A 72,089-nucleotide genomic window follows, 5' to 3' on the forward strand; every position below is an offset into this window, starting at 1 on the left:
CAAATCCAGGAAGGCGAGGAGTATCCGGTCATCTACATCAGCAGGAAGCTGTCCCTGGCAGAGAGGAACTATGCCGTCGTGGGGAAGGAGGCCCTGGCCATCAAGTGGGCAGTCCTGGAGCTGCGGTACTACCTCCTGATACGCAAGTTCACCCTGGTAACCGACCATGCGCCCCTACAGTGGATGGCCCGCGCCAAGGACACCAAGGACAGGGTGACTCGTTGGTTCTTAGCGCTCCAGGACTTCCACTTTGAGGTGCGCCATCGGGCCGGGGCCGCCAACGCGAATGCGGATGTCCTCTCACGAATCTGGACAGATTATGCAGGTCTGTCGGGGGTCATTTCCCTCCCTCCCCTAACTTCATCCCTACTTTCCCCATTTGTTCGCAGGACCAGAACGACGCTTGGGGGGGGGGATGTGACGAGCATCCTAGGAGGAATCAGCGTCGCCCTGGCAACCAACGGCATACACCTGCACGTCTTCACCGCCGGCTGATCGGTCACAGCTGCATCTCATCAGAACACGGCTCTTAAGCAGCACATGCTGAGCAGACAAGTCAAACACTGGTCTCGAGCCGAACACACGCTGGACTAACCCTTTCTCTCATTTCTCTCCAGAAAGCAGCGAGTGACCGACAGCCCACCCACTTTGGAGCACGTTTGGACACCCACTTTCACTTGGATTGAGCACTGAAGAGCACCGTGAGCACTAGCCTCCATGCACCGGCTTGCCATCCTGCACCCTCCGGGGCATTTTGTTGTTCACGGAGCCAAAACTTGTCGAGTGATTCTTCACCACGTCACACCTGCCTTCCTTGTTCAGGTGTATCAGTCTCAAGCGTCCTCAGTACTATCAGAGTCTCTTTCCCTATTACCCTCCACATCGACCGCCAATTCTTCATTAACAACATTACGAATTGGGCAAGTCTGTCTAAAATGCCCTAAATCACCGCAAATAAAACATTTCATAGATTCTAAACTGATAAAGATGGTGTAATCTTTATTCTCAATTGTTAATTTCACCGACAAATTTAGAGGCTCACTCTGAGCGTTCAGAATCATGAAAACTTGACACCGAAAAGACACTACATGCTTTAATTCAGGATTTTTACATCCAAGCGAAATCAACTTAATCGGACTTACTAATTTACCGAATCTCCTTAGTATTTCCTCCAACTTTTATTTTTTTTACAAATGGAGGCACGTTCAACAAAATTATCTTCTTTGATGGGCTTGACAGAGGCAAAACGGGCACAAACGTATCCCTAATTATTAATCCACTCTCAACCAACCCATCTGCCATTTGACTTTTGCTTAAAAAAAATAACTAAGGCCTTATTCATACGAGAAGCGGACCTGATGTTAACGCTGCAGACGCATCTGGCATGCATTTACAGCCATGCCTGATGGTCAAACACGAGAAATCACCTGCGTTTGTCTCCATTTTTGCACTCACTGACCGAAGTCAGCTTAAACAACTCAACCGCCAAAACCAAAACTAATTTAAGAAAAACAAGTAAAGAAGAAAAAATATCCACTCAAACTCAGAGCCACTCACACCCATGCCAAACTCCATCCACTCGCTCCCAGCATGCAACACGCACAGAGAGAGAGAGAGAGAGAGAGAGAGAGAGAGAAACTTCTCTACACTAGAAAAAAAAAGTATTTTCCCTATTTTTACCCAAAGTAAGGCAATTATGTATTGCTGCAGCCCGGAGACCTGCAAGTGGGAGGGACTTGCGCCGCAAGTAGGTTGGGAGAGGGTAGGTTTAGGGTTGGGTTTGGTGTAGATGATATTACAAATCCCACCCGTTTGCAGCTGACCCGCAACTGTTTTATTCATACTGGTAGCTGGAGGGTGCCCTCGTGCAGTAAAACCATAAGTGAAAAATATAAAAATATAAAATGTAATACTCACAAAAATCATATTGAAGGAAATCCCTAATATGGATAAAGGCATATGCTAGCTGCAGTAGCTGAATAAAACACAGATAGGATGTTTTGACTGATGAAGAAAGAAGACGATAAAGATACGATTGTGACTAAATGGTGTATGCCTGTTCCATAAGCCATCTCAGGGTTTTTTTTTTATATGCGTAATGTATATTGTAATGCTAATCGACATAGCCTTTATCACTGTATAGAATAATTGAAAATGATTTTGCCTCATTCTGTGATATGAAACCACGTCAGATTTCATAATTTTTTTTTTAAAAGCACTGTACAGCCCTGGTGCGTGATCTGTAGGTGTGTTCAACTTAAAGGGGTGCTGCAGATCGATCGGTGTTTGACAACAAAGTACTGCAACAGGATAGGAAAGCATGCAGAGCTGTCCATTAGTATATAGCTCTCATGGAGACGCTGTACTTCGTTGTCAAACACTGATCTGTCCGCACAGCGCCGCTTCAAGTCAAACACACCTTGGAATTTAATTGACAACCTTAACCCTTTGAACAGGCTGGCACTGATTATAGCTCAGTGTTCAAAACCATTCTAGACGATGAACTGAACTCAGCCGCTGTCCTTCATCTGCTCCTGGATAAAGTCTTTCTCACTAAGAGCCACAAATGGCACTTCTGCAGCATCACGCTCAGCACTGGCCCGTGTATTGAGTCCTCTTCTCTACTCCTGAACTCATGTGACTGGACTCACACTCATTCATCATCAGATCTGCAGATGTTACTACAGTGATTCAACCCTCTACGGACACCTTGGCAATTGAATCGCCATTGGCTAGTAAATTTAGTAAATTTTTTAGTTTACTCGCCAGACTGATGTATATAAAAAGTGAAAGTGACGTGACATACAGCCAAGTATGGTGACCCATACTCAGAATTTGTGCTCTGCATTTAACCCATCCATAGTGCACACACACAGAGCAGTGAACACACATACACCATGAACACACACCCGGAGAAGTGGGCAGCCATTTATGCTGCGGTGCCCGGGGAATATATATATATATAAATGTTTGTAAAATGGCAGGTTTTTTTTAAATATCTGAAAGTACACTCTTAACATTGTAACACTAGCTTGCTCTATTCTTTTTCTATTCTATCTGTTTTCTTTTTATTTATTATATTATTTAGAAGCCCTTGCTATGTGTACTGTGTTTAAGCTAACTGAGACTTGTTACAGCACTTATATATCATTGCTCTTTTGTTGTTTTTGATTGCTTCCATTGTCCTCATTTGTAAGTCGCTTTGGATAAAAGCGTCTGCTAAATGACTAAATGTAAACATTAGTCAGTCAAGCATTATAATAATCAAGTATTATTTAATAATATAACTTTAGTCATTAGAAAAAAACTTGATAACCATGTTTGGATGCATATTAGTCATTTTAACTGAGTATTTTAACTGAACTGGTGGTGGTGCTTTTTTTGGTAGTTATTTTTGGTTGTTAAGTGTTTATGTAATTGGGAAGAAGAACTTAACAAAAATACTGATAAAATAATGATACGAGTTCTACTAATAAAGGAATACTAAGGATTAATGAGCTGCTGGATTCATTGATACTAATCAGGTTTTGTGCGTTCGATCGAACTGATTTGCTGAAATCAAAACAGGGACGATAATAGATGAGCGCCAGCCAATGAGATTGCCGTTTGCTCATTAGCTCCGCCCACTACCGGAAAACCTGGCTTTCTTAAAAGCTGAAGAATTCCAAAGGAACGCTGATGTTGACAGGAAAATACAACAGAGAATATCGTTTACTTGTAGCGCGTCAATTCTCTCTCTCTCTCTCTCTCTCTCTCTGCGTGGGTGTGAGACAAAGCGATGGTGTCGTGCGCCTTCACACTAGAGTTTACTCTAGGTGTGTTGCACATCCCTTCAGATGAACTGAAAAATAGCAGAGATCGTTTGATGGAGAGTGAAACTCTGAAGCGCTCAATCAGAGTGTTCGGCAAGTGAAAATATATATGTGCTCAAGTTATACTTAGCCTCCAATTCACACACTGGCGAGTAAAATCTGAGAATTTATTAGCCATTGGCTAATATTAGACATGATTTAGTCGCCCAGAGTGAAGATTTAGTCGCATATGCGAGTGATTTATTCGCAATGTAGAGGGTTGTGATTAAACTTATCTCAGGAGAGCATAACTCAGCTACAGTGATGAAGTCCAGAAACAAGAGCTGTGCTGCTCTGATAACAACACATCCAAAACAAAAGAGCTCACTCTGAACTTCAGCAGATCTGCTCTATATCAACAGGACTGAGTGGAAAGGGTCCACACCTTCAAACTCCTGGAGTCTCGTATCTGATGAGCTCTATTGGTCTGTAACACCTCAGCAACAATCAAAACGACCTCAGAGTGATCAGGAAAAACAGCTTGGAGTGTGAGCCGATGGTGTGCTTTTACTGCTCCACCAATGAAAACATACTAGTGTACTGCATCTCACAAGTCCTTAAGAACAAGAAGCACTCGCTTACAGGGCAGTTTCATTCAAGTTGCCGTCAGGACTTTACCTCACAAATGCATCAAGGCAAAGGTCGATGTTAAAATACTATTTCTATTGTAGTTATTCAACGACAGTCTCTTTTTCTGTCTATAATGCTGTTTTTACACAATATGCAGAATGTCGATGTGCAATACGATCACATGATCACTTGTTTTTTTTATCAGGACCTTAACAAATGCACTAAATGTGGTGTGTCAATGTGCAACACTATAGCTGGTCAATAATCACTACTGCGAACGTAACCCATTTTAGTTTGTAATTTTTGTATATACTTACTGCTTTGTATCAATGTAGAGGTCAATGTGCAGTACTGTCAGTGCTCACTTTACTCAGATTGCTGTACTGTACAGTCTAAAGTCTTATCTATTATCTGTGGTTATACTGTATGTTTGTTTTCTAACACCAGTAAGAAGCAGTGCTCCTAGTTTGATTGGATGCAGAAAAATACAATGAAAATAAAGGCATTCAATTCAATTCAAAAGTTTATTGAGAAATTTAAAACAGAAAGCCCAATAAGCAAACATTTTCCATATGCAGATACAATTAGCAGACAATAAAAGTTGTTGATAGAATATAAAAAGTAAAGAATTGTATTACAAGTATGGGTATCATTAAGGTTTAAACGGTATTACTATTCTTATGATACTGTACATCAGTCTGGTTCTTTAACGGTATTCTTTTTTTTTTTTTCTTTATTGAAAAAAGGGCCAATTTAATCCATTTAGATCCCTTTTTACAAGAGAAGTAAAACAGATCAATTACAAAGCAACATGACACTATATCTTTCATCTGTGTTCCTAAGTACATCGTAAGTGGAAGAATAGTCCTTTTAAAAACAACAGTGAATAAAAAGGTTAAAAAAAAATCTCAGCTCTCTTAAAGTGTTACAGCCTCTTCTTCAGCTTCCTGAACAAGAACTGTTTGTAAAAAGCTTCTAATTTCCTTCATGAAATAGTAAGCAATCTACAATTGATAAATATGCATTATAAGATGCATTTTAGGGCTGTCTTGATATTAGATTTTTCATATCACGGTTATTGCGGCCATAAGAATTCACAATATTGATATATTGTGATATCAACAGAAACCTTGGGGGCATTCTTTCAATCTCCACAAGGACTTGTACCATGGCAGAACAACTGTTTGTCGTGGACAACAAAGTGATGTAATGCACTTGTTCTTTGCTTTGTTTTATTTTAATTAAGAGGGTGCAGATGCAGCTGTAAATCCTGGCTGCTCTGCATGGACATGTTCACCGGCATTTTGCTCATCATTATGCTGCTGGTTTATATTAAAACAATACACACCACTCTCAATAACAGTTGCACATTTATTTATATTTCCATTTAACATATAACATATACAAATATAAGATGCTTTTATCAAAAGTGGATAATTCACAATTAATTGTAGTCTATTGAAAATTAACCATGATTTTACCACAGCATTTGCAGTAAAACCATAGTAAAAACAAAATCAACCATAGTTTTACTACAATCACCATGGTTTAACTATGACTGTTGCAGTAAAATCATGGTTACTCCAAAAATAACCATTAGAGCATTTAAAACCATAAACTACAAACCATACCTGCTACAAAATTGTAAAACCATACTACAAAATTGATTACAAAAACTATGGTTACTGTCGTCATGGTTACCACAGTTTTACTGAAGTATTACTACATTTACTTATTGATAAACGCTAATGTTTTAATAAGTAATTTAATATCACAGTCTTTCATAATTTAGCCCCAGGGCTCATTACTGGGTTCAGGCATTCATTCCTACTTACAAGAGAAGCAAATAAGGATAAATTACAAAGCTACATGACAGTGTATCTTGCATCTTGCATCCAGTGTGGATTCTCATGTCTTTTCAGATTTGATGACACACTGAATTTCTTGTCACATTGGGACACTTGTAATGTTTCTCTCCAGTGTGGACCCTCTGGTGCAGTTGTAAGCAGGTCGCTGAAGTAAAAGTCTATTCATACTCAAAGCACATGTACTCTCTCACAGCAGTATATATTTTCTGACCTACTTTCAAATTTTGTAGACAAAAAAACTGTTGCCACACAAATTACATGAATGTGACTTCTCTTGTGTTTGAACTTTCAGGTGTTTCTTCAGAACTGAAGCCCACAAAAACATTTTGCCACATTGATCACGTGTACAGTTTCTCTCCAGTGTTGTCTCCAGGATGTTCATGTGTTTCTTAAAGGGATAGTTCACCCAAAAATGAAAATTTGATGTTTATCTGCTTACCCCCAGGGCATCCAAGATGTAGGTGACTTTGTTTTTTCAGAAGAACACAAATCATGATTTTTAAATTCAACCGTTGCAGTCTCTCAGTCATTGACACTCTATCTACAATCTCAATTAGGAGTGTCAATGGTCCACTTGAGAGATAGGTGGCGGTAATGCACTTATAAGTCTGTGATCTGCCATAAAGCAAGAAGAGGAAGAAGTTACCTCAGGTGCCTGCTGCTGTGAAGCGTATTCACAAGAGTTCTAACAGTTTGGACATTGCGTGAATCAGAGGGTAAAAAACAATATAAATACTGTTCAGTTTCTTTGATCTTTTTGTGTCTTTACACATCAATGTATCGTCACAAGCCGCAGGGTTTAATTTGGATTTGTCTGTGCATGTTTTTTTTTAATCTCATAGATTTTGCTACCATTGCCATGCATTATAGACCGAGAGACTGCAACGGCTGAAGTAAAAAATTATAATTTGTGTTCTACTGAAGAAATAAAGTCACCTACATCTTGGATGCCCTGGGGGTAAGCAGATAAACATTAAGGTTTCATTTTTGGGTGAACTATCCCTTAAAGGTGTGCTGATTGTGTGAAACTCTTCCCGCACTGATCACAAGTGAACAGTTTCTGTCCAGTATGAACTCTCATATGATGCTCAAGACTTGTTTTGCTTGTCAAACTCTTTCCACAGTGAGTGCAGGTGAAAGATTTCTTGGATCTTCTTTTCTTTAAATCATTCTGTTTGGTTTGAGAGCAACTCTAAAGTTTTTCTCCAGTTTTGACATGATTTTTCTCCTCAACTTCACTTGATTCTTCATTCTCCTCGTTTTCTTCAATGAACTCTGAAATAAAAGTAAAAAAAGGTTCATTTTCAGTATCTTGTAAAAAGTTGAGAAATGTGAAAAAAGTGAACCCTGATGTAACAGTGCAGGGCTCCAGTCTAAAGCTGGGTACACACCACAAGATAATCGGGCTGATTTGGGGCCGATTATTCCCCTTCTGACAATCCTAGGTAATGTCCCGATTATATAATTTTCATATAGAAAAATTTCTATATTATACTCTTACTAAATGTACCATTATTAGTATACAATTTAAGAATTTCAATATATAAAGCAAAACATAGAAATGAATGACTTAAGCAAATAAGTGCTCCTCCGCTGCCATCTACTGGTTATGGTGGTAATTTTATGTATTTTTAATTTATTTTGCACAAGTGCTTGTTTACCACAAAACTAAAATTTAATTTTTAATGGGACAAAACACAATGTATATTAAAATATAATGTGAAATACTTAAAAAGTTGTTAAAAAGTGACAAAAAAAAATTCTCTCCAAAGGTTGTACAAACCGTGAAATTAATGATGTAATCACACTGGACAATTTCTTCCACAACACCATGGTTATAGTTAGCGTTACTGCTTGTGGGTTTCTGCGTCAGCGCTGTTTTGAATGCTTCTCAATAGATCTCGCAGCATTCTTATTCATTCTGTGGTGAGTTCAAACTCTTCTCACTGGATCTCACAGCGCTGTGTAATAACAGTATCGTGAGATCAACATTGGTTCCTGAGTAAACCTGTTCTGAGCTTGGACCAGTACTAGTCCGAGCTGCTAAACGGTCCGTGCTGCGTAGCACAAATGAGTAGCGCGGTTCTGTTACACTTTTGTTTTATTTGCTGTTTAATGTTTCTCATATGCAACAGAAATGGCCGCTCTTATGAGTTGGGTAAAGTGGTGGTCACACTGGCAGAAAATGTTTTTTTTTTTTTTTTGCAAAATGCAAAGTTGCAGTCTTGAGCCCAGCAGTGGAAAGTAGACAACTGTGTTAAAAAATATTCAAATTATTATTTTAAAAATATTATAGACAAACCCCATGTTTCTATAGGGAGAACTATTAAATATGTTTGTATGTTTGATCAACTACACACTTGACCATTCGCAGGGAGCATGATTGGCAGGTGATCTGACCAATCAGAATGTGGATATATTATGTGCCCCCACTGCTATCCGCCATCTTGTCCAACAGCTACAGCTGGTCTCCATGTTAAAACGGTAAAAAAATATAGACTGAATTGAAACTTTTTCAATATAACTAAATATAAAAACGTGTGTGGAGGGTTAAGCTGTGCTGTTGTTGGCTGCCACAGGAATAGCAATACGCTAAAGGAATTCATTTAAAGTACTTTTGCGTACCAGAAAATCTGTTCATGTCCAGCTCTGTATGCATGGCTTGCAGAGCTTAAGTTAAAATAATAATGTGAAATAATAAAATATGTTAAAATAATGTGTGCTCTTATCATCCTGTGGACAAAATCCTGTGAACTTTGCCTTAATTGGGAACTGAACTGAGGCGCTACAGTGATCTATCACTACACAGTAAAGAGCCACAAAATGGTATGTCAAAATTTAAAAACTGAGTCCTGAGACCTTGTTTCATACCAGAAGTAACCTGCTCTGTCTTGTCTGTCGGCACGTTGTCAGTTTCCTCTTCACTCTGTGATGTGTTTTTCCACTGCGTGAGAACTTGATGTGTAGTGTGAGGGCAGCTTTGTTTGTCGGAGTTAGCAACAGTAACTAAGGAGGGCAGGTCTTTGCGAACATTTACAGAGCTGCTGGATGTTAAACACATGGTGCTTCTCCACCTTCCGCTCAATAGGGTTCAGGTCTGGAGACATACTTGGCCACAACATCACCTTCAGCTTCCTCAGCAAGGCAGTTGTCATCTTGGCGGTGTTTAGGTTCGTTATCATGTTGGAAAACTGCCATTCTGACCGGTTCCTGAAGGGAAGGCTTCATGTTCTGCTTCAGAATGTCACAGTACATGTTGGAATCCATGATTCCCTCAATGAAGCGCATCTCCCCAGCCCCAGACCATGATGCTACCACCACCATGCTTGACTGTAGGCAAGACACAATTTTCTTGGTACTCCTCATCATATCTTATGGCGCTTTTTCATTCTGCGTCCCCCCATCAAGCTCTCGCTGGATCCGCTCCTTTGCTATCAACGAGAGGAACATCTGTACTTCGGCAACAGACAACAAAACTTTTTGGTTGTTAGAAAAAGGTATGCTCGTTCAAAACAGTTGCGTTCGCTCATTGGCTGGCTGTGCTGACTTAAATCTAGCGGTTCTTTTGTGTTCGTGTCACAAGTTCAGTGACGCAGGTAGCAATGATTCTCTCCGGCCAATCTGTGATCAGCAGAGTTTACACGTCACGTTTTGGTAACGGTACAGTTAACTTGGAACCTCAACCGAGGTAGTACTAAAAAAGTACCAAGTACCAGGTATTGTACCCAGTGGAAACCCCCCCAAAAGTGAATCGTACTGAGCCGTGCCATACCATGCAGTGAAAAAGGGCCATTAGTCTCATCAGACCACAGGACATGGTTCCAGTAATTCTAGTTCTTGGACAGGTTGTCTTCTGCAAACTGTTTGCGGGCTTTCTTGTGAGCCAGCTTTAGAAGAGGCTTTCTTCTGGGATGACGGCCATGCAAACTGACTTGTTGCAGTGTGTGGCCTATGGTCTGAGCACTGACCAGCTGACCGTACACTTCTGCAACCTCTAAAGCAATGGCGGCAGCACTCATGTGTCTGTTTATTTAAGCCAGCTTCTGCACCTGATGCACAGCATGAGGACTCGACTTCTTTGATCGACCCTTGCGAGGCCTGTTCCAAGTGGAACCCATCTTGGAAAACCTCTGTATGCCCACTGTACTGTAACTCAGTTTCAGGGTGTTACCGATCTTCTTATAGTCTAGGCCAGTGGTTCCCAAACCTGTCGTGGAGGCACCCCTGCCCTGCACATTGTGTATGTCTCCCTAATCAGACAGATTAGATAAGGGAGACATACAAAAGGTGCAGGGCAGGGATGCCTCCAGCACAGGTTTGGGAAGCACTGGTCTAGGCCATCTTTGTGGAGAGCAACAATTCTAGTTCTTAAATCTTCAGAGAGTTCTTTGCCATGAGGTGCTATGTTGAGTATCCAGTGGTCCGTATGAGAGAACTGTACTGTACTCAAAGCACCAAATCTTAACTGCTCTAATACAAGATACACAAATTTGTACGGTCCTGTCAAGCAGACAAAAACATGAACATGATGAATAGGACATGCAGCTTTGTTGTCACTTAGGCTGTACTCACAAAACAATAATTACAAAATTTAAATGATTTGTTCAAAACAGCTGATGGAATGGACCATTGAATCACTGGCTCACTCGATTCATTCAAAAACTGATTAATTCAAGGAACGAAACACTGTGTTCCTATGCATTGTAAAAAAATAAAAATAATAATAATATTATTATTATTTTTTCATTGCTAAGGGCATTCTAACTGCAATTTAATGGGCTTTTGGACTATGAACAAGACGTGTTTTTGTTTGTTGCAAAGTCGGTGACCTACTTGATAATGTCAGCTCTCATATCATCTATCAGTCCCTCACAGTCACACATACAGTACAATAACATGGATTTGATCAGAATCTCAGCTGAATCTTGAATACTTACTGTGATAGTTTTTTGTATGTCTGTGTAGAGAAGATAAATGTTTGAAACGCTTCCCACATTCAGTGCAGTGATACGGTTTCTCTCCAGTGTGGATCCTCTCATGTGTTTTCAGACTTGATGACACACTGAATCTCTTATCACAGTGTGAACACTTGTAAGGTTTTTCTCCAGTGTGAATCCTCTCGTGCAGTTTTAAACAGTTTGCTGTAGTAAAAGTCTTCTCACACTCAAAGCACATGTGCTCTCTCACACCAGTATGTATTTTCTGATGTTCTTTCAAAGTTGAAAAGCGTGAAAAACTCTTTCCACACAAATAACATGAATGTGGCTTCTCCTTCGTATGAACTCTCAGGTGCTTCTTCAGGTCTGAAGCCCTCAAAAATGTTTTGCCGCACTGATCACATGAGTACAGTTTCTCTCCAGTGTGGATGTTCATGTGTCTCTTAAGGCGTGATGATTGTGTGAAATTCTTCCTGCATTGATCACATGTAAATGGTTTCTCTCCGGTATGAACTCTCATGTGAACATCAAGACCTATTTTGTATGTGAAACTCTTCCCACATTGTTTACATGTGTACAGTTTCTCTCCTGTATGAAATTTCATATGTGTCATAAGGATTCCTTTCCGTGCAAAACTCATCCCGCACTGATCACAAGTGTACGGTTTCTCTCCAGTGTGGATCCTCTCATGTGTTTTCAGATGTGTTGAATGACTGAATCTCTTGTCACAGTGTGAACACTTGTAAGGTTTCTCTCCAGTGTGGATATTCATGTGTTTCTTAAGGCTTAATGATCGTGTGAAACTCTTACCGCACTGATCACATGTGAATGGTTTCTCTCCAGTGTGGATCCTCTCATGTGTTTTTAGGTCTCCTGACCGACTGAATTTCTTGTCACAATGTGAGCACTTATAAGGTTTCTCTCCAGTGTGGATGTTCATGTGATACTTAAGGCTTGCTGATTGTGTGAAACTCTTCCTGCACTGATCACATGTGAACGGTTTCTCTCCAGTGTGAACCCTCATGTGACGCTCAAGACTTGTTTTGAGTGTGAAGCTCTTTCCACACTGAGTGCAGGTGAAAGATTTCTTGGCTCTTTTCTTTAAATCATTCTGTTTGGTTTGAGAGCAACTCAAAGTTTTTTCTCCAGTTTTGACATGATGTTTCTCCTCATCTTCACTCAATTCTTCGTTCTCCTTACTTTCTTCAATAAACTCTAAATTAAAAGCAGAAAAAGTTAGTTTGTTTGTAAGTTGCTTGAAAAACCAACAAAAAAAAAAAAAAAAGAAGTGTTGTGATACTTAAAAGTAAACCCTGGTCTAACAGACAATTTCTATTCAAAATTTAGTTCCTTTTGATTGCAATTTTTAGGGGTGCACGATAATTATCGGCCGATATTTATCGTGCACCCCTAGCAAGTTAATAAATTTTACCTCCCTAAACTTTTATGAATGAGGTACATTGATCTTCAAAATATAATTTTTAAACCATTATAGACACAAATCACGTTTCTATAAGGAGAACTATTACAGTTTTTCTCAATTGCTTTGGCTCATTTGTCGAGTGATTTTTTTTTTTTTCGATCTCTGAACAATTAGCTTCTTGTTCACATCAGATTGGAATTTCTTATTGATTTGAGAAAATTGCAAATGCTTTGGCACGTGTGCAAACAGTAAGTACAATTGTCTGCAGTTTGCACAACAACTAATTGCATATGACTTGTTGGTCAAAACTGACGAGTCGATTCTGACTTCAATTGTCAAACTCTTCACAACATAAATTTTCTTGTAAGCCATCACATTCAAAACGATCCATTCAATTATGAAAAATTGGTATACACAAACAATGTCAATGTCAGATATTTATGGAATATACATATTTCAATAAATATCTGACATTGATAATGTTTGTAATGTCTGCTAAATTGGCAAATGACCTCTAATTGCAATAAAAAAATTTACACACTGGTAAAAAAAAAAAAAAAAAAGAATAGCCTGAATGCACTGTAAGTCACTTTGGATAAAATCGCCTGCTTAATGCATAAATGTAAATGTAAATTTGAATAAACCATTCAACCATTTAACCTATCAAGTTTAGGAGCATATATATGTAGATTGCCCACAGCACAATCACTAATATTTTTTGAGAACGGAGGACTTCCACAACCCTGAACTGCAGCAACATGCTCGTGGAAGAGCAATTGGTAGATGTGTAAGAATACGTGGTGGTGGTGTTAGAGGAAGACTTAATAGAGGAAGAGGTGGAAATAGAAGAGTCAGAGTCTCTGATGAAATCAGAGCCACACTTGTGGATCATGTCATAAATCGTGGTTTTACAATGGAGAGGCTGGTCGAAGGGTACAGCCTAATTTAAACAGGTCCGCAGTGTCATCAATTGTGCAAACCTTTCGTAGAGAAAACAGATAAATATGCATTTATTTTTTTGTTTTACAGTATGTAAAGCATTTTTATAAACAACAATATTGTAAAGGTAAATGCAAGTCTATTTGAACATTATGTAGAACCGCACAACATCCTTGTGCTGGTGGCAGCAATGAACGGGCCCTCACACTCGGGCTCACCGCCAGCGGGTGGCTTTAGTAAAGCAGCGAACGGTGAGATATATGCGTTTAATGTGGTAAATATAAGAGAAATATGTCAGTCATTTATTCAAAATAACCGACTTCCTGTTGGGATTTTTGTACATGTACGTGAAACGTAGCTTGAGGCGCACTCCGTTTAAATTGTATAGGTGGCGCTATCGAGGCATATATCGAGGCTTATCAAACATGTGAAGTTTGGGCAAGATCGGATATTTTATGCCTGAGTTACACTTTTATTCCCATGATGAGGCATTGAACTTTGTCACTGCATTATGGACACGCCCTTTAACGAAAACTCAAGATCTTCACAATTTAACATCGCCCAGGCCTTTAGATTAGACTGACAGAAAAAAAAAACAATTGATGTCATAAAATTTCTCGGAGTAGTTTGTTACAGCGTAAAATATGTCACTTCCTGTTGCCAGTAGGTGGCGCTATGACTATAACTGAATATGGGCATATCAATCTGTTCAGGTCAGGAGTCTTATCAAACATGTGAAGTTTGTGGCAGATTGAACATTGTATGTCTGAGTTATAGCAACTTCATTTTTCATGGCGAAACATCGAAATTCGTCAGGCCGCCACGGACACGACCTTCAACGAAAACTCAAGATCTTCGCAATTTAACATTGCAAAGGCCTTTAGATTAGGCATACCAAATTTGGTGTTGATCTGAATAAATCTCTAGGAGGAGTTTGTTAAAATACAAGGCATGCAAATGACAAAAATTATGCAAAATTTGCTCATAAAATTAAAAATAACCGACTTACTGTTGAGTTTCGGATATTGCTCCAAGAGTCTTTTTTGTAGGTAATGATGCTTTACATATGTGTGCCAATTTTCATGCATGTACGTGAAACACAGCTTGAGGGCTGTTGATTTTTTTAGGATAGGTGGCGCTGTCGAGCCATTTTGCCACACCCTCTTCTGAAACCTATATCATCTGTAAATTTTCACCAGGTCTGACGCGTGTGCAAAGTTTCAGGACTTTTCGAGCATCGGTACAAGAGGGTCCTCACACCATCGGTACTCGGGCCCTAATAATCCTTAGAAAAACAAGAGGGCCCTGCGCCCATTGGCTCGGGCCCTAATAAGAATAATCCTTAGGAAAACAATAGGGCTCTTCGCCCCTTCGGGCTTGAGCCCTAATAATAATAATAATAATAATAAACACAGCAATTCCAATAGGGTCCTCACACCATCGGTGCTCGGGCCCTAATAATGTCTTTGCAAATATACATTCCACCATAGGCAGAGTTTTGAAAATACATAAAATGACAATGAAACAACTCTACAAGGTGCCATTTGAGAGGAATGGTGAAAGATTGAAGGAGCTGCGGTACCAGTATGTCCAGGTAAACTATTGGTGTGCACTTATTGAGTTTTACAGTACTTCTAAGATGCCTGTATTACTTGAAGTTTTAGAAACTCATTAAAAGAGAAAACATTTACTGAACTCTAGAATAAAAATTAACTTTATTTAGTTTCTGTGTTTCTTCATAGAGAATCATGAAATTAACTTTATTTTTTCGGGGACCAACCGATGGAGACAGAGCTGGTGGATCCGAAGGCACAGACGGAGGGCTGATGGAGCCAAGTGTTGTCGCAGGTTCCGGAGACCTGGGAACAGCTGCAGCGACGAGCATTGTTGCTGGAGCCAGAGTACCCGAGGACTGGAGTAATGCCGGTGTGACCGAGGACCGCTGTGTGCCCAACAGGAAAAACCCACTGCAGCCAAAGAGGTGGAGGGTTGGAGCGCAGCAGACGGCCTTCAAGTCTGTGGCAGAAGTAGAGTGACGACTGACCGAGGGGGAGCCGGTGGGACGAGGTCACTTCTTTGAGTATGACTGGCATTTTCTGCAACTAATGGCTTGCAGTTCAGACACTGTAGTATATGAAGACTGCTTTATCACAGGATCTGTGAAAGGGAAAAAAATTGATATAAAATTAGCCAAAAACAGTTTTGCATCCATGATTGAATATATTACAATTTGCACTGATATTCATTAGAATTTTGTTGACATCTCAGTTTACCCTTTGACAATATCTTCATCAAGCTTGACATATGAGTGTCCATTCTTATCCTCTTGTCTGTCGTTGTCCTAGTTGTCCAAAAAAATATATATATATTAAATAACAGATTTTTATATGAATGACTGAAAGGAAGCACAAAGTAGCCAGCTGGAAAGGACACATTGCAAACGTTTTTCTTCCAAGATTGACCGAATCACCCTCCATCAGGCCTGATTCAAAACTCTCTATAAAAAAAGTTGATACAACATTAAAATATACTTACTATTCCTTTGTTTGTCTCTGCATTCAGAATTCAGTTCGTTTTCTATAGCAGCTGATCAGAAAAACAACAAATGTTAATATTTCTCACACACACACACACACACACACACACACACACACACACACACACACAAAAGCAAATAAGGATTGATTATTTGTTTTCTTTTTAAGAAATGACAGAACGCTGAGAACAATGTACCTGGTCAGTATTATAGTCAAAAAACTTGTGTACTGTATGCTCTCTTATAAGCAACCCTTCTTACGGTTTGTTCTTTTTTCTTATCTGTAGTGAGAAATATATATTAGAAAATAAAGGCAATAAGGTTGTCAAGCTTGAACAAATATAAACACCAATCAACGAACACTACCACAGTTGGCTAATCAGCTCAAGACAAAGTAATTGTATGTTCATAAACATGTTTTTTCAAAGATCATTAACCTTATTACAATGAAGCCAAATTGTTCAGGAAAAAATAAATAAATACACAACTTCATTTTGCAAATAAAAAAATGCTAATGTTATATATGTTATGACTTTTTTTTTTTTTTCTGCCAATGTCAAAAACATGACTGGCGCAGACGAATAATGTTAATTAAATACAAATCTTACCTGAAGTCACAGTGAGGTTCCAAAAGCCAGATGCCATAACGTTACACGCTTGCAGAAGCTGGTAAAAATAAGAGCATACCACTATATTTTCTAATTAATTTCATAGTTCCCCCAAAACAATTTGAATTCTGTCATCACTCACCCTTGAGATGCTCCAAACCATGTAAGACTTTCATTCAACTTCGAAATAAAAGCAGAGATATTTTAATGAAATCTGAGAGATTTATGTCCCTCCGATGAAATACGATTCACCAAAGATGTTCACATTTTAAAAAGTTAATTGCAAAAAAAAAAAAAAAAAAAAAAAAAAAACTGTCAAGGCAATCCATATGAATTGCGTGGTTTCCTCGAAGTGCTCTAAACACACACGATCGCTCTATATAATATAACTGTTTAAATTAAGACTTATATTCACATTCAAGGGACATTTGCACATTCAAGATCCGGTGCGAGCTCATTATCATACGAACCAATCAGAGCTGTTCAGTGGCTCTGGAACAAATCAGGTTTAGTCAGTGTGTTTTTAAACAAGTAAACGCAACTTACGCAAGGTTTTTTTTTTTTTTTTTCAAAGTATTTCAGATATGATGTTGAAGTCCTTGTGGGAATTTCAGTAGTAGCTTGTTACAATTAATGTATCATGTAATGGACAACAGCCTAATCAACCAAAGTATAACATTTTAAGTAAAACCGAACAACATATTAAACAACATATTTTAAGTATTGCAATGCTTAATAATAGTTGACAAACGTTTGTACATTGTAAATGCAAAAATGTAAATGTAAAAAATATTGCCCATAGGCCTACACATGGTTATAAAGTACAGTAAAATCCCACTAATGTGTAATAATTTTGTTATGTTCTTACACAAAGTAGGCATAAAATATACTTTAAGTAAGAGTAACATAAGTGTGTTTTCTGAAAATACACTAAAATGTCACTAAAACTATGCTTAAGTTTAGTATATTCCTTAAAAGTGAAACTAAGAATATATTTATTAACACAGTATTTCTACTATACTTTTTAGGAATATATTAAATGTATGCTTGTGTTTAGCATATTCCTTAAAAGTGTAGCTAAGCATAAAATTATTACCAAAGTATTTCTATTGTATTTTTAGAAATATATTAAAATGCAATTCAGTATATTTTTAACGCACTTCAAATAAACATGTTGGGAATACAAATGTATTATAAACATACTACTTGAAATTCAAGTATACTTTTAATACATTTAATACTACGTCTTTTCCACCTGGGTGTATTTGCATTTCAAACTCTTTCCACATTGATTACATGTGTACGGTTTCTCTCCTGTGTGAATCCTCTCATTTGTTTTCAGAGATGTTGACTGACTGAATCTCTTGTCACAGTGTGAACACTTGTAAGGTTTCTTTCCAGTGTGGACGTTCATGTGTACCTTAAGGTTGGATAAGTATGCAAAACTCTTTCCACATTGATTACATGTGAATGGTTTCTCTCCTGTATGAACTCTTATATGTGTCATAAGGCTTTCTTTTCGCGTGAAACTCTTCCCGCACTGATCACATGTGTGTGGTTTCTCTCCAGTGTGGATGTTCATGTGTTTATTAAGGCTTGATGATTGTAAGAAACTCTTTCCGCACTGATAACAAGTGAACGGTTTCTCTCCAGTATGAACACTCATGTGAACATCAAGACTATATTTGCATTTCAAACTCTTTCCACATTGATTACATGTGTACGGTTTCTCTCCAGTGTGGATCCTCTCGTGTGTTTTCAGATGTGTTGTCCTACTGAATCTCTTGTCACAGTGTGAACACTCATAAGGTTTCTCTTCAGTGTGGATGTTCATGTGTACCTTAAGGTTTGCTAAGTGTGCAAAACTCTTTCCACATCCATTACATGTGAATGGTTTCTCTCCAGTATGAATTCTCATATGTGTCATAAGGCTTTCTTTTCGAGTGAAACTCTTCCCGCACTGATTACACGTGTGTGGTTTCTCTCCAGTGTGGATGTTCATGTGTACCTTAAGGCTTAACGATTGTGTGAAGCTCTTCCCACATTGATCACATGTGTACGGTTTCTCTCCAGTATGAACTCTCATGTGAACATCAAGACTATATTTGCGTGTGAAACACTTTCCACACTGAGTGCAGGTGAAAGATTTCTTGGCTCCTGTTTTCTTTAAGTCTTTATGTTTGCTTTGAGAGACACTCAAAGGTTTTTCTGCAGTTTTTACATGATTTTTCTCCTCAACGTCACTCAATTCTTCGTTCTCCTCACTTTCTTCAATAAACTCTAAAATAAAAGCAAAAACAGTTTATTTCGTCAGTAACTTGAAAAACAAAACAAAACCCAAAAAAAAAAAATCCTATTTGCTACTGTTGATAAAGCGCTAATTGTCAGAGATTTTAACATTCACGTTGATAATACAAATGATGCATCAGGACTTGCGTTTACTGACCTAATACACTCTTTTGGAGTCAAGCAAAAGTCAGCAGGCCCACTCATCGTTTTAATCATACGCTAGATTTAATTATATTGCATGGAATCGATCTTACTGATATAGATATCGTACCTCAAAGTGATGATGTTAATGACCATTTCCTTGTATCGTGCATTTTCATATTACTGATATTAACTAAATACCTTGGTAATATTATTAGAAAATACAGGATTAGTTTCCACTGTTATGTTGATGATACTCAACTATATATCTCAACGAGACCAGATGAAACTTCTAAATTATCTAAGCTAACAGAGTGTGGTTAAAAATGTAAAAGATTGGATGACCAATAACTTTCTCCAATTAAATTCGGATAAGACAGAGATATTACTTATTGGACCAGAAACATTACACAGAATCTCGTAGATTACAATTTGCAACTAGACGGATGTACTGTTACTTCCTCTACTGTCAAAAATCTGGGTGTTATATTAGACAGTAACTTGTCTTTTGAAAATCATATTTCCCATGTGACACAACAGCATTCTTCCATCTTAGAAACATTGATAAGCTACAAAATGTTACCTGTTCCTGATGCAGAAAAGCTAGTTCATGCATTCATGACCTCTAGACTGGACTATTGTAATGCACTTCTAGCTGGTTGTTCTGCATCTTCAATAAACAAGCTACAGGTAGTCCAAAATGCAGCGGCTAGAGTCCTTACCAGGTCAAGAAAATATGATCATATTACCCCAATTTTAAAGTTTCTGCACTGGCTATCTATTAAGTTCAGTTTCAGTTACAAAATATTATTAAAGCAGCAAGCAGCGATGAAAGGGCCCTCACACCCGGGCTCAGAGACAATGTGAGGAGGACGCAACAACAGGAGGATGGAGGACGCTGTGATCGGAGCTGTGTTTTTCTTGTGTTTCGCAGGTTTCACAATAATGGACATGGAATGTCGATGTATACGCAAAGTATGTTACATGGCATTTTAAATCATGTCGGGTGAGGGCGTTTTCAAACGCGTCTGGCCAATCAATGTCTACGTACGTCACGGGTAGTAACAGTTGTGCTGATTAGACCCTGCTCCAGAGTAGGAGCTAATTCGGTTCTCGAAAAAGGCAGTCCGGTACTAAAATCGCACCCAGTTCCAGCGGTGCGAAAACGCCCAAAAGTGGGTAGTTCCACAATTAGTTCTGGTACTATGAAAAGTTTCCTGCGGTGCGAAAGGCCCTACAGAGGCAGGGTGGCGTTTCTGTTAGTTGGTTTTGACATCCTTTACAGGAAACGCCAAATTGTCAGAACACCGGCAGAAGGCTGCTCACAGCGCTTGGTCACATCTTGCACCAGAACCAAAATGAAACGTATAAATTGCTCCCGGATCCAGTTCTTTTCAAAGAACAATCTCTTTGAGTGATAAAACATCAAATTCTCCAAAACTGTTCTTCAAGCTTACAAACAAATTTAAAATGAATGAAAACTGCCTCATAATTGTTGTTTCTTATGCTCAAATAGCGATAAAAAGGTTATTTTTCAGGTCAGATGAGCCAATGTGCATATGCAGTCATGAGCACGAGTTTGCAAACGCTGCCTGGCTGTTTCTATAGGAACCGGAGCTTCTAACAGCAGCTGCAGTAATGCGATGACTTTACTAATCAAGACTGGCTTTTACATTTAGTAGACGGGGCTTATTCACCATATTGGCTGTCCCATTTAGGGCGGAAATGATTAGTCGACATTATCGACAACGTCGACAATAAAAAATGGTCAACAATTATTTTTGTTGTCGAGTAGTCGTTTGATCTCACATGACTTAATGTAAGAGCCTGCAATAACGCAATTTGACCAGTGTGGCACTGTAGCGCAGGACTGTAATTCAGCTCAATGCAATTCAAGAGAAGACAACGCTTCAGCTCAGAGCAAATGCATCTGAACTTGAGGCTGCTGAGCAGTGTTTAGATGAATATGTAAATATATAACGTGTGCTTTCCTCTCATTAAGAAGAACAAAATAAACACATTAAAAACTGACAGCAGTGAGAAAGCAGCAGTTTAAAATGCATCTGATTACAGCGATGTGTATGTTTGCACTCCAGGTACTCCAGTAAAGTCCAGTCATGCCACATTTATTTATATGGTACTTTATGCAATAGATAGCCTTAAATCAAGCAGCTTTACAGTATTTAACATGAAAAACCAGGGTCAGTGTCGCTTTCAGTTAGAATTACAACTTGATTTTCTGTTATAAAGCAGCTCTTCAGTGTGAAGCTAGCTAATGATAAAATATTTTTATTAGTGGGGGAAAAAAAACGTTTAATTAAAGGTGCAGTGTGTAAATTTTAGCGGCATCTAGCGAGGTTGAGAATTGCAACCCAATGGCTCAGTACCCTGCTCACCCCTCACTTTAGAGAAAAGATGTTGTCGGTAAAGACAGCACAGAGCAATGAGATTTCTTTACAAATTAAATTAAGGAATTATATTTACTCAGGGTTTCTACTAGGGGTGTGAATCGGCACTGGTTTCAAGATTCAATTCGATTACGATTATCATGTCAGCGATTCAATTCAATTCGATATCACGATGCATCATGATGCATCAGGATAACATGAAATTTATTTTGTGCAATTTTATTAAATTATAAAACCAGGCTACTTTTTAAAATAATTACAAATTATTAATAAACCAAAACAATTGTTAAGAATTAAACAGAAAATATAGCTTCAAAACATACAAGCAAATATAAAGCAATAAAGGGGTGGGGGGGGGGGTATGACAATTATGAGTGATAAACAAAAAGAGTTTTGATCTGCCGTTTGATTATTACTGATAAGATCATAGACACTGGCAGCTTGGCTGCATTCACACTAATGCACAGATCTATTTTGACACATCAGATCATTTGTCCTGCTCTGAAAACACAACTGACTGTGTTTACATCAATTTCGTATCATAAAAAGTATTCGGAGATGCAAGTGTATTTAACCGCAACCACGAGCTTCAGGACAAACAAACACAAAGCGCACGTGAAAGTCTGTCAGTACGTGAGTTCTGTGCATCTAATACGTACTGCATTCCAAACGGCAGAAATGAAAGCATAGCTAAGGTAAAACTGAAATAAAGTCGGGTGGAAACACATTGTCAGGCAATGCGTGAATGTCTTACAGCGCATATTCTCTGTGCAATGAAGCCCACCGCGATTATCTAGCGCACACACCACGTGCAATGTGGGGAAAAGCCAAGCACAGAATAGATTATTCTGAGCATGTTTTACTCACACTAAGCTTGGTTTTCCAAAATGTGCCCAGATTTCAGATTTAAAAATAGCGAGTGCATTTCTAATACTCGCGTGAAAAGTGTGTCAGCGAATGACGTCAGTGGGCTATAATCGATTATGGTCTATTACTGCATCGATGCAGAATCGTTCACGTCCGCATCGCGATGCATCAATTTTTGCGAAATTGACGCATTTCAATTAGGTGTGTTTTCAATTCGCAATTTCAATTTGCGCAATTTGGATGGAACGCACCTGTATTGACCGGTTACATGATCTTCAGAAATCATTCTAATATGCTGATTTGCTGCTCAGTAATCATTTCTGATTATTATCAATGTTGTAAACAGTTGTGCTGCTTGATATTTTTGAGCAAACTATTTTTTTCATGATTCTCTAATGAATATTTGAAATTGTCTTTTGTGTCAGAGTTATTTAACTCAATATATCTCTGATTAATCAGTTGGGCCATCTAGTGGTCTGTTATTGATACAACCACAACTGCTACAACTGATAACAGAGCACTCAAGCGGGTACTGCGAGTCATGTTGAGGTAATCAAAATGTCAAATTAATATTTTGCATCAAATTATTAACTTTTTAGGCAAGTGGCCGCATGATAATCGGGACAGTTATGCAGTGTAGTCTTTATGACCCTGCAGAGGTTTCTTTTGCAAAATAATCTGCTGACTGTACACTATCAATTTGGGAACCACTGGAGTAGGTGATTTGTGCTCTGTTCATTTGGTCTGTTACAATGCTCTGTGTTTGATTCATAATACGTGTGTAGTACGACGTTGCACACAGAGGACAAAAACATTCAGCCTTGACTCTTTATCGTCATTTGTGTTAAAATTTGAAAAGCGAACCAGATTGAACAAAACTATATAAATGCAAAATTTTAATTCATGAATATATAACGCTATCCACTGTATAGCAAAATCCATATCACGGAACAACATAATACCGGTAGTCACTTTCATACCATTTTTGGGGAAAAAAGGCACTCTTCATGTGAAATTAATAGGGCTGTGTATCACCAGCAAAGTCACGATACGATACATGTGACGATACAGGAATACACAGAATTTTATCTCAAAAGAATTTAGTAAAACAGCTGTTTATTAAACACTGCATAGAGCCGTTGCTAACTATTGGCAGTTGACCTCTGCATTATGAAGGGCCTCCATAACTGTACCACAGTACAATATAGGTAATGGCATATATTTCATGTTTACATTGGGCACTCCCCACCAGATACAATATTCAGATTTTAGTGACGTGACATACAGCCAAGTATGGTGATTAAATGCTCTGCATTTAACCCATCCAAAGTACACACACACAGCAGTGAACACACACACACTGTGAACACACACCCGGAGCAGTGGGCAGCCATTTATGCTGCGGTGCCCGGGGAGCGGTTAGGGGTTCGGTGCCTTGCTCAAGGGCACCTCAGTCGTGGTATTGCTGGCCCGAGACTCGAACCCACAACCTTAGGGTTAGGAGTCAAACTCTCTAACCACTAGGCCACGACTTCCCCACTAATGTACTCATTCTGGTAGGTTATTATTGCACAAATCAACACACTCTCTACGTTTAAAGAAAAAAAAAAATTAGAAGAGTTCTAAACTAGTGGGCTGTCTTCACTGTACCTCACGCACACACTCAGATCACGCTGCGCACGCACACAGACATTCTTTTTTTTGCGTTTAGATAAACTCTTGTGGTAATTCAAACACACAGCCTCTTTCTCTCTCTCTCGGTCATAAATAGGTTTGGGTATCAATTGTTGTTGTTTTTTTTTTTTATCTGTGCCATATAAATACTTTTAAAACGGTATGGTGCCTGAACCGATGATTAAAAAAAATAAATAAATAAAAAAAATAAAAAATTAAATAAAATAAAGAGGCCCACAAAAAAATATGGATAACATTAAAGAACATTAAAAATATTTAAAATAAATATAGCATTCACACGCTCCTTGGATGCTCTCATTTCCCAAGCTGTGCTTCCCTTACTCTAAGGCTAATAAATGTATTTCAAGATCTGGGTCATTATTTAATATAAAACCACACATAATTTTCTACTGTATCTCTGTCAATCACTCTGATATTTAATTAAATCCTAACCCTACCCTAAGGTTGTGGGTTCGAGTTCCGGGCCGGCAACACCACGACTGAGGTGCCCTTGAGCAAGGCACCGAACCCCTAACTGCTCCCCGGGCGCCGCAGCATAAATGGCTGCCCACTGCTCCGGGTGTGTGTTCACGGTGTGTGTGTGTGTGTGTGTTCACTGCTGTGTGTGTGCACTTTGGATTGGTTAAATGCAGAGCACGAATTCTGAGTATGGGTCACCATACTTGGCTGTATGTCACGTTCACTTTCACTTTCACTTAAAATGAGTAAGCTGTGGAGTGATGAGCGGTGAACAGAGCAAAAACTTTACAATAGATGGGAAACCGATTGCTCCCTCGTGACCTTTTGTAAACTGTATTTATGGCAAAGAATTGCACATATACAGATATTCCATCAATCTATCGATAAACACACCTTGTGTCCTCTGTTTCTGTTTGAGTCCGCTCGCGCTGCTCCGCCGCGGTCTGCGGATTGAAGAGCGCTCTAAAAGACGGGGAGAAGACGGGTCTGCCACCGTTTTCATATGAAATTTAAGGGGATTGACTCTGAGTTGATCGCGAATTTGTGTACAGTTTATGGAGCTAAATCCTACAGCCCCGCTAAAAAAGCCTAGCGACGCCCATTTGCGCGTGTTCTGAGACGCGGGTTTGCGCGCTTCGGATAAGCGCATGCACAAATCTTCTCACTGCTCGCACAAGCTCGCGTCCTCTGGCTCTTAAATGTTTAAACTGGCAAAGATTAAATAAGTTTAAAAACAGATATCAACGTGTGCTGTTTAGGTCTCACCTGTGCGCGCGCTATCAGCACCCGGGTGATGACGGAATAAATGATTTTTTTTTTTCGGGTTTTTTTTTTTCTCTTTCTCATCGCTGTTGTTGTAATGTACTGGGAAGCCAGAATGCGCATCCATCAACAGAAACATACATTAGCCAAACCCTGTTTTTCTTTTACGCGTTATTTATAAGAAACCATATTACAGATGCGTTGTCAGATTTAAGTTGAACCGCGGTCCTAGCGCGTGCCGAGCGGTGTGTGGAGAACCGTGCGGTTCGATTTTTTTTTCCGTGAACAGTCCCACCCTTAATAAATAATAATTTGCATGTTGCAAAACTGACAATAACAGCCGAGTGTTAGAATTTATGCAGTAATTCATTACAAAGAGATTTCTAGGCATGCCTTTCCTTTTATTTGACACCTGATGTGTTTAGTTAACTTTTTTTAAAGCAAGCAAAGTTATCTTCTTCAATTTTTTTTTTTTTTTTTTTCAGTATTTTTTCACTGATTTTGTTTTCTTTGGATTTGCTTCTCGGTTCCATTCAATTTTAAGCTTCAATCTTTGTTCATTCAATATTTTATGGGAAAACAGTGATTAAAGATGAATAAAGAATAAACACCAACCTCCTTGATCCTGTTTTATTCTCCAGGTTTCTGGTTCCTCGTGTTTTATTCTCCAGGTTTCTGGTTCCTCGTGTTTTATTCTCCAGGGTTCTGGATCCTCTTGTTTTATTCTGCAGGTTTCTGGTTCCTCGTGTTTTATTCTGCAGGTTTCTGGTTCCTCGTGTTTTATTCTGCAGGTTTCTGGTTCCTCGTGTTTTATTCTCCAGGTTTCTGGTTCCTCGTGTTTTATTATCAAGGGTTCTGGTTCCTCGTGTTTTATTCTGCAGGTTTCTGGTTCCTCGTGTTTTATTCTCCAGGTTTCTGGTTCCTCGTGTTTTATTCTCCTTGGTTCTGGTTCCTCGTGTTTTATTCTCCAGGTTTCTGGTTCACTCGTGTTCTCTTCACTCTCCTCTTTAACAAACACCATCTTCACAGCAGCAGATCTCAGATCAGATGATACTCCTCCAGATATTCCTGCTTGCTTCAAAACTTACTGACCAGATTCAAAAACTGTACATAAACAACATTTCTTTTAACATATTATCTTAAAACAGCACCACAACAAAACAAAACAGAGCGCGGTGAAACTGATCTTCTTCCTCTGAGGTTTAATGGTTTGGTGAACAAACGCATGTGTTTAAGCGACACCCGCTGGACTGGAGTGAGAAGCTCAGCGGAAGAAGATTAGTTTCATCCAAGTGTGCCGCACTAGTCCTCAAAAGTGAAGCCATCTCGTTTCAATCGCCCCCAGGTGGCTGGTCCCAGTATGTAAATATTTTTTGAAATATTAAAAATATATTAAATATATGTAAATATATTTTTATCGGAAATATTTACATATATTTATTTACTTGTAAATGTGCTTGTTTATTTACTTGTACATAATTATATGTAAATACATTTAGATTTCAGACTATGTAAATATATTAATTTGCAATATATATCCATATATTAATTTCTAATAGCCTATTTGTTAACATATTAAACATTTATGTACATGTAAATATATTAGATTTCTATAAATACAAATATATTTTAAAACATTAAAATATTCAATTAAATAAACTTAAACGTTTCATATAATATATTCCCGTTTACTCGAACTTTATGTAAATAAATTAAATCTCCATACATGCAAATGTTTTCATTATCGAGATTATAATTTGCCCCTTCATAATAAATATAATACAAACAAAATGTGGACCCTGAAAAACTGGAAAACTCTCCAGACAATGTAACTTAAAACAGTGACAACAGAAATTGAATTACAGCCCATACCCGAGATCGTCTGACCCGACCCGAGCGCAATAATGTAAAATTTAGAGCCATTTCACGATTGCATGCAACGGTCAGCCTAACAAATACATGTAAAGAAACAGATTCTTTAAGGCTCTGCCAGTTCACAAGGCAAAAGAAAAAAAAAACACTTACCAGTTATGCAAGTTTATGAACATCAGTGCAGCGGTCACATAATTTCTGCAGAGTTTTTGAATGGTTGTATAAGACGATAATTCTTTCACCGTGCAAATTATGGTCATTTCCGTCAGGTAAGGCTCGTTAGCATTCAGCCTGCTTTAAATCAGACACGTACATGCAGACCAATAAAATATCATTTATTTGAATTCATTAATTATATCATTTATCTGAATTACAGAGAGAGAGAGTAGACATCAGCTGCGTCCGAAATGGCATACTTCCCTACTATATAGTATGCAAAAAACAGTAGGTGAGCGAATGAGAATGTTTGAATCGTCCGTGTTCATAAAAGAGTAGGCAAGAATTGCACTAATTCTCGCGAGATTCGGACGTACGTATACTTAATTTGCGTTCTAATTTGCCTATTTACCTACTATATAGTAGGGTTACAGTATATTTGTAATTTTATTTTCTGTAAAAACATGTTTTATTATGTATAGCGAACAGCGGAGCTCCAGTAAGCACATGTACGTCTCCAAAGTGGATTTACATAAGCCATATACATCTTAAAGATGATTAAATGTCTATTTAATATGAGACAGGAAAATGTTCTAAGAGAATTACAGATGAGCAAATCACAACATAAACAGACATGTGAGAGAGAGAGAGTGTGTGTGCTATTATGTAGAATTCACTGTCAGCACTGCTTTAGATGAATGTAAGTAATGTAAATAAATAAATCTACATAGAGTTACTAAACATAAGTTATCTATTCCATTTGACTATTAGTATTTTTGATAAATTAAGGAACATTTGTGTTGGATAAAAAGTGAGTGAACACATCAGCAACTAGCTCAACGTGTAAATGCAGTATATCACAGATAAATCACAGAGGAGACTGACTCTTGTCTGGATGTTACAGGGACAGATGAGACACACGTGTGTTTATCTGGTGAAGAGAGACTGATGAAGGAATGCTGCCATCAAAGTCTTTCAGTGAATATACTACAGTCATCAATAAAACATCTTTTAAATCTTAAGTTGTAGTTTATTTGAATTATTGTAATTTCAAACAGAGTTATTACAGCACTTTTCTGATTCATGATTGCTGTGCATTTGATGCAGAGCTTTTGTGGTCGAGCAGGTGACCGCAGCATTTGTGAAAAAAGGAAACCCTGAAACCAAAATATAAAGTAAGATAATTTTGTTACTTCCAATTCCTCTACAGCTACCTGGAGTAAAGACAGCGGTGCTTACAGCTGCGGAGATAGATCCAGCAACCTTCTGCTGACCAGTCCAGTTCACTACACCACAGAAGTAATGAAGCTTTATATATAAAAAAAAAAAAAAAATAAATAAATAAAAGCATGCAATTTTAAAAATATAAAATTAAATTTAGCAATAAAAAAAATGCTAACAACATGAGATATAAAGTGTTTTACTCTGTGTAAATGTTTTACAGGTAGTGGTGCTCATGGAGAGCAGCACACAGATGTTTGGAGCAGACACAGCAGCAGTCAGATTGTCCCGCACATGTTCTCCTGCTCTTGTTCAGTGTTGTGTGGTTCAGGGGCGTCATCGTGGTCTTCCTCATCCTCTCTGTAGACTCAGACAAGGACAGCCTCGATGTCTCTGTCCCATCCATGATCAGATTCAGTCTGACTGCAGCAGTGAGGGACGTGATGGACGGATGTGGGTTCACCGTCTGTAAACTTTCAAAAACAGAACAATGTTTGAATAAAGCTTTGTTTCGTGTATTGTTGACTTTTATTTATTTATTGTGATGGTTACTTTTATTTATTCTTTTACTGATTTATGTCTCCTGTAGTTGTCAGTAAATAAAATATAGCCTAATTGTTTCGTTAACACATGCATTCATTCATTACTGAAATGAGCCTACAATAGCAGAAACATAAATGATCCATGCTTTACAGTTTCTGTGTATGTGCTCAATAGCAATGTGTTCATCCTGTCTTGTGTTTTTCATCTAACAGTGACCCCTTCAGCATTAATGTATGAGATCTCAGTGAAGAAGCAGAATTGGTGTTTTGTGTTCACTGTTTGATCCTCATGATTCATTCAGAGCTAAACACCAGAAACCAGTTCAGAAAGCTCAGTGTGGACATCAGACAGACGTGCTCCTCGTGTATCTGCTTCACTCTGAAGTCACTTCACTTCACTTTGAACTGAAATCAGATTTCTGATGACTCTATTATTAGGCTGCTGTCACATTAAGAGCTAATGTATAGATCCAGTATACTCACACATCAGATTTTCTCCAATATATCGCTTCACCTCAAAGCCAAACTCGGAATTGAAAATAAAATTAGATTAATCACACAGCCCTAAAGTGCAAGATACTGTATATCTCACTTTTGGATTGCAAATAATGAAAACACATTATAGACAAATGCCTTGATATGATCACATATACAAACAGTTGGAATGATAACATTTATGTAGCAATAATAAACTGTAAATGGTTTTCATAATTTCTCCAGTACCGAAAGCAGAACCGATCACCAGATCAGAGATTATAAATACTATACTTTCATATTTTAGCCCCCAAGCTTGTTTAATACCGGGTTCAGATACCATCCATACTTACAGAAGAATCAGTTACAAATCCACATGACAGTATATCTTGCATCTGCATTTTCTAAAATTAATCATAAGTGGAGGATTTATTTAAAAAAACAACAATGAAGAAAATGTTAAAAATAAATCTGTCTCTCTTAAAGTGTTACAGCCTCTTCTGCTTACTGAACAAAAAAACAGTTTGTAAAAGCTACTTTCCTTCATGAAAGTGTCAGCAAACTACAAGTGATTCATGCATTATAAGACAACTGAACATAATATGAAACTCATAAGAACACACAATGATATCCTTTATATCATGAAACAAATTTATATACAAGAATAAAATTTTGTGACATTGTTCTTTTGGGGAGGAACTCCATTTTTGAGTTGATCTGAATCTCACAGTTGAATCTGCTAGTTTTGAAGATGAAGATGAACTTTACTAACTGTGAAAACTTCAGATAATGTTCTTTGTCATGTCACTTGTTATGAGAGATTTATCCAGATGATATTTTAATACTTAATGCATTATTGTGTCACATTTGGACGCAGCATCAGACCTGAAAGTGCTGGATCCGAAGATTATCTACTTACTGTGAATGTTTTTTGTATGTCTGTGTAGAGCAGATGAATGATTGAAACACTGCAGTGATATGGTTTCTCTCCAGTGTGAATCCTCTCATGTCTTTTCAGATGTGATGAATCACTGAATCTCTTGTCACAGTGTGAACACTTGTAAGGTTTTTCTCCAGTGTGGATCCTCTTGTGTTTTAAACACTTTGCTGTAGTAAAAGTCTTTTCACACTCAAAGCACATGTACTCTCTCACAGCAGTATGTATTTTCTGGTGTAGTATTAAATATTGTAGACATGAAAAACTCTTTCCACACAGATGACATGAATGTGGCTTCTCCTTTGTATGAACTCTCAGGTGTTTCTTCAGGTATAAAGCCCACAAAAACGTTTTGCCACATTGATCGCATGTGAACAGCTTCTCTCCAGTGTGAATGTTCATGTGTTTCTTAAGATTTGCTGATTGTGAGAAATTCTTCCCGCACTGATCACAAGTGAATGGTTTCTCTCCAGTATGAACTCTCATGTGGTCTGTAAGGTGTCATTTTAGTGTGAAACTCTTCCCACATTGATCACATGTGTACGGTTTCTCTCCAGTGTGGAACCTCTCGTGTGTTTTCAGGTGTCCTGACCGACTGAATCTCTTGTCACAGTGTGAACACTTATATGGTTTCTCTCCAGTGTGGATGTTCATGTGTACCTTAAGGCTTGATGATTGTGTGAAACTCTTTCCACACTGAGTGCAGGTGAAAGATTTCTTGACTCTTTTATTTAAATATTTCTGTTTAGTTTGAGAACAACTCAAACGTTTATCTGAACTTGTCACATGATTTTTCTCCTCAGCTTCACTCAGTTCTTCTTTCTCCTTGTTTTTTTTCAATCAACTCGGAAATAAAAGTAAAATCGATTCATTTTTAGTAACAGTGTAAAGTAGACAATTGACGTATAGGTAAGCCCCTCCCCTCAAACACAGATGAGCCAATGGCAGTCGAATATCAGTTGCATGGGGAGCATGGGGAGCAGAAATCTGTAGGTTTCAGCGCCATAGAGAAACAACGCCATAGAGAAATTGGAAGATCCAAAGCTCGCATCATTTTTATGGGGTTTATGTGGTAAAAATTTTTAAAAATTATGTGTCTGGGGTACTTGTAAGAGTGAGTCCAGGTACCCTGAGAGGATAGGCAATGGAATTTATTTTAACCTATTTCCTAAACCCAAACAAAACGGAGCAAAATGTCCCAAAGCATTCACCCCCAATCCCAATGTAGACAAAAATGTTGGTTTTCTGGTTGTGATACTCTCATATAGTTTACAATTTTCATCTGCTCAAGCAAAATGTTAATGTCATCTTGTGCTTCAGCAAGGTATCTCTGTCTAAAACTAGCTAACGTTACCAATAGGTCAATTGTTAAAAAATTTTTTTTGGTAATTTTGATTTTTTTTTTTTTATTATTTCTCTGAAACTTTACATGAATTAGGTACACTGTTCTTCAAATAATTATTTTTAAAACATTATAATCACAAATTTCTATAGGGAGAACTATTAAATATGTTTGATCAACTGCACAATTATCTAACATAAATATTATTGAAAAAAGAATTCTTTTACAACAAATATAAATCTCATTGAAGCTTTATTACCTTCAGATTCATTAGTGACGAATGAAGAATAAACACCGACCTGTCTGTTCAGTATCTTCAGTGTGTTTGATTCTGCAGGGTTCTGGATCTCTCATCTTTGCAGATATATCACCTAACTCTGTCTGGCATGCAAACTACGTTTCACAACCAAACACAAGCGAGATGTGACAAGGAAACAATGCGATATCACGCGTGCAAGACCGGAGTTCTCACGTGAGACTGGGATAGCTCAGATGAAATGTCAAACAGACACGGGTGCTCCTGCCAAATTTCTACTAATTTTTCTTCCATTTCTTGGGTCCAAATAGACCGAGAAGAAGCCTTTTTCTGAAACAAAGCCATGCTTGCTGATATAGAGATTGCTAAGACATGTGACCAACTGGGCGGCAACGTCATCAGAACGCAAAGAATTATGGGTATGTTTGGCCAGTTTACATGGGTTGGCATAACAGGCTAGTGTTCTGGCATGAAAATAATGAAAAATTAGCGTGAAAAACAGAATATAATCGAAAAATGCAGCGTACTAAAGAAAACATTGTCGTACCATACCGCCTAAAACTAAATCCTAATGCAAAGACGAGATATGACGAGAAAAAAAGGGAATCAAAGGACTGGATCCTTACGAGCAGAGCGACTGGTCAAGGGACGTCAAACTGTTGCCCAACTTCCAGCACCCATATATTTACAACTACATGATACTAAGTGTTAGTGCATACACACACGAAGTTTTCTATGGACTTTTTAATAATGTAAATGTATTCATCTAAATGTGTTTACATGTTAAATATGTAAAGAAACTGAAATTAAGTTGGATTGTTACTACTATTTAAGTTATGTAATTGTGTTTGCAACCAAAGAACACTGATTTTGCACAATTCTTCCTTAATACAGATAAAGGAGGCAGAATTTCATTCAGTCTTTGTGTATTTTATTTACAGACATGGCTAAAAATCATTACATGTGAGAAGAGACATTACAAAATCTTTTGGAAAACAATAAACATTTACATATTAGATGTGAGCATGGTATATAATTCTCCAAAAAGGCTTGAACCGGTTCGTAGCTTTGACCTCAGTATGGACGAGGTACAGAGAAGGGGTCCAGTCAGGATCACACTCCAACATTTCATAGGCAGGTTTGCCTGCAAACAGAGTCACCAAATAAATTGCTATGTAGCCTAGATGTACAACATTTAAAACTGATTAACGTTACGTTTTAGTACGTTGGTAACTTAAGCTAATGGTCTGGTTAAGTCAAACAAAACACGCTGGTTTTTGCCCACAACATAACATTTACAGAGAGTAATTGTAACTTACCTTTGTGAAAATGCTTTGAACACACCATCATGTGTGGTGGAGTGTTATCGAAGGTAATCTTGGGCTCCTTACTGCTGCTATCCATGCCATTCGTCAACTATTTGTCACCTCTGAAACATGGCTTGTACTATTATTTTTCCACGCTGGAAAACGATAAAAGGATATTCCGTTCTTAAGCTTTACGCCACTTCTATTCCAGTTAATAGCGTTCTTCCCTCCATGCATAGAAGTCTGGCGCGTTATGTTTGTGCCGCGGTTTCCCAAAATGCTTTGCGTTTACCACTGGGAATACGTCATGATGACGACACATTAGCAATCTCTATTGTGGTCTATAACTCCTCCCCATACTCCCCGCTGCTCTGTATCTTGCTCTTTCATTGGCTGTCAGTCATCGCCGACGTAGTTTTCAGTCAGAACACTTTCCACACAGCATGATTTTGAATCGCCGACCAGTCCAGATATTAAGCATGCCAAATATCTAACGGGGATTCTCTCAGATCGCGTCTTTGCTCATTCACACTGCGTGATTGTCACTCGCGTGAACGAGCACCGATTTGCCTGTGATTTCGGGCATTTGTCGGGGATTTCTCAAAACCTGTCGGCGAGCCAAAAACTGGGCTAATCGTGCAGTCTGAACGCGGCTTTACAGACAACATCTTACAATCGCAACTTCATTGTGCTGTTACTCCTTTCGAGCCAAATTTCACAAAATTGGTCAACTCCCGACAGCATCAGGTGTTTTATTTATGGAGAGCAGAATTTTTTTTTTTATTATTTCAATGAATGTAATCACTTAGATATCATAATATTTAGGCTATAATATTATAAATCAGGTTGGTTCGTATTGGTGAGGTAATATGTAAATGATATGCGTGCGGCCTGCGAGACTTGCACTTGGACCATAGTGCGGCCCGGTGGAAAAAAAGGTTGAGAACCACGGGTTTAGTGTATGGGTCTGTCACGTGATTAAGGAACGACTCAAAAACCCGAAAGACTCATGTGATGAACTAATCAATTCTCTTTCCGGCTCAGACTGTATTGGTTTAGCGCAGGGGTGTCAAACTCAGTTCCTGGAGGGCCGTAGTCCTGCAGAGTTTAGTTCTAACCCTGCTCCAGCACACATATCATGTAGTTTTCAAATAAGTCTAAATGATTAGATTAGCTGGATCAGGTGTGTTTAATTAGGGTTATATCTAAACTGTGCAGGACTGTGGCCCTCCAGGAACTGAGTTTGACATCCTTGGTTTAGAGTATGGGTCTGTCACGTGACTAAGGAATGCCTTAAACCCGAAGACTTGTCAGACAAGTGGTGAGGTGAACTTATCATAAACTGAAGACCCAGGTAAAGAATGATTTAATCTTTTAAGTATCTTAAAGCATTGTAGTTTTGTATTGTTTGTAGTGTGATCAACGTTTGTGTAAGTAGTAGATGTGTTGGGGAAGTAACACGTAATATTTTAATTACATTTTGCTAAAATGAATGAAATGAACAAAATGACTCAAAAAAAGATTCGTTCATTTTGCTGAACGAGACTCAAAAGTCTGAGTCGGTAAAATGATCCGAACTTCCCATCACTAGTGGACACCCGTTCTCTTCTTGGACTTATGGGGCGCATGGTAGCGGTGATGAAGGCACAATCCCAAAAATGACTGCAAATAAATCACACCACCTTTTTTTTTTTCATTGTTTTGGTGTACACTATTTATTTTTATAAAACTATTTACATTTTTATTTTAATTTACTGCACTTTACATTTTTCTAAGTTTTATAAAGAGTTGTATTAAGTCTTTTTTTAAATTAAACATTTTTATGAATACAAATGTCTGGTTCAGGTTCTTTAATAAATGTACGAGAATATAATACAATTCATGACAGATTATATGTCCTCAAATACAGCATTGGTGCTGTATAAAACAGTTTAAAGAATCACCTATTCCCTCTGTTAAAATGCATTCATAATGCAGCTCTGATGTCAGCCCCTTCTGTGTTAGCATGCTCAGGTAATGCCCGAACAGGAAATGCCCGAACAGGAGCCTGAATGTTTACAGTCCCGTCTGGGTGCTCTTCAGTGAAATTATCACCATGCTCCTCACAAATGTTATGGAGCACACAGCAGATCAGTGCCATTTTCTTGCTCAGCTCCAGCTTGCAGTCATTTCTTTTTAGGAGGCACCTCCATCGTCCTTTTAATTTACCAAAAGACATCTCCACAACCGATCGTGCACTTCTGAGCCTGTAATTGTAGGTGTGTTGTTCAGGGGTCAGTCTGCCAGTGTCAGAAAAGGGCTTCATGAACCAATTCTGCATGGGGTATGCCGGATCACCTATCAGGTAATGTCCGACATCACAGCCACAGATGGTCACTTTGTTTTGCCCTAGTAATTCCTCGTCACTTAGGACGTCCCACAAATGCAATTCTCCTAGCACTCTGGCGTCATGCACACTCCCTGGATAGCCAAATCAAACATCCCAGAAAAGACTTTTGCCATCCACAATGGCTTGCGGGACAATAGAATGCAAGCCTTTCCGATTGAAATAGTCTCATGGGTAGTCCTCTGGTGCAATTATTGGAATATGAGTTCCATCAGTTGCACCGACACACTGTGGTACTCTCCACTGATTATTAAAGAAAGAGGCCATTTCTAACAACTTGTCAGCATCGGGAAATCTAAGGTGGACAGGAAGCCTCACCTTGATGACTGTGTTGCAGAATTCTTCAAGACAATTACATACAGTGCTGAGGCCTACCCCAAAAAGATTGCTGATGGTCCTGATGGCCAGTTTCCAGATGGCAACTGCAACATGATTACAGACTGGGACACACAAACGGTAGTTTGTGTTCCTTCTCCCCATGACATGCTTCACCCGACTGCAGATGTATCTCAAATGATTCTGGGGACGCTCAAAAATTCTGCAGGAATTGTATAGGGGTGAAATCCTCAATAATTGTGTCCCACCAGTGGTCAGATTGTGGGTATGCTCACATTTTAGGTGACCTCCGCCTTGCCTTCATCTGCAGGATTGCCTGTAAAGATAAAAAATTAGGTGTAAGTTTCATTTATTAGCACTAGGGGGGCTGTATATTTACCTATTGTTTCCTATATATGCAAGTGTCACAAGGTGACGATCTTTAGGGGCGGAACCAAAATTCGGGAAGTTTGGTTCCGCCCGGAAGTGTTTCCGCCCGGACCGGAAAAACAGAACACCGGAATTTCCGGTAGCGCCGTAAGAAGGAAAATCAGGGAATTCGATGCACCTGTGCCTAGTTAGGGACAGCGGTTGGTGATTGGAGGATACGCTGGACAAGGCAGTACTTAAGGCCAAGTTATTTCACAGTCTGGGCGCTCTTTCTGGTGTGTGTGAAGCACTGTGTTGTGCCCGTCTTGGTGCGCTGCTGGCGGCTGTCTAACTCTCTCTCTCCCTCAGGCTGGAATTGTATGATTGTGAAGTCATCGCGAACCTTAAAGGTTGAGAAGTGAACGGATTATACGGCGAACTGAGACGACGTGAAAAAGGGGATTGGAAGCGGCATTGATGTGAGTACTAAGAGCCAGTCGAAAGTGCCCTGTATATTGACCTGGCGTTGTGTAGATCTCTCCAGGAGGAGGAGGGCGGCCCTACCCCTAATATAGCGTGGTGGGAGAGCCGAAGGAATACTTATTGAAGTAGTCACAACGACGACATCACTAGCTAGGCCGCATATTCCATCGGCAGATCCGAACCAAGCGAAGTGAAGGAAGACGGGTGTCCTTTTCGTACACTGAGTGTGGTGGGTGAGTCTTCATGCTGTGAAAACCTATAATTTTGACGTGGTGCTGTATATTGCTGTGGGCTGCTGTGTATTGCCGTGTGTCCTGTCAGATAAACCCCCGCCTTCACGCACTTCGTCGCGGGAGGACAAGGAGACTGCTGGTCCTAGCCTAGTTCAGTACAGTATATGTTGTGAGCGTGCTTCAGATCTCCGGAGATAGCACAGTACGCTGTGTCCAGCCCAGAGGTGAAAGCCATCCAAAGCAGAGTAACTGTGCTTTGCGTCCAAGTTGATACCTGTGGAGAGGAAAGGAAAGAGAGAGTGTGTAACACAAGGAGAAACAGAGGAAACCTGTACTTACAGTACGCTGTGTTCAGCCCAGAGGTGAGAGCCATTCAAAGCAAACTAACTGTGCTATTGTGCCCAAGTTGATACCTGTGGAGAGGAAAGGAGAGAGAGTGAATAACACGAGGAGGAATAGAGCGAACCCTGTACTTACAGTACGCTGTGTCCAGCCCAGAGGTGAGAGCCATTCAAAGCAAACTAACTGTGCTATTGTGCCCAAGTTGATACCTGTGGAGAGGAAAGGAGAGAGAGTGAATAACACGAGGAGGAATAGAGCGAACCCTGTACTTACAGTACGCTGTGTCCAGCCCAGAGGTGAGAGCCATTCAAAGCAAACTAACTGTGCTATTGTGCCCAAGTTGATACCTGTGGAGAGAAAAGGAGAGAGAGTGGGTAACACGAGGAGAGACCGAGGAAACCTGTACTTACGCCGCTGCCTGTGGAGAAAGAGAAAGCGAGTGAGCACCCAAGGAACGAACTGTGTGAACCAGTACTTACTGTGAGCTGTAATCAGCGAAGAGGTGAGAGCAAAACCAAGCTGAACTAACTGTGCCTGTGTGTCCCAGCCGTTGCCTGTGGAGAAAGAGAAAGAGAGTGAGCACCCAGAGAACGAACTGTGTGAACCAGTACTTACTGTGAGCTGCAATCAGCGAAGAGGTGAGAGCAAAACCAAGCCGAATTAACTGTGCCTTTGTGTCCCAGCCGTTGCCTGTGGAGGAAGAGAAAGAGAGTGAGCACCCCGAGAACGAACTGTGTGAACCAGTACTTACCGTGAGCTGTATTCAGCGAAGAGGAGGAAGAAGGAGGGCGCTACGGATACCTAAGACTCAGGCCGGGGCCCGAGTCCCACGCCCCGGATCCCCGTGGCCCCCTTGCTCCCTGACCTCTTCCCGGCCATAGCCCATCTGGAGGGCCGAGTCAGAGTTTAGTTTTAATTGCCCTTTCCCTATTCCCCAAGCTATTTTTAAATATTTAAATAAAGATTGTTTTATCACTTACTTGTTCTCGTGTTGTTTGGCCATTGGGTTGGCTTTGGGGACCTCCTCGAGGTGGAAGTTGAGAAGGGGTGTGGCTTAGTCAAAGCATAGCCAGCCCCTGGGTGTGACAGATTTGGCGTAGTCGGCAGGATCTCCACCTCGAGTTGAGTAACCAAGGTCGTCCAATGACCGACAACGCGGGGCCTTTAGCCCAACCCCGTGCCATGCCCGTTTTTATGGGGAGCCCCTGGATCCAAAAATATGGGGGGACAGAATCCGAGGTACGATTGTCTGAATGGAAGGCTCAACTAGAGTACCTGGCCGACCTACAGGGCCTTAGTGCAGCCCAGCGGCTTCAATTTGTGTTAAACTCCCTGGATGGAGAAGCGCGGCGAGAGGTGCATGCCGCCCCCGAAGCCGTTAGAGCCAACGCCCAAACCGTGTTCCAGTTCCTCACTGAACAGTATGGTGACCACACCCCCGTAGCTGTCCTTCGCTCCCAGTTCTTCAATTGTAAGCAGGGCCCCCGCCAACCGATTAGAGCTTTCGCCCTGAGGTTGCGAGAGCAATTCGCCCGACTACAGACCCGTCGGGACCACGGGTTGGGAGATGGAGAGACTCTATTGCGGGACCAGTTTCTTCTGGGGTTGAAGGAGGGTCCGGTGAGACAGAGCCTACGTATCCAGTTTCGAAGGGACCCGGGTCTTACGTTCGAAGATCTGAAGAAAGAGGCACTGGCCCTGGAAGGTGATGAGACTGAGGTGAGTGGTCCCCCAGTGTGTGCGGCTGTCAGTGAAGTAGCACCAGCACAACCCGGAGGCCCTGACTGGAAGCAAGCACTGAAGGCTGAACTTTTGAAAGATGTCCGCGATCAGATGTCTGAACTGTCTAAAGCCCTCGTAGGAGAATTGCGCCAAGGACGGGCGCGGGAGGAACCACGGCCGGCGCCCCGAGACCGAGTGTACTCAGAGGGAGGCCGAGAGCCGTTCAGGCGCCCGAACCACTTTAACCGGCCCCGTTTTGAATGGGACGAGCAAGGGCGACCTATCTGCAACCGCTGTGGCAAACCAGGTCACTATAGCCGCCAGTGTGGGCCCCGCAGGGCGTCAGAAGGGGGTTTTTAGGTCGGCCGGCCACTGTGGGTCGTGTGGCCGGGACCCCTCGAGAAGACCCTGGAAGAGGATATGGCTCTAGGAGCCAGATGATTGGGCGTAGCCCCGTGGCGAAGGTGAGAGTGTGCGGCAAGGAGATTCAATGCCTGGTAGACACAGGCTCCCAAGTGACGTTATTTGCTGAGAGTTTATCCGAAGAAGTGTTTGGGAAACAAGGGGCACCAGGGGCGGAGGCCCCCTGGCTTACTCTGAAGGGCGCAAACGGCCTCGACATCCCATATATTGGCTACCGATTGACGGACCTAGAGGTTCACGGAGTGATGGTCCCCCAGAAAGGTGTGATTATCGTGCAAGACCATTGTCTGGGTGCACATCGAGCCCTGTTGGGCATGAATGTCCTCGCTGATTGCTGGGAAGAGCTATTTCGGGCTAGGCCCGTATCGAAGATACCACCTGCAGAGAGGCCCAAGTGGGAGTGTGTGGTAGCTGACTGTCAAAGGGTGCAAATGAGCCAAGTCCGCAGAGAACAGGAAGAGGTAGGAAGAGTGATGTGTCGTTTTGATTTGTCTGTCCCCGCAAAAAGTGAGGCTGTTGTGTGGGCGCGAGTACCGCCCCGAAGAGCGGGCCCAGAAGAGTGGGTGCTGGTGGAGCCCCATGTGGATTGTCCACAAGTGGAAGTGGCACGAGGACTAGCGACGGTCCGGCGGGGGAGAGTCCCCGTGAGGATACGGAATGTACACCCATACGCGGTGCAACTACATCGGCACCAACGATTAGCCCGTCTGACAACGGTTACACCCCACCAAGTAAGGGAAGAGAGGGATATTAGTTTTCGTCAGGTGTGCCCCACTGTCATCGAGGTGGCCCTGACACAAGTAGACACCCCATGGGGTGGTATGGAGAGGAGTGTGCCGAGCCACCTGGCGGGTGAGTCATTACAAGGGGAGGATTTAGAGCAAGCACAGACACAGAAGTTACAGGCCCTCCTTCGGAGATGGCAGCATGTGTTCGCCACCCACGATGAAGACTACGGATGCACCCAGGTGGTACAACATCATATACCTACCGGGGATGCAGGGCCCAGCCGGGAGAGAGGTATCGCCCAATTCCGCCCACTTTGTATACCGAGGTACGTACACTCCTGCAAGGCATGCTGAAGCAAGGAGTTGTCAGGGAAAGCAGCAGCCCGTGGGCGGCCCCCATAGTGCTGGTGCAAAGGAAGACGGGGGCTTGGAGATTCTGCGTGGACTACCGTAAGCTGAACCTCGTGACTAAGAAAGACGCTTTCCCTTTGCCACGGATCGAAGATTCGCTTGCCAGCCTCACGCAGTCGGCATGGTACTCTACCTTAGATTTGGCCAGTGGCTACTGGCAGGTGCAGGTGGCCGAAGCAGACCGGGAGAAGACTGCCTTTACAACCCCGTTTGGACTATTTGAATGGGACCGGATGCCTTTCGGGCTCTGTAGCGCTCCGGCCACCTTCCAGCGGCTGATGCAGCGGTGCTTGGGAGGTCAGTTAATGGAGTCAGTATTAGTTTACCTGGATGATGTGATTGTCTACTCCCCAGATTTTGATTCACACCTGAGTCACCTCGAGGAAGTCTTTCGGGCCATGGAGAAGTACGGATTGAAACTACAGCCCAATAAGTGTCACTTACTACGGAGAGAAGTCAACTTTCTGGGCCACGTGGTCAGTGCGGCTGGAGTGTCCGTAGATCCTGGAAAGGTATCGGCCGTGAAGGACTGGAAGGCCCCGAGGACAGTGAGGCAAGTGCGATCCTTTTTAGGATTTGTGGGATACTATAGGCGTTTCATAAAGGACTTTTCAAAAATTGCTAAACCCCTTAATCAGTTGCTGGTTGGCACAGGTCGTAACCGGGGCCGGGGGTCGCCCAACGTAGACTGGGATGCAAATTGTGAGTCGGCGTTCCAGACATTGAAGCAGGAGCTGCTACAGGCCCCTATCTTGGCATACGCAGATTTCGCAAAACCATTCCTTTTGTATACAGATGCCAGCAATCTCGGGCTGGGAGCGGTGTTGGCTCAACGGCAGGACGGAGTCGAGAGGGTCATCGCGTACGCCAGCCGGAGCCTCCACCCAGCCCGAGAGGAACGATGCGAACTATAGTTCTTTCAAATTGGAGCTGCTGGCGTTGAAGTGGGCCCTAAGTGAGAAATTTAAAGACTACCTCTGGGGTGCCAAGGTGACGATCATTACAGACAATAACCCATTAGTACACTTACAGACGGCGAAGCTGGGAGCCGTGGAGCAGCGGTGGGTGGCCCAACTGGCCAACTTTGACTATCAACTACAGTACCGACCAGGGCGTGAACAAACACACGAACGCGGACGTCCTCTCAAGGCTGCCCGAAGCGGAAAGCCCCGGAGGGGCCAGCCTGGAGGAGGGCTATATGGTAGGAGCAGTAGAGGCACCAGGCAGCAGACAAGAGGCCGTGCCTGAGAACTGGGGATGGGATCCCCGTCGGTGGAGGGAGAGACAGGCCAGGGATCAAGATGTGCGGCTGGTAAGAGAATGGCTGGAACAGGGCCGACGGCTGACGCCAGCGGAGAGGTTAGCCCAGACGGATACTGGGAGGAGGCTGCTGGGGCAATGGGACAGGCTGGAGCTGAGAGATGGCGTTCTGTGCAGAAGGGTCAGTGACCCGAAGTTGGGCGAAGAAGTACGCCAGATCGTGGTACCCGCAGATGAGGTAACGGCGTTAGTTTCGGCGTACCACAACCAGTTGGGGCACCAGGGACAGGAGAGGACCGTGTCCCTGCTTAGGAGATTCTTCTTTTGGCCCGGGCTAGAGGCATCGGTGCACGCCCTAATTCAAGCTTGCCCGAGATGCATATTGTTTAAGTCCAGACGGGAGGTCCGAGCGCCAATGGTACCCATCCATGCGAAGGCCCCCCTTCATATCATGGCTATGGACTTCTTGACACTGGGTCGACCACGAGATCGCTACCAGAACATCTTGGTAATAACGGATTTGTTCACAAAGTACGCTTGGGCTATCCCCACCCTCGACCAGACTGCAACCACCACCGCTACAGTTTTATGGCGGGCCGTCTTCCAGACGTTCGGATGCCCGGAGTTTCTGCACTCCGATCAAGGAGCCAACTTTGAGTCCAGGGTAATTAGAGAACTATGCCAGTTGTACGGTTGCACGAAAACTCACACCACTTCGTATCATCCTCAGGGGAACGGCGGCTGTGAGAGATTCAATCAGACCCTATTGGGGCTGCTGGGGACCTTGGACCAACAACGGCAGGACGATTGGGTGAGTGCCTTGCCAAACCTCCTACAGGCCTATAACAACAGTATACGTAGTACTACGGGTTACGCCCCCACTTACCTGATGTTTGGCAGACACATACGAATGCCTACTGACCTGGTCCTAGGAGTGACAGCCGACCAAGAGGAAGCAAGTGTAACGGAGTGGGTGGGGCGCCATCACCAGCGCTTGCATTTCGCCTACGAGCAGGTGTCGAAAAGGATACAGACGGCAGGAGAGAAAAGTAAGCGGTTGTATGATCGGACTGCTAGAGAAGCCCCTCTACTGCCAGGAGAGAGGGTGTTGGTGAGAGATAATCGGCGGCAGGGGAAGGGGAAACTGAGTGACCGTTGGGAGGCCACCCCTTATGTAGTCTGCCGGCAGCAGAGGCCGGGACAGCCGGTCTATACCATCCGGCCAGAAGGGAAGTCAGGCCCCGACCGTGTGGTGCACCGGAACATGATTCGCCCATGCCCTAACTACCCCGAAGCCGTGGAAGAAGTCCCCACGGAACCTGTACCAGCGGCCCCCTGGATTGAAGGTTGGGCTGTGGTACCAGGGAGACCCGTGGTGGCACCACCCCCGATCGCCCCGAGAGAACCAGAAGCAGCCCCTGAACAAGCTGAGCCCGATTCACCAGTGAGACGATCCCAGCGAGAGAACCGAGGCCGACCCCCTGCCCGCTATGGGGAGTGGACAGCCCGAGGACGTTCTAGGGACTAGAACGGATTGGCGGGGGAGGATGTCACAAGGTGACGATCTTTAGGGGCGGAACCAAAATTCGGGAAGTTTGGTTCCGCCCGGAAGTGTTTCCGCCCGGACCGGAAAAAAAAAAACAGAACACCGGAATTTCCGGTAGCGCCGTAAGAAGGAAAATCAGGGAATTCGATGCACCTGTGCCTAGTTAGGGACAGCGGTTGGTGATTGGAGGATACACTGGACAAGGCAGTACTTAAGGCCAAGTTATTTCACAGTCTGGGCGCTCTTTCTGGTGTGTGTGAAGCACTGTGTTGTGCCCGTCTTGGTGCGCTGCTGGCGGCTGTCTAACTCTCTCTCTCCCTCAGGCTGGAATTGTATGATTGTGAAGACATCGCGAACCTTAAAGGTTGAGAAGTGAACGGATTATACGGCGAACTGAGACGACGTGAAAAAGGGGATTGGAAGCGGCATTGATGTGAGTACTAAGAGCCAGTCGAAAGTGCCCTGTATATTGACCTGGCGTTGTGTAGATCTTTCCAGGAGGAGGAGGGCGGCCCTACCCCTAATATAGCGTGGTGGGAGAGCCGAAGGAATACTTATTGAAGTAGTCACAACGACGACATCACTAGCTAGGCCGCATATTCCATCGCCAGATCCGAACCAAGCGAAGTGAAGGAAGACGGGTGTCCTTTTCGTACACTGAGTGTGGTGGGTGAGTCTTCATGCTGTGAAAACCTATAATTTTGACGTGGTGCTGTATATTGCTGTGGGCTGCTGTGTATTGCCGTGTGTCCTGTCAGATAAACCCCCGCCTTCACGCACTTCGTCGCGGGAGGACAAGGAGACTGCTGGTCCTAGCCTAGTTCAGTACAGTATATGTTGTGAGCGTGCTTCAGATCTCCGGAGATAGCACAGTACGCTGTGTCCAGCCCAGAGGTGAAAGCCATCCAAAGCAGAGTAACTGTGCTTTGCGTCCAAGTTGATACCTGTGGAGAGGAAAGGAAAGAGAGAGTGTGTAACACAAGGAGAAACAGAGGAAACCTGTACTTACAGTACGCTGTGTTCAGCCCAGAGGTGAGAGCCATTCAAAGCAAACTAACTGTGCTATTGTGCCCCCACCTGTGGAGAGAAAAGTTGATACCTGGGGAGAGAAAAGGAGAGAGAGTGAATAACACGAGGAGGAATAGAGCGAACCCTGTACTTACAGTACGCTGTGTCCAGCCCAGAGGTGAGAGCCATTCAAAGCAAACTAACTGTGCTATTGTGCCCAAGTTGATGCCTGTGGAGAGAAAAGGAGAGAGAGTGGATAACACGAGGAGGAATAGAGCGAACTCTGTACTTACAGTACGCTGTGTCCAGCCCAGAGGTGAGAGCCATTCAAAGCAAACTAACTGTGCTGTTGTGCCCAAGTTGATACCTGTGGAGAGAAAAGGAGAGAGAGTGGGTAACACGAGGAGAGACCGAGGAAACCTGTACTTACGCCGCTGCCTGTGGAGAAAGAGAAAGCGAGTGAGCACCCAAGGAACGAACTGTGTGAACCAGTACTTACTGTGAGCTGTAATCAGCGAAGAGGTGAGAGCAAAACCAAGCTGAACTAACTGTGCCTGTGTGTCCCAGCCGTTGCCTGTGGAGAAAGAGAAAGAGAGTGAGCACCCAGAGAACGAACTGTGTGAACCAGTACTTACTGTGAGCTGCAATCAGCGAAGAGGTGAGAGCAAAACCAAGCCGAATTAACTGTGCCTTTGTGTCCCAGCCGTTGCCTGTGGAGGAAGAGAAAGAGAGTGAGCACCCCGAGAACGAACTGTGTGAACCAGTACTTACCGTGAGCTGTATTCAGCGAAGAGGAGGAAGAAGGAGGGCGCTACGGATACCTAAGACTCAGGCCGGGGCCCGAGTCCCACGCCCCGGATCCCCGTGGCCCCCTTGCTCCCTGACCTCTTCCCGGCCATAGCCCATCTGGAGGGCCGAGTCAGAGTTTAGTTTTAATTGCCCTTTCCCTATTCCCCAAGCTATTTTTAAATATTTAAATAAAGATTGTTTTATCACTTACTTGTTCTCGTGTTGTTTGGCCATTGGGTTGGCTTTGGGGACCTCCTCGAGGTGGAAGTTGAGAAGGGGTGTGGCTTAGTCAAAGCATAGCCAGCCCCTGGGTGTGACACAAGTACCACTACATAGGCACGGCTGATTAATTTTATGTATGAGCAAAATATGTGGTGGTACATAACTGCTTATATTGTCTTTTCAGATATTCAGTTCTTTTCAGTCCTTGTCCAGTGAAAACCATTTATAAATCTAAATTTGGTAATGTTTAATATAAATAGAATGATGTGTTGCTGTTGACTGAACTATCCAACAGTATAAAGTAACTGAAATTAGCAACAACCAGCATTGACCTACAGCAGTACAATGCAACACAGACTAGCAGCAGTAATATTAATAAAAAAAAATATATATTGTATGTATTATATTTCTTTAGGTTCACACACCATCTGAGAAACAGACAATACAAACATACACGGGTATCTTTGAGACACCCCACAGAGTGGAGGTGTAGGAGACCTCCTTCCCTTCTGGCCATTTGTTTCATTTGAAATCCCTTCACCCATGCTTCCTTCTACTCAATCTGCTCAAAATGATTACATGAAAATGTCAATGAAAGTGAACTAACAGTCATGTCTGGTATCATTTGAAATGTCTCAGTGCAACTGGTACAATGGTCTCAATCTTACAAAAGTAGATTAAAAGATAATACAGAACCTAAGAGTTAAGAGATATTTTGCCTACAGTAATGGGAGTGCCCCTTCCCAGGGTCCTCCATGTAAATTACCTCCTGTTCCCATTGAGTTGTAAAACCACCCAGGCTTGGGACCTGAGTTAATGCAAATTCCTATTGTTAGTTACTGTCTCCATCTCGGGGGATGTTTGTCTTGGTCTGAGGTATTTAAACGATTGCAGCAAAAGGATCAGGGCCTTCTGTAGCCAGAATGAGCCCTTAGCATGAAGTGTGTCCACACACTTCATACTTATGTATTTTTCTAAAAGTCAGGTATGCATCTTTTACTCTTAGATTCACCTTTGAGAATTTGATGTCTTGTATTGATTTGATATCTCTGAATTGGCTATGTAATTGGCATAATACTTACCTGACTGATAATAAATTGTTACATTTGATTTACTCTGAGTTACTCTGAAATTATTTCCTCAAGTAGATTAAGTGAAGGCTATGTTTCCGCAAATCTGCGTCCAGGGTTAAGTGCATACTAAAACTCAGGCTAGATGGAGCATGGGGCACATCAGGTGAGGTTTTAGATTTCTGGCTAACCGTTTGACTTTAGTTAAGTTGTACTCAGTTGCAGTAACTATGGGGGGGCTAGTCAGAGCACTGGTCATAACCGCTGGTTATTGTCTCAGCTTTAATTAAGTTGTACGTAGTTATATAACTGTCGGGGGGCTAGACAGGTAGTGCTAGCATAACCGCTGATTATTGTTTGAGCTTTATTTAAGTTGTACGTAGTTAATCTTAACTATCGGGGCTAGACAAAGAGTACTAGCATAACCTCTGATTATTGTCTCAGCTTTAATTAAGTTGTACGTAGTTATATGACTGTCGGGGGGGCTAGACAGATAGTGCTAGCATAACCGCTGATTATTGTGGTGAGCTTTAGACTAAGTTGTACATGGGTAACTGAGGGGGACTAAACGAAAATACTATTTCAAATATGGTAAGTATGGGTAACCTATTAAATAGTATTAGTCATAACCTCTGACTACTGTTTAGACTGGCGAGTTTGTGATCGTGGGGCACACGTAGAACGGCCGTCGTGGGTCACCCTGAGCGACATAGATTCCTAATGAACGAGTAAATATAAAGTAAAGAGTTAACTAGAATAATCCAATGTCAGAATAATAATAATAATAATTAGAGATAGACAATCAACCAATTTGCCTTTCAACCTAAATTCGAGGTCATACTAAAATGGAGTCAGATGAAATATTAAAATGGAGTCAGATTAGAATTGGATTTAAATTGAATAACTCTACGCGCTGAAAAGGCCGAACGGGCAAGAAACCTTCAGCCAGCACTGGATACCTTCCTTGGACCGAGTGCCTGGACCTTACAATATATATATTACAGAACAGAACAACACTGACGGTAGACACATTTTTCTGCAGATTAACTACTTTTGGTTTTAATACTGCAAGTGTTCTCTGCTAATAAGACATTATTTTGCTCAGGTAAATTATACTTCCACTGGAGTATTAACAAAATGTTTTCTGGATACTTACACCAATGTTTAGTGTTGTGAATTCTTTCCTTTCAAGTTCAAGAGTTGCGATCTGCGTTATGTTTCAGTAATGACTTGCGTAAATAACGTAGTGCAGTATTCACAGTATGTATGGTTGTAGCGTGACTGCTTATTCACTGTTACTTCAGCACGGCAGTCACACCGCATGCTCTCACTCAGGTGCAGCGTTTATGTGCAAGAGAAAGTGTGTGATAAAGTAAGTTACTTCAATGTATATTGTTAATTACCTAGATTATTACAGTGTACCACAATCGTGTTAACTTTAACAGTGTTTATGATGTTATTGATGTTTAGCGATCTTTCTGAGTGTAATTTGATCCTGTTTAACGAGCGGTTAAGCCCGCTAGCATCGCAGCGTGCATTGTTCGTGTTTACAACTTTATTACATTTAAGTGTAACATTTTTTATGGTGATAATACCTATTATTACTAACTTCTGTATTAATGATACATTCTCATTTCTATATATATCTTATATTTCATTGTTTTAGTAATCTTACTAAGCAGATTATTCTCACAGATATATTGCTGATACATTTCTCAGTCTATATTCTATATATCAGTGCACTTGACAGTTGTTTATTATAGAATTTGCAATATGCTGAGTTATTGGTTATAGTTGAACAATGAATATTTATATCTGTTGTTTTATTTATTTCAGGAACTACCTCAAATACACTAACGTGTGTTAGGTCAAATCTTGTGCAATAAACCATCAAAAGTAATATGATGACTCCGACTCCTTGACAAGAGTTCTGCAGCGGTCAATAACTATTAACCAGCATTCAGTGGAGCAATCCCCAACATTGGTCCTTCGAGCCGGATCTATTGACTACTGCAGTGATGTCATTAAAAGAGCAAGCCACTTCTCTCCCTCCAACTGAGACGTCAGACAGACCCTCACGGCATCGTCGCACACCCAGGCATCTGGAAGAGTATCATCTTGACTATGGCCATCACCGACCTGCTCTCTCCTCCCCACCCACAGAAGAGGTACAAGCGGAGCAGAGAGGAGCAGCAGCCGCAGTGGGCCTAACTAGTCAGTCACGAACAGTCTCCAGCCAGGGTGAGCATCCACGTTTGTTGAGCATGAGTTCATTGAGGAAAATGTTGAAGACTATTTCTGACAAAGAGAAGGATGAGGCTGCTGATATGGCTGCACTTCACAATAAACTTCAACAATATGAAAAACGACAGCGTCGGCGTAAAGAGCTGATGGAACACATCACGTCGTTCTTGAGGGAAGAAGAGGATGAGGAGGATGGTCAAAGTGGAAAGCCCACCACACCACCAGTAAGATCCCCTTCGGTAGCTTCTTCACATTTGTCTCCCTCAAGTCATACTACTCCATCACAGTCACCTGACATTGAGCTACCTACCCAGGGATGTGTGAGTGACATGCAAAAGAACGCAAGTAAATCTCCTGCAGAGGCTGAGGGCTTTAACTCTGGATTTGTTCCAATATGTCCAGTCAGTTCAATCCCCTTGTATTCACCAGTTACATCTGGAACATTACCTTCTGTTTCGCATCAACAACAACCTGCCACAAGAGCAGAGACTGTGCCACCACTGTTTATGAAGCAGTCCCTCCTTTATGATGATGCTGGAAAGGCCTTTCAACTCCAAGTGCAGCCACCTTTAATGGCACCTAAGCCAGCCTACCAGCACCTTAATGCAGTATATGGCCATTTGGCAGGGTCACCTTCACAACAACAGTTTACTGCTCTGCCTACAGCAAGTTTTGCGACTCCTCATTATACTCTTATGACTCCCGCAGCATCAGTCTCTCAAACCCATCCTAGTACGACTCTGAATCCTCCTGCCTTTGATACCCCCTCTCTGCAGCCATTTAATAAAGCACTGAATCCAACCGAATACTTTGTGCCTCACCGCCCTTTGCATGCTGCCCCCCAACCAAAGATTCCTGATTTTGTGAATGACAATGAAAAGGAATTTGCTAACCTGAAGTTAGCACTGGACAACCTTCTTGAACCGCATGCAGAGCTAGATGAGAAATACAAGTACCATATTTTGCTGGAGCACCTCAAATTGCCTGAGGCACAGATGATTGGCCAGTCTTGTCGCCATCATCTTTACCCATATTCAGCAGCTATGCAAGCCCTTCAGTTGCAATATGGTCAACCACACCAACTGGCTCAGAGCGAGATAGCAGCAATCCTCACAGCCCCAGAGGTCAAACCAAATGATGCTCACAGCTTCCAGAGTTTTGCTCTTCGTGTACACCTCTTAGTGAGTATGCTTTTGTCATTGGAGGGTACCAGAGGGATGGAGTTGAACTGTTGTTCACATGTAGATCGCTTACTCAGTAAACTGCCCAAGTACTTAAGAGATGGCTTCATAGAGTTTCTCCAGCTGAGAGGGAAGCTCAACTCCCCAAGTATTAACCCGTACAACCTACAAGACTTTGCTGGATGGCTCCAAGTCAAGGCTCAGCAACAGCGACTTTCCAGTAGGTTAGTGCAACGTTACCAGTATGAAAGAGCTCCCAGCAGTTCAAAAGAGAAGAATGCAGCTAAACCGAAAAGCCAAAGTACAACCTTGTATCATGGTGTATCACCCACAGAGACCAAATCATTCTCCAGTCCTAAGGTGTCTTGGAAAAGAACATCATCCAAAGTTATCTGCCTATTCTGTGGCAGCAAGGATCACTACATCACTCGATGCAGTAGTATCAGAGAGCAGCCTGTTGCTGAACTTTGCAAGTGGATTTCGGAGGAAAAGCGCTGCTGGAAATGTGCTCGTTCCCATGCCCCTGAGACCTGTAATCTAAAGAAACCCTGCAGTGACTGTGGTGGTATTCACCTTCAAGTGCTTCATGGTGTGGCCCAAAGTCATACAACTAACACATCATCTGCTAACTCTGAGAGCCGTATCTACCTCTTACCATCCATTGCATCAGGCAGAGTCCTTCTGAAGGTGGTACCCGTGCTGCTACACCACAAATCAAAAACATTTGAGACTTATGCTATACTAGATGACGGAGCACAGCGCACCATGATCCTGCCCACTGCCGTCCAGCAGCTCCAGCTGAAAGGCGAACCTGAGACTCTAGCCCTTCGTACCGTCCGACCAGACACTACTCACCTCAGTGGCACAAAGGTCACCTTTGAAATCTCGCCAAGAAATAACCCAGAGAAACGCTATCAGGTGTTAGGAGCATTTACAGCTTCTGGTCTTGATCTGGTAGAACAGACATATCCAGTTCAGGCTCTTCGGAGACGGTATGCACATCTAAGGGGAGTTCCACTACAGCCATTTCACAAAGTGCATCCGCTTGTACTCATTGGTTCAGACCAAGTTCATCTCATTACTGCCAAAGAGCCAATTCGTCAAGGCACCAAAGGTGGTCCAGTAGCAGTCCATACAGCTCTCGGGTGGGCTTTCCAAGGAGCAGTAATGTGTACCACAGACCAGGCACCAGTGCAGCAATGTTTCTTTATCTCCACAGCTCACACAGATGATCTTCTCTACAGAAATGTGGAAAAGTTATGGCAACTGGACGTATTGCCTTTTCGCAATGAGAAGCTGGTGGTCCGGTCCAGACAAGATAACGAGGCTATGCAGCTGCTTGAGTCTCAAACACAGCAAGTCAGTGTACAGGGTGTACAACGTTATGCCACCCCACTTCTATGGAAGACAGATGCACTTAAGCTCAAGGGATCTATGCAATCTGTTTTTGCAAACCTGAGGAGTACTGAAAGGAGACTCCAGAAAGACCCTGAGAAGGCCTCAATCTACTCAGGAGAGATTGCTAAACTCATTGAGGCAGATTATGTAGCCAAACTTAACCAAAGAGAAGCAGCCCAGGCAGAAGAATCATGGTATCTGCCCCACCATCTGGTGAGCCATAACAATAAGCCACGACTGGTTTTCAACTGTTCATTCAAACACCAGGGTCTATCTCTTAACAATCAACTCCTGCCTGGTCCTGCCCTTGGACCATCCCTGTTGGGCGTCCTACTAAGATTCAGACAGCATCATGTGGCTGTAAGTGCAGATATCAAGGGCATGTTCCATCAGGTTCGTCTCCTACCAAAGGACAGACCCTTTCTCCGTTTCATTTGGAGAGACCTGCAGAGTGAGAACCCTCCAGATGTGTATGAGTGGCAGGTTCTACCATTTGGTACAACAAGCAGTCCCTGCTGTGCCATCTTCGCTCTGCAACATCATGCTCATAATTCTGAAGCCAAATATCCAGGGTTACAAGAAATAGTACACCAGAGGTTCTATGTGGACAATTGTCTCGCAAGCTCTCCTACTGTTGCTGCAGCCAAACAAGCAGTGGATCAACTACGCAGCATGTTAGCACAAGGAGGATTTGACCTCAGACAGTGGGCTAGTAGTCACCCAGCCGTAGTTGCTCATCTTCCTACTGAAGCTCGCTCCTCCGCTACAGAGCAGTGGTTAGTCCAAACACATGTTGACCCAATGGAGCCCACATTGGGGCTTCAGTGGAACTGTGCAACTGATAGCCTTGGCTATCATTACCTGCCCATTGAGCATGCAGCACTGACAATGAGAGCAGCCTACCAGGTGCTGGCATCTCAGTATGATCCATTGGGGTTCATACTACCATTTACCACCAGGGCTAAGGTAATCATCCAACAGTTGTGGGCAAAAAAGAGAGACTGGGATGACCCAGATCTACCACCAACCCTTAAGGCGGCCTGGATAATTTGGGAGAGCGAGCTAGAACATCTCAGGGCAGTATCCATTCCTCGCTGTTACTTAACAGCCTTCACAACTACAGCAGAACAGAACATTTCCCTCCATGTGTTCTGCGACGCCTCTGAAAAAGCATATGGGGCAGTGGCATATTTTGCAGTTCAATCCGACAGTGTCATTCACGTTTCCTTCATAATGGCCAGATCGAGGGTTGCTCCAAAGAGGCAGCAGTCTATGCCTCGTCTGGAGCTTTGTGCCGCCTTAGCTGGAGCACAGCTAGCCAAACTGGTGAGTAATGAGACGACTCTCTCCATCAGTCAGACAATCCTATGGACAGACTCCTTGACTGTGCTGGAGTGGATTCAGTCAGACTCCTGTCGATATAAGGTGTTCGTCGGAACCCGAGTCTCCGAGATACAGGAGTTAACTGATCACAGATCATGGAGGTACGTGAATACACAGGACAACCCCGCTGACGACATAACACGAGGTTAATCGCTCCAAAGTCTGGCTGAGCCTAGTCGATGGAGTCAAGGACCTCCATTCTTGAAACAGAGCCAAGAGCACTGGCCTAAAAAACCTGAACTCACCCGGTCAGAGGGAGTATCCGAATTAAAAGGGCTTCCAAGCTACTGCCTAATAGCAGTTGACACTGCCTCCAACCTCCCTGATTCTACCCAGTTCAAATCATGGTGTGAATTAGTAGAGGCAACTCGACAGGCCTGCCATGGGGCGGCCACATCGGATTGTGCATCCAGTGGGCCTATACTAAGTAAAGAAGCAGAAGATGTCCTGATAAGAGCATGCCAACTCCAGAGCTTTCCTGAAGAAGTTGCTGCCCTCAAGGCAAAGAAACCAGTTCCTGCACACAGCCGATTAGTCAGTCTTGCTCCAGAAGGGGATCCACTGAAAAACATGATAAGAGCTGGAGGCCGATTAAGAAGGCTAGCAAACTCAGACCCAGAACAAATCCACCCCATTGTGCTGGACCCAAGACACGCAGTAACAAAGCTTCTTATCAAAGAATTTGATGAGCGTCTGTTACACCCAGGAGCAGAAAGAGTCTACGCTGAAATAAGGAGACAGTACTGGATTCTCAGAGGGCGTCATGCCATAAAGTACCATCAGCTACACTGTCTATCCTGTCAGCGATGGAGAGCTCAGCCAAAGATTCCACAAATGGCAGATTTGCCACCAGAACGCCTCAGACTGCTCTGTCCACCTTTCCACTCAACTGGTGTCGATGCTTTGGCCCATACCTGGTCAAAATAGGGAGACGAAATGAGAAACGCTGGGGACTAATCTTCAAATGTCTTACAACTAAGGCAGTACACATTGAGCTCCTCAATTCAATGGACGTAGATGCCTTCCTTCTTGCGCTCCGCCGGTTCATAGCCAGAAGAGGTAAACCACATGAGATCTGTTCTTGTTGTGGGACGGTTTTTAGGGGAGCTGACAGAGAATTACGGGAAGCTTTCTCAATTATGGAGCCTGAACTCGAAGTTCAGCTTTCAGACTATCAAATTAGCTTCATGTTCAATCCACCCAGTGCTCCACACTTTGGCGGAATATGGGAGCGTGAAGTCCGTTCCATAAAGAATGCTCTCCAGGTGTCTGTCGGAAACCAAGCTGTCACAGAAGATGTTCTGTCTACAGTCCTAGTGGAAGTAGAAGGGATCGTCAATTCAAAACCATTAGGATATGCCTCAACAGATGTTGCTGACATGGATCCAATTACTCCTAATATTCTCCTTATGGGGCGGCGATGCATCACTGCCTCAGGTGGCATACGCTCCAGGAGACATGGGGCGGCGGCGATGGCAGCACTGTCAGAACATGGTGGACCAGTTCTGGATACACTTCACTAGAAACTACTTGCCTACGCTCCAGACCCGACAGAAGTGGCATAAAGCTTCAAAGAACCTGGAAGTTGACTCTGTCGTACTGATTGTAGATCCGCAACTCCCAAGAGCTCAGTGGCCCGTAGGCAGAGTTCAAAAGACATTGCCCAGTAGTGATGGATGTGTGCGGACTGCTGAAGTTGTCGTTAATGGCAAAGTTTACATCAGACCAGTTGCCCGCCTGATAGAGTTACCTGCTTTAGAAGGTAATACCAAAGACATTTATAGAATTCCCTTTATTACCCATTTGCTGCTCAAATGTGGGGGCGGCTGTTGTGAATTCTTTCCTTTCAAGTTCAAGAGTTGCGATCTGCGTTATGTTTCAGTAATGACTTGCGTAAATAACGTAGTGCAGTATTCACAGTATGTATGGTTTTAGCGCGACTGCTTATTCACTGTTACTTCAGCACGGCAGTCACACACCGCGTGCTCTCACTCAGGTGCAGCGTTTATGTGCAAGAGAAAGTGTGTGATAAAGTAAGTTACTTCAATGTATATTGTTAATTACCTAGATTATTACAGTGTACCACAATCGTGTTAACTTTAACAGTGTTTATGATGTTATTGATGTTTAGCGATCTTTCTGAGTGTAATTTGATCCTGTTTAACGAGCGGTTTAGCGCGCTAGCATCGCAGCGTGCATTGTTCGTGTTTACAACTTTATTACATTTAAGTGTAACATTTTTTATGGTGATAATACCTATTATTACTAACTTCTGTATTAATGATACATTCTCATTTCTTTGTATATCTTATATTTCATTGTTTAAGTAATCTTACTAAGCAGATTATTCTCACAGATATATTGCTAATACATTTCTCAGTTTATATTCTATATATCAGTGCACTTGACAAAGTTGTTTATTATAGAATTTGCAATATGCTAAGTTATTGGTTATAGTTGAACAATGAATATTTATATCTGTTGTTTTATTTATTTCAGAAACTACCTCAAATACACTAACGTGTGTTAGGTCAAATCTTGTGCAATAAACCATCAAAAGTAATATGATGACTCTGACTCCTTGACAAGAGTTCTGCAGCGGTCAATAACTATTAACCAGCATTCAGTGGGGCAATCCCCAACATTTAGAAAAAAAAAATTAACTGCAATGTGCTTGATTATCAGCAAAGACGATGCTAGGAGGGTACATGCTGACGCTAATGTTGACATCTTATTGTTCGATGTTAAAAATAAAAATGTGTTATTTAACATTTACTTACCGCTATTCTCGCTTGAAATCTCCGTCTTTACAAATTACGCCAAGCATAAATAGAATTTTTGGAATAATTCCCGGCATTGTTGATGTTGTGTTTGGCGCTTCCGCGCTAGCGTTGCTGGGAAACATTAGGCATATTTAGTGATGTAAGACTCTGTGGTGGCTCTCTAGTCCATGGGAAAGCAAACCGGTTCTTAATGGGCTTGCAAGTAGAACCAACTCCGAACCACTGTAGCACTAGCTCTGAACCAGCACCCGGTTCCTGCTGGTGGAAAGGGGTATGTATGCAGTAATCCGTGTCTGCAGTGCTTAAGATGCGAACATGTGTGGAAAATAGGAGAAAACTAATCGAAGCGCAGACGAGGGACAACTTTGAAGCTGTCTGGAGTGTGTTTGTTTAATACTGGACCAGTGAATGTGGTTAGTGGGAACTGGAAACAGCTGGAATGGTGCTTGAGACATATATCAGTGTCTGTGGTGCTTATGACAGGAATATCTTTTGAAAATAGAAGAAAACTAATAAAAGCGAAGTGGAGAGAGATTTTTGAAACTGACTGGAATGTGTTCTTTTAAAACTTGAGGGTTTTGTCCGCGTATTCTCTTATAACATTGAGCGGTGTAAGATTTACAGAATGTCAGACACTTTGGTCTTCTGAGATGGACAATACACACCCAATTAAATTTAAAGGGGTCATATGAAGTTGCTAAAAAAGAACACTATTTTGTGTATTTGGTGTAATGAAATGTGTTTATGTGGTAATAAGGTTCAAAAAACATTATTTTCAACATACATAGTCAGATGCATCAGTCAACAACAGTTGGAAGAGAAGGTTTAAAGAGAGTGGGTACTGGGCTCTCTACCAGCACTGCTTTCACTCTATTTAAAACATTTGTCACTTCTGCATTCCATTCAAACAAATTGCATTTCTCACAAGAGCACACAGTGGCTACACTTCTGTAGTAAAGTTCAGTAAGAATTTACTGTGCAAAGAAATTAATCTGAGCAACAAATGAAGAGAAGGTAAGTCGTGTGGAGTCTGAGAATTGATAGTTGTTTGATGTGAGCTGCATCTGGCAAGATCCGTTTTTTTTAGATCACGTGAGCCAGAAATTTGACAGATACCTGGTTGAATGTGCACTTCTGCATGTTTACTCTGCAAACAAGCCTAGCCTAAGGGCCCCCAGCAGACTGCCAGTGCAGGGCCACTAAGACTTTGCTCATTGGCAAAACGTTGGCCCTTTAACGCTGGCCCTGCATGGGCAGCCCTCACTTAGCCCCCCGGAAGCCCTCACTAGGCCCACACAGGGCCCGCGCTATTAATCTACAACAATACATCTGTTTCATTTTAAATACTTTTCAGCTACTACAACTTAAATCTTTGGGAAAAACTGTATTTAAAAAAAGTTTCAGATATACATCAGAAATGGATGCAATCACCAAATAACTAATGTCTGTATTGTCAAAAATGTACAGTAATCAAAGGGATTTCAAATCAATGGATTTATTAAATACAAAATAGAAAACATTCAATTCAGGTTAATACTGCTAATTTAATACTCTGAAAGGGACTACAAATTATAGCCCTATCTTATACAAATGTGACTTCTCAAAAAAACAATGTTGAATTGTTTTTATAACATGAATTAAGCCCATTTTTTGTTTAAATATTTTGTGGTCTGCTGTTTAGATGTAATAATCACTGAGTAAATAATAGATTTAAATAATTTATAGTAACTTGTTTAGACTGAGTTCTGCTTTACCCGAATTAACTTTTGAGTTCACATCACAAATATATATTGAGTTTCCAAATTTTTTGAGTTAGAGAACTAATAAGCTAACAAATAAGCCATCTTTTTTAGGCAAGTACCTAGGTGTCATGTCATCAAATATTTTAATACAACTGTAATTCTATATAACATGATCAAAATTCAACAAAACGTTGTAGTTATACATCATCAGGTTTCACGAGGGCCCTTAAAAAACCTTAAATTGTACAAGAAAGACTTTATTTGATTTCAAGAGTGTAACAATAAAAAACTCCATAATAACGGGAAGAAGGAGGCGGGAACCGGCGAACATTCAAATAAAACTTTAATTGCAAAATAAACCCAAAACAGCGCGACAGCCCCTCACGGTCGACTGCCGTGCATAAACAAAACCCAAACACAAAATAAAGCCCAGGCCTGGTCCTCTCTCGTCCTTCACTGTCGTCGCTCCTCTTTTATATCCTTCCGATCTCCTCCGTGGGACTCGAGACCGGTGAGTGGAGCAGGTGTCACTCATTTCCCAATCACTCCACCGGCCTCGCACCGTTCCCACGGCTCTCGTCCCCGCCCCACTCGTCAAATACCCCCCTCGCCCCTCGCAGGCCGAGGGGTACTCCCAAGACTCCGCTCTACTCCCCCCCTCCAACCCCCCCCCCCCCTGGGGGTAAGGACAGACGAGGCGAGAGAAAAGGAGATGGAAGGATGAGGAGCAACAGAGATGAAAGAGGGGAGAGAGGAGAAGAAAAAAAAAAAAAAAACAGTTCCCAGACACGCCGCCGCTCGGCCCTCTTCCGCGAACTCTTCCGCTGTGGGCGGTGACGGCTCCTCCGCTTTCGGGCAGCCGGCAGGAGTCCCCCGTTCCCTGCTCCTCCCCATTCCGGCAGATGGCAGCAGGCTCCGGCCACCTGGCGAACGGCGCCGACTCCTCCGCTCCCTCACGGAAGGCAGCCGCCCCTCCACATCGCGGGCGGCCGGCAACGAGTTCGTCCGTCCCCGGCAACTCACTCCAGCCCAACGCCTCGAGCGTCCACGGCGCCAGACTGCTACACCCTGCTCGATGGCACCGCGGATTCACCCCAGTGGCGAGGGATCTTCGGCAGCGCGTCCCTCCTTCCTCACGGGTTTCGGCACCAGTGTAATAATATAAAAACTCAAATAAAACTTTAATGACAAAATAAACCCAAAACAGCGCGACAGCCCCTCACGTGCGACTGCCGCGCACAAATAAAAAACCAAACACAAAATAAAGCCCTGGCCTGGTCCTCTCTCCTCCTTCACTGTCGTCGCTCCTCTTTTATATCCTCCCTATCTCCTCCGTGGGACTCGAGACCGGTGAGTGGAGCAGGTGTTGCTCATTTACCAATCACTCCACTGGCCTCGCTCCGTTCCCACGGCTCTCGGCCCCGCCCTACTCGTCACAAAGAGGTCTTAAATTTTGGTACGGAAAGTCCAGAATTGCGTTAAGGCTTAATGTGGCGATTAAACCTCAAAAGTCTATATGATTTCATTAAATAAACATGAACGCTGCACGTTTCAAAGTCCAAAAGTCCGGTGCAGCACTGATTTGTGTTCTGTTACCAGGGAAACAGTTATATTTCTGTTCCTAAAGCGCAGGAATGAATGTGCATTTTCAAAAAGGCTGTTGTTGTGAGTAGGGTGTTGGTTTCTATTAAAAAAACTAAAAGCAAAATTGTAGGCTATCTGCTGCCGTTTTCAAAGCACAATGCAAAACGCTCTCGGTTACTCACATAACCTCGGTTTTAATTGCCAATGATATTGGTGCTCTTGATAAACACAGCTCAGGTCTACAGGACCTAGTCGAAACCACATAAAAGTCAAGGGGGCGCGGCAACTAGACGATGCCGCAACACACCAGGGGCGGAGTTAACACCGGTGAAACAAATGGGAAATGGCGTCTCTGCCCTTACGAAAAAGAAGTTTATTCAAGTGTGCTATTAGTATACTTATTTTAAACTAAAAATAGGAAAGTATACTTTTAGTTTACTTTTTATGTACTTCTCAGAAATGGGCTTTATGTACTTCTAAGATATATACTTATAATGACAATTAAGTATCCTTGACTTATACTTACAAAAAGTCAAAATATACTTGAACTTTACTTAAGTATACTTAATAAAATAAATTTGAAGTATACTACTTTTTGGTAAGGGTGGCGCCATCAGATAAAGATTAGTTGAAGTATGATGGGATGGGTGTTGGTGCTGGCGGGGCTACCAGCATCTCCACCAGTTCTGGGAACCACAGCTGATTGGGCCATTTCGGTGCTCCTAACAGAACAGGTTTACTTTCCTCTCTGATTTTGCAAAGCATGAGAGGCTTAAGTTTCACTGGAGGCAAAGCATACTTGCTTACTTTCAGTCAGCTGTGAGCTAGTGCATCCACTCCCAGTGGACAGTGTGTCAGTGAATAAAACAGTGGGCAGTGAGTGTTCACCGCTGATGTAAAGAGATCCACCTCCACCCTGCCGAATGCACTCCAAATCATACTGACTTTAAAAGGGTGTAATCTCCACTCTCCGTGGATTACCCCGCCCCTCAACAGTAAATCCGCACCGTGATTTAGGCATCTGGGGACATGTACTGCCTGGATGGAGAGGTGTCAATCTGCCTACAGAAGAAGGTCTCTCGCCAGCCACAGCAGCGGCCGTGAGCTCACGCCCGCTTGGTAATTTATAGGCGCTACCACTGTCAAGCTGCCCGTCCTGATGAGAACGTGATGGTGGAGAATGTCTGGGAGAAAGCACTCGAGCGCTAGGTGTACAGCACGGAGCTCCAGACATATTATGTGCCACAACTTCTCCATTTCTGACCATGTCCTGAAGGCTGGTCTGCCGTTGCATACGGCTCCCCAGTCCGTGCTCGATGCATCTGTTGTAACTGTCTTTCTCCTGATCACTTGGCCAATAAGAACATCCCAGCGATACGGAGTCATATCGCGTCAAGGGGTCAGCTCATCCCAATAGCCGCACATCACTTTGACATGCAAGGTGCCCGTGCACCATGTGCTCTGTGGCACCTGGCACTTTAGCCAGAGCTGAAGCGGTCGCATATGTGTGAGCCCTAGTTTCCACACTGTCGAGGCAGCAGCCACCTGGCCAAGTGTCCTTTGAAAGCATTTCAGCGGGGGAGAGTGCCCTAACTTTAAGACTGCGAGAGAGCTGATCAGTTTTTGTGAGCACTCCTCCGACAGACACGCTCGCATATCGATTGAATTCAGCTCCACTCCTAAAAGGGAGATGTTGTGGCTCGGTACCAGCATGCTCTTTTGCATATACAGTCAGCCCCTTAAAGCTCTGAAGATGAGTGAGGAGTCTGAGCTTGTCGCTGAGCAGCACGCTCTCTGATTGGGCTAAGACCAGCCAATCGTCGAGATAGTTCAGGATGCGCATTCCGCTCTGCTTCAGAAGAGAGAGAGCAGCATCGATGCATTTCGTAAATGTATGAGGGAGCAGGGATAAACCGAAGGGTAGGACCATGAATTGGTACGCTATCTCCTCGAATGCAAATCTCAGGAAACACCTGTGGCGAGGGGCTACTTGAATGTGAAAATAAGCATCCTTTAAATCCACAGAGATAAACCTATCTCTCAGTCTGATGTGTGAGAGGATTTGTCTATGTGTAATCATTTTGAACGAGCGCTTCAACAGCACGCGATTCAGCAGTCTCAGGTCCAAGATTGGGCAGAGTTTAATACCACATGAGTGTGAGAATGAGTGATGGGGAAGAGGGGAGTGAGAGGAGGAGAATTGCTCTGATATTGAGGTGAGATTTGTATGTTTTTCGGCTTTATTGCACTCCATAGTGGAACAGTCAAACACAAACATAACAATTGCTCTCGCCGCCCGCAACAAGCAGGGGGCATGGTGAACACACACAGCGGAGCAAGCAGACTTTTTCAGTGGCTCGTCTTCTGTGCTGGGTGCAAATTTCCTCCTCCGAGAGCCAGCATCAGGAATGCGGCGTTGATTCCTGTGCCACTGCCCTGCCGTCTCTGTCAGGGTGGGGTCTCTGGCCCTGACTGTGCTTCGGCCAAGGCTATCTTGGTCTCACTGCCGGCTCAAGTTTATACCAAACAGCAGCAGAAGATGTGGTCTTCCCGCGTGCTGCGCTGAGGAGGAATGGGAACGTGCAGGAAGGTTTGCACTGGCGCGCTTTGGCAGGAAGTGGCTTATAGCCTTTCACTGTTTCTCCATGAACGTCTCTACAGCTGCTCCGAATAGACCTGATTTTTTTTCTTTCTTCTTTCTCTCTAGTCCTTTAACTCAGTCAGAGTAAGCCACAAGATTCAAGATTCCCCATGTTGCGGCTGATCGTCGAGCTTTCACCTTCGACGCTCTGAGAGCCAGATCTGTGGAGCGGTCGGAGCTCTTTGAACACTTCAGGGTCCAGCCTGTCCACATCCAGAGAGTTGAGCAGCTTGGCCTGATAAACCTGGAGTATCGCCATCACGTGCAGTGCTTAAGCTGCTTGCCCTGCCACGGAGAAAGCCTTGCCGCCGAAGTTTGCAGTGGTGCAGCAAGGTTTAGAGGGGAGAGACGCGTTGTTCACTCCCCAGTTCGCTGCGGCTGAAGGACAGAGATGGGCAGTGACGGCTTCTTCCAAAGTGGGGAGTTTAACACTTGGTCAGTGCAGTCCACAGAAGACAGGAGGGAGGATCCCGAGTTTTGTGCACTTGACTGGTGAGCGGCGTGTCCTTTCGACCGTGATCCGACTGGAGGTACCACTCGTCCAGACGGCTTCTGGCCAGCTCGGCAGGAGGCGCCCACTCCAAACTGAGCGTGGGGCACAGTGTAATCCAGCAGGCTTCTAGACCACTCTTGCAGACATTGCCACTGAAATGGCATCATCCTCCTCTTCAGCGCCCTCCATGGCACCGAAGGACACCTCATCTTGAGCGATGGGCGGAGAACAGTGGTCATTAAGCACACAAGAAGGGGACCTGCAGCAGGGGGGTGAGGTGCGTGTGGGCACTGAGCCGGCGCGGGCTCGTCACCTGACCCTGACAGATCCGCATCAGAAGCTAGTGGCACTTTCCTCCTTGGCTCACCGGAACACAGCAGGGGAAGAGAAGGCATGTCCGCTGCAGCATGTAGATCACGGTGAGTAGTCTTGTTGATAAGCTTCTTACTTCTCGTAGAAAGTTGACTGAAGAAAAAGATTCTGAATGGATGACGTACAAGCGCTGCTTTGTATAGAGTGGGGGGCACCTCATATTTCGCACGTTTGAACACCATTGGCCAGTTTCACTGGTGTGATTTAATAAGGCTTCAGTAATATTTGGAGAAAAGGGTAATACCCATAGCAATGTAGAGTGACCGAATCAAAAGGGAACTGACATTTCATTCATTGATGCTCTACAATCAGTGACACTAAACCCGGAAACACATATACTTACTTGCCGGCAACTGGCCAAAATAAAAGCATGCTGATTTTAAGTTTGAAAAAGATGAAAATTCATATAATAAAAAAGAAGTATTAATAAATATTAGCATTTTATTTTTAAGTTTAAAAATAATAATTTTTATAATTCCCTTTTTATTTTAAATAGTATTATCACAATGTATTATATATATATATATATATATATATATATATATATATTATATATATATATATATATATATATATATATATATATATATATAAAAAAATAAAAAAACTAAATAAAAAGTGCAATAATATAATAATTATTATTAATGCGTTGTTTTATAGTTATATTTAAGTTATATTTAGTCACATTACATGCAGTGTTAGGACCAAACCAAATCTCCAGTTTCACTTATAAGAGCCAGGCTGAAAGAAATATGTGCACTCCTGTCTATAGGTGATAAAAAAAGTTTTTTTTTAAAAATTGGGTGTGGGTGGATTTTTGTCATTGTAGGGTGGTTGTGTTCACACACAGTCAACACACATTTATATCCAAACACCATCTAAAGTGTTTTTTGCAGGTGCCCTTAAAAAAAAAAAAAAAAAAAAAAAAACAAGAAAAGAAATTAAAAACAAACAATTTTGGAAGCAAATAGCAACTATTCGATGGCGGAATTGCCCTTATAACCATTAGGAAACTGATTAAATATTTGACTTTTCTCATTTTTCCCTACCAATCCTCACTCACGAAGGCTGTTGGTGTTGATCAAATACCATGTGAGTCTATAAATTGTTTTTCATTTATTTGTGCAGATCGGCTTTTTTCTCAAGGGAAAACAAACCTCCCCGTATTATTTCCCTCCTCTCGCCGCTTCACTCTCCAGTCCAGCGGGTGGCGCTAAAACACATACGTTTGTTTGACAAACACCATTAAACCTCAGAGGAAGAAGATTAGTTTCACTCCGCTCTTTGTTGTTTTGTTGTGATACTGGTTTAATACAAACTGTTAGAAATGTTGCTTCTGTAAGTAGAGATATACAGTTTTTGAATCTGATCAATGAATACCTGTAATATTCTTGTCCTCACAGTCGTGACTAAGTTTTGAATCAAGCAAGAATATCTGGAGGAGTATCATCTGAACTGATTTCTGCTGCTGTGAAGATGATGTTTGTTAAAGAAGAGAGTGAAGAGAACACGAGTGAACTAGAAACCTGGAGAATAAAACACGAAGAAACAGAACATTGCAGAATAAAACACGAACAAACAGAAACCTGGAGAATTAAACACGAGGAACCAGAAACCTGTAGAATAAAACACGAGGAACCAGAAACCTGGAGAATAAAACACGAGGAACCAGAAACCTGCAGAATAAAACACGAGGAACAAGGAGGTTGGTGTTTATTCTTCGTTCATATTTAATTAATTAGTACATCTACAGGTCCTTTATTTAAAAATAAAACCTTAACTATCATTAAAATGTCTTAAATCCATGTTTCAAAGTTCTTTTGGAAATGTGACTGAACTGACACTGAGGAGATTTAATTATTACTTTATTTAGACTTTATTTTTCCTCTTTGTAATCATAAAACTGTGTTGAACTCAGAGCATTAGAGACTGAATTTGTTTTTATGCTAGTAGTAGAAACCACATTTTAAAGTCATTTTAAAGTCGCTGTAGAACCGTGGTTAATTCATGTGAATGTCTCAGAAGAGCATTATTTGCGTGTTCGGTACATTTCACTGTAAGTCAGTAACAGTTTTGCAGCAGGCTTTGCAAAAATGCAAAGAGTTTTATTGTGAGATATATGTGACCCTGGAGCACAAAACCAGTTATAAGTAGCACTGGTATATTTGTAGCAACAGCCAAAAATGCATTGTATGTGTCAAAATTATAACTTCTTATACTGCAGGGCCACTGAATGCTTGAATCTGATTGGCTGACGTTCTATGGTGTGCAATTATTTTCAGGGAAAATGTTGGGCGTTCGTGAAGAAAATAAACTTAAAGTTTCACTGTTAGTAACGTTACAGACATTAGCCAAACACTTTAGAGATGGACAGACTCAGAGGTAATTCACATGGTCTCTCTCTCTCTCTCTAACAACTTATTCACTAACTACATTTGTCTGATATCAACAGTTCAAGCCTCACTTGTTAGCTATTAAATTTTGTTTTGTATTTAGTTATGTTTTGGTTTGATGAGATGCGGAAGAAACTAATCCTACTCAAAATAGCATTTTAAGTACAAAAAACGGTCAAATACCTGGGAAATATATCATCTGATCGATGTCTTGAGGTGTGGTAACTGTAGTATAAGCGGAAAAATTGACGACGGGCCGTTGGATTAATGGAAAAATAATGCACACCCGAGGTGTAACAGTGAAGCTCCGTGTCGCGTCATGACCACATCACCACCTCGGGTGTGTATTATTTTTCTAATAACTCAACGGCCCGTTGTCTATTATTACTTACTACTTTTATGCCAAAAATTATTAGGATATTAAGTAAAGGTCATGTTGCATGAAGATATTTTGTAAATTTCCTAAATCAAGACTTAATTATTGATTAGTACCCTGCTGAAAAAAACAGCATATGCTGGTTAGGTATGTTTTGACGCTGGAATGCTGTTCATGCTGGTCAGGGCTCTAAAGTGTGACCAATTTCTAACTTTTTGCACTGGTAGCACTGGTGCGCCTAACTTTTTTTCTTAGGTGCACCAGCACAAAAGTTAGGTGCACCCAAATTTTCAACCGCATCACATTTAACACCGCAGTTTTACAAGTTCACTTTTTTTTTTAAATCACTGTCCATATAGGCAATATTGACTTGTCAATGATTAACTAACAATCTGGTCAACATAAAGTTCTTTATTTGAAGCACAATTCTACAAGAAAGTTAACTTACTGTGTTGTGTTGGTGCTTAAAGTCCTTCACTGAGCTGAAATTTAAACTTGAAACATTTCAAGATAAATGAAATAAAAAGAAAATCTAAATTAAGTGTTTTAAGGGCTTCAAACTGAACATCTCATGGTTCAATGTCTTATGGACTATACTCCATTGCAGTCACATGCCCCTCGGATGGCAAACTCCTGTAGTTTGGTCTTCTTGATCTTTGGCCTTGGCTAAACCAGCTGGCCACACTCTCTCTAGCAGCAAAATCTTCCAGACTTGGCCCCTCTACACTGATTCTTATCAGATCTTCCACTGTGTCTGAATGAAGGGATGCTCTAGTGTCTGATTTGAAACAGTCCCTAAACAGCTTATACTACTGTCCCAGCTATTAAAATAGCTCAGTTTTGTATGTAATAGTAGAGTGGTTATTTTTTTTTTTTTTTTTTTTTTTTTGTTTTTTTTTAGAAAAACCTTTGGCATTTTTTGTTTGTTAAATATAAGTTTTAGTTTTTTTTAAAGTAACGACCAAGCAGCCAGCATTAGACAGTGAGCCTATGTTTGATCAATTTAGCCTTCTCAAATCATCACGACTCGCCTAAAATAAAATCTATAAATATAAAACAGTTCAAGCATATAACAATGTTTAAACGTTAGACCCAGAAAAATGTGCGATATATCCAATAGTTTGTGCGGAGACGCTTCAGTACATGTAGACGCCAGCATGATCACTAAATCATTTTTTTCAGTAGATACGCCGTCATTTTTGCATCATCATCACTCGTAACTGCAAATGGTCTTTTATTTGTGTACACTCACAATATCAACAAAACGTTGTGCTTTTATAAAATAAAAAAAAACAAACACGATGCGCTTTCTGCCTCTCGTCTTTAACAGGAGTACAAAAATGAACCGAAAATCAGTGAAAACATACCTCACAGACATGATAAATATATCTATAGAAAGCTTTAAATGATTACTTAACGAAATAAAACTAATCCAAAACAAAAACTCTTTCATTATAATCATAATCCGTAAAGATGCACTTCTCTCTAAAAACGTGTCTAATGAGATGGTTAGTCAGGATCAGCAACTTCATCCTTGCGACACAGACTCAGAAAACACTAGTTTATTGGTAAATAATTCAAATATCTTCTTACTATTTCCCCCTGTCACATTTATGGTAAATACTTTTGCCGGTGTTTTGCGGCAAGCTTGAGCCTATTGCGTGTATTTGAACGGAGAACTGTTCAGCTGCGCTGCTGCCGGCGGGACAGTAAACACTGTTGAGCCACTCTTGACAGTCGCGGTAGCACAGTCTCATGTTGTTTCCACCAGTGCGGCAATTGATGGATGTCTAAAATATAAAAGTAAGGAGAAGTCTAAAACAGGCGAGAGGCCTGGCTCACGTCTGAACTATGATGTGAAAATTATCCCGAAGCCTGACTCGAGGGACGTAAAAAAGTCGGGGTCCATTGGGCTCGGGCTGAAATGCAGGGCTCTAGTGTCTGTTGTTGAACCACAGGGAGACTTTCAGAGTCGCGGAGACCATTTTTTTTTCCCTTGAAGAGCTGGTCGCACCATTTTTTTTAGTCACACCATTGAGAAATTAGATTGCACTCTACCGTAGAGCCCTGCCTCAGATAACAGATATATTCCAGATAACAGTATCTCGGCCAAATATTGTCCTTTGCATACATAGACTATGCATACATCACAGTTTCTAAAAATTTACCCTTATGACTGGTTTTGTGCTCCAGGGTTACATATACCTGACAGCATTGTCACAACATGAAAGTAAACTTGTTTATTCTAATGTCTGTTATGTAATCAGTGATTTTTGATGTGTAATTATTGTATTTGTCTCAAAAGTGTTCAATGTTTTGTGTGTGTGTGTAAATCAAGCTAGTGACCAAACTAAATATTGTTTCTCCTAATGGCATGGATATAATGTGTTACTGTTAAATTACAGAAAGCGATAAAAGAACAAACCTTGTTTGCTGGAGCTGTCAATCTGTTGTGTTTCTTTACAAAGTGACATCGCCATCTACTGGCCTGGCAGCATAATGCAGTGTTTTTAGACATTTTCATGGATCTGTGTTAAAAAGGGACCGTTTTGACAGTTTTCGTCTGTACACAAATATTTTAACGTCTTATTTTTCAAATGTACCAATTGATTTTCATCTTTATAATGATTTAATTTTAGGCATGATGAAAATGAAAGAAGAAAGACAAGATCTGAATGAGGTGGAGGAGAAATATCAGCATCAGAAAGATCATGATGTCAATGGAGAAAAATCTGTGAGTTGCAGCATTAAAAAAAAAGAAGTCAAAAAGCCTTTCAGCTGCTCTCAGTGTGGAAAGAGTTTCATATGTAAGAGAAATCTTAAGGATCACATGTTAATTCATGCTGGAATAAAGCCTTTCAGCTGCTCTCAGTGTGGAAAGTGTTTTACACAGAAAGCAAGCCTTAAGAAGCACTTGTTAATTCATGCTGGAATAAAAGCTTTCAGCTGCTCTCAGTGTGGAAAGTGTTTTACACAGAAAGCAAGCCTTAAGAAGCACATGGTAATTCATACTGGCATAAAGCCTTTCACCTGCGCTCAGTGTGGAAAGAGTTTTACACAGAAAACAAGCTTAAAGAATCACATGTTAATTCATGCTGGAATAAAGTATTTCATCTGCCCTCAGTGTGGTAAGAGTTTTACAAGGAAAGGACAACTTAATGGTCATTTGGTAACTCACTCTTCAGAGAAACCTTTCCGCTGCTCTCAGTGTGGAAAGAGTTTTACACAGAAAGCAACCTTAAAGGATCACATGTTAATTCATACTGGGATAAAGTCTTTCAGCTGCTCTCAGTGCGGAAACACTTTCAGACATAAAGCAAGCCTTAAGGATCACATGTTAATTCATACTGGAATAAAGCCTTTCAGCTGCTCTCAGTGTGGAAAGACTTTTACACATAAATTAAGCCTTAAGAGGCACATGTTAATTCATACTGGAATAAAGCCTTTCAGCTGCTCTCAGTGTGGAAAGACTTTTACACAGAAAGGACAACTTAATATTCATTTGGTAACTCACTCTTCAGAAAAGCCTTTCAGCTGCTCTCAGTGTGGAAAGAGTTTTGCACATAAATCAAACCTTAAGAGGCACATGTTAATTCATACTGGGTAAAAGCCTTTCACCTGCTCTGTTTAGAAAGACTTTTACACAGAAAGGACACTGCAAGGTTCATTTGGTAACTCAATCTTCATAAAAGCCTTTCAACATAAAGGGATCATTACGTCTTTGGCAGACGACACAATGACACTATGAACACGGTCCGTGTCACTAGTTAAAATTGCTTATTTCTCTGGATTTAAACATTCTTTGAATCATTTGGGATAATGTAAGCACACAAGTCAGCAAAATCTATAACACTGGTCTAGTTGTTTTGGGGTATTTTAATAAAAAAAACGTACATATTGTGCATTTAATGTTTCTAAAAACTAAGGAGATGACTATTGATTTTAACTCTAGGAGGAAATCTATTTAGTATAAGCAAACAAGCATTAATGGAGTAGGTATTGAGAGTGTTTAACAGTACAAGTATTTGGGTACTGTTTTGGATAACAAATTGTAATTTTCTCCCAATACTGAGGTTTTGTGTAAGAGGGGGCAGCAAAGATTGTATTGCTTGCGGAAACTAAGGTCATTTAATGTGACAAAACATTGATGTGCATGTTCTACAGATCCTATATTGAGTTACTGTTATCTTTTTTCACTAGTGTGCTTGTTTAATTCTCTAAATGTGAAAAACAAGAATTGTCTTGAGATGATTGTTAACCAGGGAAGTAAAATAACGGGGAGGAAGCATATGACTACGGTTCAGTTATATCATATACAAGTTTTGGGTAAAGCCCAGAGCATTTTGTTAGATGATTCCCACCCTATGTATCACAAGTTCCACCTTCTCCCTTCTGGCATTCGTTATAGACCCCCTATTAGTAAAACAAATCGGTTTAGACATTCATTTATCCCCTCAGTGGTAAAGTTTTTAAATTTAAGGTAAGAACTTTTTAGGAAGGAAATGGATTGTGTTTTTTGTATTGTGCTTTTGTTGTTTATGTTAAATGTTTGATTGCTGCAACCAAATTGCCTTCAGGAAATAAATAAAATGAACTGAACTGAACCTGCTCTCAGTGTGGAAAGTCTTTTGTGCGTTAAGGATACCTTGAGACTCACATGTTAAAGGGGTCATCGGATGCCCATTTTCCACAAGTTGATATGACTCTTTAGGGTCTTAATAAAAAGTCTATAACATACTTTTGTTACAATTTCTCAATTGTAGTTTAAAACAACACAATTTTTACCCTGTCAAAAACAGCTCTGTTCACAGTGAGTGGTTTCGGTGCATGTTCCTTTAAATGCTAATGAGCTGTGTTCACCCCGCCTCTTGCTTCAGTGGGGTGACCAGCCACTCTCACGAGACTGTAAACTTTAGCCATATTTGGCTGCAGAACTTGCTAACTAGCACATTATTTGGATAGGCGATTTGCAGAGATTCATAAAAAATAAAAATAAAAACCTTACACTTGCTTATTCTGTTGGTGAAGCTGGATCACACATGAATTTCATGAACATAGACCCATTTAGGTAGATTGGGGGCACATTCCCTTCAAAAACAAAATCGAGCCACTGCGTCTTCAAAAGCTCAGATGTCAGGAGTAAATGACGACTGCTGTGTTCATTTTTACATTCAATTCAATTTTATTTGTATAGTGCTTTTCTTGATACCAATCGTTGCAAAGAAGCTTTACAGAAAATATTAAGTTTCTACATTATATTTAGGCGTAGGTTATTAGTGGTGACTGTGGCAGGAAAGGTTCAGTAAGAATCATGCAGTTAGTTACAAATTACACGTAACCAAACAGACAGTGAACACTGTTAAGTGCAATGATTATGTTGCGATTAAATTTTGCAATTGCGATGAAATCGAGCGGCAACCTCCTGCTCTTTCTCGTGAAGCCAATAAGGAAGTGACTAAAACAATTCATGGACTGGTCGCTTGAGGCTGGCTGCAAAAGGAAGTCATTCCCATAGACACCCCATGTTAAAATGCCCAACTTTACAGCAGAAAAAAAAAAACATGTTTACAGCCTGGTTGAAAAAATGGTTTTGGTCTATATAGCTAATTTTGCCCTTCATGACAACTGTGAGGGGGGTGATTTTTTTTATAACTCATCCGTTTAAATTATATTAAGCCTTAAAGTTCTGCATAATTAAGGGCGTGGCCACTTGAGTGACATGTGGATTGCTGCTGCTTACACTGCCATCGAGCTAGGTGGGCGTGGCTTCAGCAACCAGCTCCCGCCTTTTTGCCCATTTTCGATTATCCAGGAGAGTCGCGCGGTGACGTGTGCCAAGATGGCGACGGCCCGCTCTGCACACTTTGAGCTTCAAAACCTCTCTTCAGGAGTCTATGGGTGATGTCACGGACACTACGTCCATATTTTTTATACAGTCTATGGATGAAACGTTGTTATTAAGCACAATTTGGTCATTTTATATGTTGTTCCAGGGTTAGCATCATGTGAAGTCTTCTTGGGGGTTGGCATCATCTCTTCTCCAGGGTTCGGTCATCTCAGATCTTCGTAAGGGTTGGATCCAGACTGTAGCTTGTCTAATTCCTAGTTGCCTTGGGATGCAATCCCATGGCAGAAACAGAGAAGCAAACAGAGTAGCTGCTGTTCTAACCAAGCAAAGATGATGTGTTCAACCTAAGCAAAAGAATGAAAATGTGCATTTGATCAGATATAGCTGAAGTACCAAGTTACATTGTGTGAATGCTTGGCTAAAAAAGATGTCTTTAATCTAGATTTAAACAGAGAGTGTGTCTGAACCCTGAAGGTTATCAGATCTGTTATTACATCGAACAACTGTACTCCTCAATCGCTTAGGTGACATTCTTGTCTACATCTGCTCTGGCATCTAAACAATGGTGAACTGATGACAGCTCACGTAGAGTGGGTCTGTGCTAAAACACCAGTGTCAATCAACAATCGTGGGAGGAGCCTGGGTCTGCGTGATGTCATACAGCCAAGAATTTGTAAACGGCTTGATCTGAGAAAGGGGTTATGATTTATGGGTATTAAAAAAAAAAACACTGGGTGGATTTTTATCATTATAGGGTGGTTGTGTAAACACACTGCCAACACACATTTCAGTTCAAACTATGTAAAAGTGAATTTTACATCCGATGACCCCTTTAAACGTATTATTCATTGTATCAACAATGTAGCGTTAACTTATCAGAGCAA

At 41.7% G+C, this 72,089-nt stretch overlaps 2 protein-coding genes and 1 pseudogene across 3 annotated transcripts; 1 reads left to right on the top strand and 2 right to left on the bottom strand.

Moving 5' to 3' along the window:
• Positions 1–7,258: 7,258 nt before the first annotated feature.
• Positions 7,259–17,003, bottom strand: LOC109048231 (gastrula zinc finger protein XlCGF57.1-like). 2 transcript variants are annotated; one of them, XM_042719382.1, is made up of 7 exons: positions 16,733–17,003; positions 16,322–16,405; positions 16,124–16,174; positions 15,862–15,929; positions 15,369–15,745; positions 11,227–12,441; positions 7,259–7,564 (listed from the first exon to the last, which is right to left on the bottom strand). In XM_042719382.1, the coding sequence occupies exons 5-7, from the start codon at positions 15,679–15,681 to the stop codon at positions 7,482–7,484; spliced, it is 1,611 nt and encodes a 536-aa protein (XP_042575316.1). In that variant the 5' UTR covers positions 15,682–15,745; positions 15,862–15,929; positions 16,124–16,174; positions 16,322–16,405; positions 16,733–17,003; the 3' UTR covers positions 7,259–7,481. The 2 variants fall into 2 exon arrangements, with proteins under 2 accessions (XP_042575316.1, XP_042575317.1); XM_042719383.1 differs by lacking the exons at positions 15,862–15,929; positions 16,124–16,174; positions 16,322–16,405; positions 16,733–17,003 and having other exon boundaries at positions 15,369–15,850.
• A 13,724-nt stretch (positions 17,004–30,727) lies between these two features.
• Positions 30,728–31,577, bottom strand: LOC122136688 (annotated as a pseudogene).
• A 32,661-nt stretch (positions 31,578–64,238) lies between these two features.
• On the top strand, positions 64,239–69,966 carry LOC122136425 (gastrula zinc finger protein XlCGF8.2DB-like). The gene is made up of 2 exons (XM_042719391.1): positions 64,239–64,293; positions 67,997–69,966. Exon 2 carries the CDS (start codon positions 67,999–68,001, stop codon positions 68,962–68,964), a length of 966 nt encoding a protein of 321 aa, XP_042575325.1. The 5' UTR covers positions 64,239–64,293; positions 67,997–67,998; the 3' UTR covers positions 68,965–69,966.
• The last annotated feature ends 2,123 nt before the right edge of the window (positions 69,967–72,089 follow it).

The sequence above is a fragment of the Cyprinus carpio genome, chromosome B3 (assembly GCF_018340385.1).
Source record: "Cyprinus carpio isolate SPL01 chromosome B3, ASM1834038v1, whole genome shotgun sequence".
In the NCBI taxonomy this organism is placed as follows: domain Eukaryota; kingdom Metazoa; phylum Chordata; class Actinopteri; order Cypriniformes; family Cyprinidae; genus Cyprinus; species Cyprinus carpio.

Bases quoted from the DNA above. Each gene is read 5' to 3' on its own strand.
- LOC109048231 (XM_042719382.1), bottom strand. From the start codon at position 15,681: ATGCCAGTCATACTCAAAGAAGTGACCTCGTCCCACCGGCTCCCCCTC. The intron at 12,442-15,368 runs GTTGGTCCCCGA...CTTTTAATTTAG, and splicing joins CACCAGCTCTGTCTCCATCG to AGTTTATTGAAGAAAGTAAG. The intron at 7,565-11,226 runs GTAAGTATTCAA...CTTTTATTTCAG, and splicing joins ACATACAAAAAACTATCACA to AGTTCATTGAAGAAAACGAG.
- LOC122136425 (XM_042719391.1), top strand. From the start codon at position 67,999: ATGATGAAAATGAAAGAAGAAAGACAAGATCTGAATGAGGTGGAGGAG.